Here is a 60,693-nt window from a genome sequence, read left to right as displayed (position 1 = left end):
TCGGACGGCTAGTAGGCTAACGGGCGATGTGGCCCTATCCATTAGCCCGCTTTTGGAAGCAGGATTCCTATATAGAGATGGCAACCGGTGACGCTCAGTGCTCCCTGTCCAGTTTTTCTAGAAAAAAGAACACATTATCCATATCTAATTTAGTAGAGTGTTAAGTTAAATAAATATCGTATGTCTAGTTTGGCTGGCACATGGCTGACTATCTGAACATGCCATTTTCAGTGTTATGGAAGCAGTTTCTTTTGTAATTTTGTACTAATAATAAGTTAGAGCAACTCCAGCAAAAGCCCCAAAAACAGCGCCCTCTACTTTACATTTGGGTGCTCTCCCCCACTTTTTGGGGCCCTGTTTTTTTACTTTTACTTCAGTAGCACCACCCAAATTTAAGCCCCAAATTCATTCCAGCAGACATTGACAAACGGGGCCCGCTCGTCATACTCTCTGTCTTCTTCCTTCTTCTCCCTACCAGAGCTCTCGATCTGCGTCGCGCTCGCGCGGTGGAGGCGGAGGCCGACGGCCACGCTCGCGCTGTGGAGGCCGGTGGCCGCACTCGCTGGAGTCCGGAGGGGAGGGTGGCATGGTGGAGGCGGAGGCGGAGGCGGGCAGCCACGCACGTGCTCATGCGGTGGAGGCAGAGGCTGGCAGCCACGCACGCGCTCGCTACCGGAGCTCTCGATCTGCGTCGCACTCGTGCGGCCAGAGATTCAGAGAAGAGAGGGAGTGCGCGGTCGGGCCACCGGAGGAGACCGCGCCGCCGGAGGGGAGAGAGGGGACCGAGCAGCCACCGGAGGGTAGAGAGGGACCAAGCAGAGGGAGGAGAGGCGCACTCGCTGGAAGGATTGGCGCCCGCCGAAGCCAGAGGGGAGGGGGCGCGGTCGAGGCGGAGGTGGCGGCTGCGCTCGCGCTCGCGCGGACGGAAGGCGGATGGGGGCCGGGGTATGGGGCCAACAGGAATCGGATCGGGGGGAGAGATTTGGGTGTCCACTCTAAATTGGGGGCTCTAGGGGCTCCGCTGGAGCTGTGTTTTTTTGTCTGAGTATCTATATTTAGCTATGTGGGTTCAAGTAGAGGCCCTGTTGAAGTTGCTCTTAGACACCCACAGTAGTTATTAGAATTTTGTGACAGAAATCTAAGAAGTGTACTGGAGTAGTACACAGCTATTATCGGATCATGTCAAACGCATTGCGAATCCGAAACATGGGAATTGGGATGGCCGGTGATGCACGGAGCCGGAGGTACGTATACTACCCTGAAGGCTGAAGCCTTCGACGCTCGTGTGGCCTGGGCGGTGCTTCCTGCCTAGTGGGCCTGTAGCAGCACGAGGGAAACGGGCCTCAAACAGACGGAGACGGAGGGCAGGAGAAAGAGACCCAGTGGAAACCGAGCGCACGTTTTAACCCCGCCCGTGGAGGAGAGCACGAGGGGTTGCACGCCTGGCCCTTTTGCCCCTTGACAACTCAAAAGGGCCCAGCTGGGCACAGGAAGCCCTGTGAGCGGTGGGCGGTCCACGGTCGCGTTTCGCGGGATGGATGTTTAGTCCCACCTTGGAAGGGGAGAGACGGAGCGGCAGGTGGAGGAGAGTATAGGACGCGGGGGGTTGGCTCTCTGTCGAAACCATTTTTGCGCTTGGAGGAATGACGCAGCTTATGAGGTCATACCGAGGCGCGTCAATTGCTGGTTGAAAACTATTTCCAAACCACCTCTTTGGCCCTCTGGGCCACTGAGTATCTGGGACTCTGGGAGGGCTCCTTCTCGAAGCCCTAGTTTTTTTATGTAATAAAATAAATAAATATTCATTAATTATTAAATAAGTATAAACATAGGTAAATCAATAGAGCTCTTTTACAGTGGTTGGGGTTACTTCTGGGTTTCTAACTAAGTTATTAGCTTTAACTAATTTTATGAGAGGAAGGTTAGTATTGTCATTGCTGCTCCCCCTCCCCTCGCCCAGGCGCAACTGAACCCGCATGCGGCGAGGCCGAAGGATGCAAGGCTGCTCGGCCCTCGCCATCGCGTGTCGCCGGCCTGCCCTCGCCTGGCCTGGCATCGTCGGCGGCGGCTTGCCCTGCCCTCGGCCCTAGTCGTGGCCGCCTCGCCATTGCGCGGTGCCTTCGCCGCCGGCCTACGCTCGCCCGTGCTAACTCTGCCTCACGCAGTGCGCTCGACCGTCGGCCTACGCTCGCCGTGCGCTTGTAACTCTGCCTCGCCTAGGCGCGCTCGCCGGCTAACTGGCCGAGAACACAACCGTGCGGTCGTTCTTCTCGATCAGTGTGCACGATCCCCTTGTGTGTCTCCGCCCCGAGGACAAGCCGGCTACTCCGATCAAGGAACCGGCTAGGTGGTTGAGTACGTGATCTCCGGTCTCCGCAACACTGGATTGCCCAGTCCAGAAGATTGGAGGGACCGGCTGTGGAGGACAGGTAATTGTGGATCAAATTTACGTCTCTGATTTATGAGCTGACTCTTATCGGATTGAATGGATCGATTCATTCAATAGGAGTGCATCCTGTCCAATTTCTGGTCTATAATAACTTACATGATCATGACATTGTTTTTTAGATTAGATTGTGGTCTGAAACTTGAATTAACTGTTCATCGAATGGTACTAAGTCTTATCCATTCTTACCCTGTTGATTGTGTCCCCAATTTATGGAGTCACTCTTATAGATTCTTGAACCAGTTCATTCATTCAATGGGACTGAATGTTGTCTAATTTTTGGAGGTCAGTTTCTCCTCTGTGTAAACTGTGCCATATCTAGAATGACAAATCCCATGTTTATAGTGTTTGCCGTGTTTCATTATTTCATATTCTGACGTATGCTATTTCCTCCTACCTACTATTGAAAAGTGTTAGTTGCAGTTTATTTGTACGGTTAGCTAAAATTTGCACAAGGTTACTTTTTTTGGGTATGGTAGTAGATTCCTGCAATTCTACCATACTTCAGTAAAGCAATGGGTTTTACTGAATTTGATGAAGGTTGCACGATTAGGTATCAGACATTCATACAGGAAAGATGAATATATGTTGAAAATCATTGACATGTGTACTAGTGTGGGCATTTTATCTTCTTTGAGTGCAATAGTTTTAAGTTCTAACTACAGAACAATACACATATTTTTTGAGCAACAAGGAACTACTGTCAATAACATAGTGTAATGAATAAAACAACAGTTTGTACACATTTTCAGAAGATCCATCAGAATCGAATTTGCTTGGATATAATCCAGGAAGCATCTTATGCTAAAAATAACATGAATGACAACTTCACTGTCCTAAAATACAAGCCATCTTGTTGCAGCGAGGGAAGTGTGACTGATATATGATGAGAAGAAGGCTTTTATTTTTTTTTCTTAGATGGGTCTTGTAGTGATGTCTGATGAACTACTGCCAGATATTCTTCAGCTACTCATTACTCGAGTTTGTAACAGTATAAAGAATTTTTCAAACAACCTCGGATGGAGAAACGACCAAAATGAAAGTTGTAGATCATAAAAAGTTATATAACTTTGTAGTTAACAACGTTTTCATTTTAATTCATTTAGGCCCTCAAACGATCAATTTAAACTCGGTTTAGGATAATATGTGGGGAAAGAAAAATCTAATATAAACATAAGTGAGTGTGCGGTGGAGTGGTAGAGGAGAGTTTGCATAAGGGGGAGGTTGCAGATTTGAATCGTGCCTGCCGCACTTTTTGAGACATGTTTGCTATTTTTGGCGGGTGGCTGATCGGTAGAGGCCTCCCCGGATTAAAAAAATACTTTTTTAATTTGTCCGATTTTGTAATTTCTAGAACAAGCATACAAATCTAACATAGTTGGTACGTCGAATTAGTTGTCGTGCACGAGCATGATCATGGAACTGTGACTGAGATTACGGAAACATGCCGTGTAGAAGCAGTCAATTGGCACAGAATAATCATCGGTTCAGCGCCCAAGCACCATGTAAGTAACCATATCACTTTCCTTTGCTCACAAAGAAGTAAACAAATCTATCTATCACACAATTCACATCTACTAATATGTTCTCCTGCAGTTGTATGGTTCGTCTTATGATCTGAACCTTTTGCTCATTTGTTGCCCACCGTATATCAATCAGTAGAGTTCCTATATCAATGACTAAAGTTAAAGAAGAGACTGAAATATTAATTTCTAGTTGAAGGCCAGCAGCCACCTGCAGACATCTGATATGCAAGTTCCTTTGAATTCAGCATTGCTTGCAGCAACCTGTACATATAGTTGAGAAATATTCTGCTTATTGGCATAGGTAAGCTATGACATGTTTACTGTTCAGGTTTTGATTAAATTTGGAGATGCTTCACTGCAATGAAGTTCCATTAAGCTTCCTACTAGCTAGACTGATCTCTGAACATTTTAGCACTGTTGTGTACTCATGATATATGAACATCACAACTCAAAATTTATAATCCTATGGACTATACAACAGCATAATGGTTGGAACTGCAGCTAGCACTGGGTAGCAAAATAAATTTCTTGTCGCAAATTCTAAATTTTTGGAGCAAGCTGGCGTCATGCTCCCAGGAATCAAGAGTCACATTTCTGTGTTCACCCTACCTAAATTAGATGCAGATTCATCATAAATCAAGGACCACACACATGACAATTGCACTCGATCCAGTGGTTCAAAGGAAATATTTTTATCACACAGAAATATGAAAATCCTTATGATTACAACAACATGGAAGGTATTTCCAGTTGAAGGCCATCACCCACCAGCAGTCATCTGATATACAAGCCAACTAGAGTTTGCCTAAACCATAAAAAGGGAAGACAGTGTACCTCAATTGGATTTAGAGGAAGGAGTACATAGCCATTATCAGTTTCAAACTTTAATCCTTCTTCTTGTAGCTTTGATAGCACAACTGGATAGTTTTCTGATGTAGTTAATAGAATATGAATAGCCTAGAATTTATGTAGTCTAACCTAGGATAGAAAGGGTCAGCTTTCAGTCAAAAGGACGATCCAAATGAACTTTGTTTGATTTAAAATGCAATAAACAAAAAAGCAAAGCACCAGATATAACATAGAATTTGGTACTATCATACATCGACCTTAATAATTGTTACTAAGTAGAAAACTGGTGATTTCATTATGTTCTTTCTCTGAACACAGCTTTACCACACCTTTGGAAATTGGAAAGTTACTGATAACCTAATTTGTGTTAACTGGTACCTATATCATGTGGACAAGTAATCTAGTGTATTGCGACTTGAAAATTCTATTAGTAATTCAGTCAGCTGTTGCTCTTTTCTCCCATCTTTTGTACTGCTCATGTCATCCTGTCCAACATGAGGCTAAAACCTGAAAAAACTGAAACGGGCAGGGACTGGTCGGAGGCAGAGCATGCTCACATGGTGACAGCGGCAGCTGGACCCTGTAGATGTTGCTGTTGATGGAGTCAGCACGAGGAGGTCGCCGGCGGGGGTGATCTCGACGGCGTACGGCTCGATCCCCAGCTTGCTGCCCTCGAACACCGTGTCCACCGCGTACTCGCCCTCGTAGCACACCATGGACCGCCCGCACCCTCCCGGCAGCGGGGACGGCCGCCGCCTTGGCGAACGGGAGCGCGGACCCCGCCGGGCCTGGATCTCGCCCCCTCCACCGTATTCGTGGCGGCCTATTTGAGTGACCTCGGACTGCCGCGTCCGCGGACGCGCGCACCACGCCGCCCGCACCCTCCCGATAGCTGGGACGGCCACCTCCGCCGCGAACAGGAGCACGGACGCCGCCGGACCCGGATCTCGCCTCCTCCACCGCCTTCGCCGGATCTACGCGGTGGCGCCGTTCGTCGGGGACTGGTGAGAAGCTATCGCGTGCTCTGGCCGCCCTCGCCCTCGCCCTTGCCCCGGTAGCCGGCGCCGCCGTAGCCCTGCCTCGCCCTCGCCCTGGCAGCTGGTGCCGCCGCAGCACGGACGCTCGGAGCGAAAGAACAACAGGGTTGGTGTGGTCGGAATTTAAGAAATACATGTGACAAACTATACTAATTCAATCATCTCTATACTACTCAAACATTATTTTTTTATTATAAATTTACCGTTATATACCCTTAATTGTATAAAAGAAATTCAAAAATAGAATTATCGCACCATTTTTAAGGTGTTGATCCCACTAATTTTAGTATGAACTTTGTGCGTATGGTCCCACCATTTAGTATGCACTTGGTGCTTTCCGGTGCCTCTTCAATTGGTTCCTCTCGGTTCCTCTGCCTTTTTAGCCGTCGGATTGCTCTTCGTGAGCCGTCCATTTTTCGACAACCATCGTAAAAATTCACAACTTAGTCATGCATGTTCCATCCTTAAGCTGAAATTTTTCCATAGCCCTGGTTGGCCAGGGAAGAGGGCCTGCTAGAGTGCTAGTTGGCATATCATCCGGAGCAAATCTGGCAGCTTGCCTGAAGGTTAACTCTAATTCTTCTGACTGGATCTACCTCCATGCATTTCTTTCGTATCTTTGCTCACCTTACCTTACATTTTAAATAACTAAATGTATTTTTAGGTGGCATCAAGAGAAGAGAACAAAGGGAGGATGATCGTCACTGTGTGTTCCTAGTGGTGGCGAGAGATACATGAACTCCGATCTCTTTGCAGCTATTGAGAGGAATGCATCGCCATGACCTTCTGATCTCGACGCTTGTGCAGATCTGTAATGGTGATCTGTTATTGCTCGGCATGTAATAAACTTTAGTATCATTGATCCATCCAATCCAACAAGTTGCTGAGGCGGGCAGGGTTCAAGATTTGGGACCTGCTGGCAGAAGATTGCTTGGCTAGGGACCTTTACAGCCTTTTGAGGATTGATGTAGTTGGTCGTGCTTGTTTGCTTCCTAGTTTCCATATTTCTTGGCACGGAAATTTCAGCAAAGAATTGTACCAGAAATTATAAACTGTGAGATGCAAATTTTCTATCTTGGATCTAAGTGTCATGTTTGAAAAAATAACCACTTTGCCTCTGAATAAATACATTAATTCACCTCAGTTTACTTCATTTATTTGCCGGAATTGCAGTTTGCATCATGTTTTGAGTTCTAGCAAAGCCAAGACGCACCTCCTTTAACAAAGTAGTCATAACCGATGGACAATTACCAGGCCCGTGTTCCAAATGTGGACTGACCATTTCATTTTTCTCGTGCTGCGAGGCTGCGACTCATTGTCGACGAGCAAAGGAGGAAAGCCCACTTCCGAGCCACCGTTGTACCTGTCGCAGTGTCTTTTCTCAACAACAACAAAAAAACATGTCACAGTGTCACCTCAGCTTAGTGTTTAGCACCACCTCGCTAATCCACACTCCACAACACCAGTTTAAATACTCGTCCCGACCGCTCACTATCGCCGAGCTCAGTAGCGAGAGCTTGTAACCCAAGTGGGGGCATTAAGGTGGTGCGGATGCTAAGTGCTGGCTTTCTGGGCTTGGCCCCGTGGTGTGCCTTTGCTGGCCTGCCCATCCCAAGTTGGTAGTGGTTGGCGGGGCCCTGGCGAAAGCTTGGGCCTCTCTAAACCTGAAGTGGCAGGAATGGCGTGAGGCTGGTTTCACAGAGCAGCGATCACTGCCCGCTACCAACGGTGGGAGGATAACAAGCCCGCTGCATCATGAGCCCAATTCAGGCCTAGAGTCTCTCTATAGCAGACCGCCACTTTTTTTTAAAATCCGGTTAGCTCTATTTCTTCCTATTTATTTTTGTTATCCAGTTAGCTCTATTTCTTCCTATTTATTTAACCTCTAATTTCTTACCAGGCTTAGCTAACATGTTAAGCCTTGTAAAAATAAGCATCAGTCCTATTCATGAAAAGGGGAGACAGGGTCATGTGCCTCAGTGGAAGTGCAGACACATATTTTGCGATCCGCAAAGTAGTCTTCAGTACCTGCCTGTTTCTGCCAATGAGAAGAGCAGAATGGGAGTATCCCTTCTCTTCTGTAGTCAAGTGAAGGTGGTGTTGGGCAGGACGAAGTAGGCACACAATGACTGATGTCTCATTTAGTTTTCAGTTTGACCGATCTGAATGGGAGTATCCCTTCTCTTCTGTAGCCCTTGCGAAAGCTTGAGCCTCTTCAAACTTGAAGTGGCAGGACTGGCGTGAGGCTGGCTTCACAGGGCAACGATCACTGCCCGCTTCCCTGGGTGGGAGGATAAAAGGCTGTTGCATCATGACTCATGAGCCCAATTTGGGCCTAGAGTCTCTCTCTATAGCAAACCACCACTTTTTTTTAACCAACTCACTCTATTTCTTCCATCATGAGCCCAATTCAGTTAACTCTATTTCTTCCATCAGGAGCCCAATTCGGACAAATATTTTTAGACACATGATCCGCAAAGTAGTCTTCAGTTTTAGGGGGAAGCAAAGCATTCACGTCATGGAGGAAGAGCAGACTGCGAGTATCCCTTCTCTTCTGTACTCAAGTGAAGGTGGTGACGAAGGAGGCACACAATGACTGATGTCTCATTTAGTTTTCAGTTTGACCGATCTGTTTCATGCACCTTATTTACATCTTTGCTTCTTCAAATCGATCCAGACTGTGAGGCTAGACTAGTTGGACAAAAGCTAGAACTCTGACGAGCTTCAATTTTTCTAGTGTTTCTTTCCGAACCACATTTGTTCTTTAGGTGAATATAAGAATAAATAACCATCATTTGTCTAGTATTTCTGAACCACATTTGTCCAGTGTTTCTTTTGTTTCTGAACTAAATTTGTTCTTTAGCATTCATTTGTTCAGTTAGCAGAGTAGCTCTTGACGTGGACACCAGTGGACAATAACCATTTGTCCAAACAAGATTAGTAGCCATGGGCTAGAGTTGGGGCTGCTGCTACAACAAATATCTCCAAGCTGCAGGGTACATTCGTCTCTGCCTACCTACTCCCTCCAGTGAAGAGAATCCAAGAAGCCAGCAGCCATGGGTGGCAAGGAGGGGTATTCCTTCTCTGCTGAAGCCATCTTCCTCCTCCGGCGATGGCGGTGCTGGGGATCAAGGGCACATCGCTTCTGACATCAGTCAGGTGAGGTCTCGTACCCTCTCTTGTCATCCAATCTTTTTGGTTCTAATCTGCTTCCTGCTCATGTTTGTTGCTGCTGCTAGTGGAACAATTTCCTCAGCTCGTAGTATGGATATCATTGATCGAGCTGAAGCGAATCACCAGCAAGGCTGGGATTGATGCGCGGATCGTTGGCATGATGGAGGCTTACCAGCCGCTTTGCTCCATCAAGGATCGTAATGCTTTGAGGTACCATCTTTTCCTTTTTCCCTTCTTTTCTTCTGCAGACAGAATATGTCTGTGTCGAGCTACAGTTCCTTATGTTTTCTTCTGAAGAATGACACAAGATACACACCTGTGCTGACACTTCCCTCCATTTTTTCTTCTGCAGAATGATAGAAGATGCAGAGGAGAGGGGGTTGATTTCACCTGGAGTCACAACACTAGTGGAGCCGACAAGCGGTAACATGGGGTTAGGATTGGTCCTCTTTGCTATTCAGAAAGGTTACAGGCTCATTGCATTTATGCCAGCTAAATATTCGCTTGACAAGCAGATCTTGCTGAGATTCATGGGTGCTGATTTGTACTTTTTTTTTCTCGAATACGCAAAATGTTTGCGCATCTTTTTATTAAGATCGAGAAATAGTAAAAGTTACAACGACATGCCACGAACATGACACACTAAAGCGGGGGTGTTAGTGTTATACAATCGGCTCTGCCCTCTCTAGCATAAGAAGATTATGGCTATTACTCGCTAAACACACTACGTAGTCATCATCGGGGATTAGACGCGCCGGCGTGCACGGCGCCTCAGTCGCTCTCCTTGTGAGTCTAGGAAGAGTTGTCTCATTGCCTCAACATACGAGGGGTTGAGCTGGTCGACGAAGATACTGTCGTAGGCATCCTTGGATGCCGTGGAAGGCCTCGTCTGCCCGTCGAGGTAGCTCATCCACTTTATCACCAGCACCTCTCCCTGCTTCGAGGCTAGGACGCGTGAAAGCACCTGAGCGGCAATCCTCCTGCTGCGAGTCGGCAACTTTGGTTGTGCCTCCACATCTGGCTGAGGCAGCAGCGGCGACGACACCTTACGCAGGATCTTTGCGGTGAACTGCTTTAACCTCTTGGTGGCGGAGCTCCCGCGTTCCTCGGGAGGTGTGGTCGTGTCAGCGGCTGGGTGGATGGCACTGGAGCTTTGCGGGCGAGCCTCGTCCTCCACGATGGCGGGCTATCTCCCTCGCGGCAGGGTGGGGGTGGACGCATCCTCGCCTGGGGGTATGTTGTTGGAGCACGCCTCGGCCTCCACGGCATGTCCTGCCCACTGTTGTGGCAGAACCACCCTAATTATATGGCCCACATGCATCTGTCATTGTCCTTAAGACCTCTGACTACTGCACATGAGAGCCAGATAACTCAGGTAGTCTATCAGGTGTCCTCGAAGAACCCTGAATCATCCACATTTTACAACTCATATAAGATCAACATGGAGTTGCCACAACATTACAACATTGGGTACAAAAATAACTTACATCAGAGTGCGGAAGAATTATAACATTAGTTTACAAAGCATGTTCAAATAACATGTTAACTTATATTCCAAAGGGTGAGTAGAACTTTAGGAGCAACCTAGGTGAAGCATCTAGGATAGGAGGGACGACCAGATCATGTCAAGCCCACTGACACGATCTTGATCAGCAGCATAAGTCAGATCCTGCAACAGGAGTCAATAAACCCTGAGTACTTGAGGGTACTCAATAAGTCTTACCCGACTAAAAGAAAAGACTCCAAGGACATACAAGCTTAAAGGTAAGGTAGAAGCCAGAAGTAACTTTTGCTGAAAAGCTTACTACAAGTGAATCCTTACTTTCAATGTTTTAGCTTCGGATTAAGTTATCATCGGTATCCAGTTAGCACCTGGTCTAAATCAATAACTTCATCAAGCATCTCTTCTCATTTCAACTCAACTCAAGTTATACCAGCTCGAATCCATCAGTACCATTATTTCATTTATTAACTACGATGCAGGGCAGAGGGTCGAGTCTTCATCTCCGAGAAGCAACGACGATTCGAATCGATGGGCCCAGCTAGGATTTCCTTACCACATGACATATGCAGATCCGAGACCTACATATATCAACCCTCACTTGGATCCTCCAAAACGAGAATGAGTCCAACGCTACCCGAGAGCACGGTACTCCACCTCCCAGCGCCGCTCCTGGCGGATTCACCGGATGTGCACACGCTACTCTCGCCATCTCTCCACTCCTAGTGCGCAGTTGTCCCTTCTCATAATAGAATAGCCGAGGTATTAGGCTTATCGGAGTATGTGGCCAGTACTAGCAAAGTTTCGACCACACAATAGGCCTACAACGGTACGGTCCTCAATCGACATAGGCGGGACGATGCACAACAGGCTATCCCTGCCGGCCTACCCACTAGAGACATATCTCATGTTCCGTACCGAAACATTACCCTTCTCGTACGGAGACATAACCATGTCCCGCCCCTGTCTCAATTTAGATATTTAACATTAACAGGGCAATCTCGAGCCATCAGCCGAGCTGAGAAGAACGTGGTAAATCTATTTCTCATGAACGATGAATCTATCATTCGACTTTTACCGAAGTCTAAGCATTACTAAGCATAAGAGGTACGACCTATCTGTAACAGAACCGACCAATTATACGAAATTAAGTAAGAAAATCATCCACCAGAGCAGACGATTGAGCAAACTTAAGCCCGTATAACCCGGTAGTCCGTGAAATCACGAAGGATTTCAAACCAACTCGTGTCCCAGCCATGATCGTAATAAGTTTAGCGGTCACCATCACATATTACATAAAAGTTTGCATCACGGATACATCAGAGTTTCAACATAGTTATTACAAAACCAGTTCGAATAAAAGTAGCGGAAGTCATTTGTTCAAACCACACACACACTCACGCGGAGTTTAAATATAGTGCCAGCGAATGATCATCTCCAACAAAAGCATTAGATGAGACGTAAGGAATGACCATGCCCATGGTCCTAAGCATCACCCATCGCAGGATACAGGCAGTTGATACAGTAGCCGTAATACATCCGCCCATCTGCAACAAGTGGGAATAAAATCCTGAGTACGAGAAGGTACTCAGCCAGACTTACCCGACATAACCGAAAATAAACGACACCAAGGATTATGAAGGGCTTTATAGTAGGGTAGCTGACTCATTTGCAAAAAGAAGCATTTTTAGCATTTCAAGCACCTTTCTAAAAGCATTATTGCCAAGTTAATTATTATTAACCTGTCACTAGGTTTGCACCTATACTAGAGTAAACATGTGATTAAGCAGATAATGATAACCAATGATCATTAAACAACTTCCATACTGTCATATTCATTATAACTGTCCAAGTGTTCCATAACATTTACTACGATGAAGTAACTCAAGTCAAGTGCTCACTATCCAGGAGCGATGGCGATTCGAATCGATTCCTAACCAGCTGGTGATTTATTCCTTACACAAACCTCACTCACCCGCTAAAGTGAGATATTGATCACCGAGTCAACTTTCCAGGAATCTCGAGTTTGCCAGGAACCACATGTACCCGGGGGCCGACCGACTGCACTTTGGCCTTATCATCCCGCCCCCGTGTCCTACCACACCTGCTCCGGCACAGTGCGTTGCGGGCAATCTGCTCGGCCCGAAAAATCTCCCAGCTTCGCGGTCGGAAGGTACTTTATCCGGCCAGCTAAATGTAAGGCATGCGTTCAACATGACTCGAGGCCCAACAACGGTCGGTCCTTAATCGACACAGACGAAAACACTACAGTCCAAAACTCTACAAGTTTCCGTCCGGTCTCAACTTCATTTAACACTTAGTTATACCATGACTTCATAGTCATCCAAGCAGATCCAGGTAACCATCTATAGCTCACAGGTGACAGGAAATCACCCGACTTCTACCGGTCTAAGCCAGCTAAGCATTGACTCGACTGCGGATACCAGGGTAACAAGGATATAGTATAACAAAGGTAAACAAGGTATAATGCAGCAACGGTTGCAAACAACTCCTGAACGTAATGCATCAATTAAAGTAAAGCATTTAATTAAATCATTGCAAACTGGGAGAAAAATGCTCCGGGGCTTGCCTCTCTCGAAGGAGCTCGGGCGGTGATCGGGGCACTCCGGAAGTTCCTCAACGTCCTCCTCGTCGGCTTCTGGTACTTCCTGCTGCTGCACCTCGAGCTGCTCCTCGGGCTCCTCGGTTATGACGACTGGGTTCTCGGTTTGCGATCCTGTATGATGCAATGCGCGTAAGTGATTATGCAAACGGTGCATCGAAGGAGATGAATGCAATAGATATGTTGAAATGCAAGGTAGTCAACACCATCCAAGCAACTATACTATAAGCACATGTCATCTACTGCATTCTCTTCTACTCCTAATATGTTAAGTTAACATATCTTATGAAATGATTCAAAGATACACCAAAGCTTTACTAATTTCTTAATCACACTTAAAGCAACACTTGCTTAAACCCTAATTAATAATAGGTTTGAATAGCAACCTATATTTCTGATGCTCCTAAAAATCTGAGAAAATTACAGTAGCATAATACTACCCTAAATCGACTACCATAAAAATTTCATGGCATTTGGATAAGTAAACTATCCTACACAAAAATGACAAGCTATAGCATAAAAATGAGCATGAAATTACTTTGTACTATGAAAAGTGTCAAACAATAGAATTAATATTTTTCCTAGGTTCTTCATAGCATATAATGACTGTCCAAAAATTTTCACATGCATGTTTTATACAAAGTTTGCTCTCTAGCAAAAATAACAAAAATTAGCCATTAAAGGCACTTGAACTACACCTCAAAATTTTTCCACAGCACATGCATGAAACATATTTTTCCTAGGAAGTACATGACATAAGAAGATGAACAAACTTGAAATCATATTTTTCTGAAGACTATAGATTTTTTTTACACATTTTTCAAGTTATCAGCAATATACACGATTAAATAAAATCCTACAGAAAAGTATCCCAAAAATGACATGCAATAATTTTTCCAAGTAGATCTGATGATAAGGAACCTAGCAAAATTTGTTTCAACAAATTTGGAGCAAATTTGATCATCCAAACATTTTTCAAACCATTTTTGATTTCAAATAACAAATAATAAATGGAAATCAATTCATTTAAAAACTACTGGGCCGGCCCGTGGGGAACAGCTGGCCCACGGCCGTTTTCGGCCTGCGCGGCCCGAGCGAAAGGAGGAGCGCGGCGGCCTGGCAGGGCTTCGGCCCACGACCGCTTTGCCTGGCCGGCTCGGCTGGCTGGCGAAGGCAGAGGCCTCGCCGGTGCGCGTGGGCGCGGCGGCGCGGCGTACCCACGGGCGGGCGCTTCCCGGCCACGGCAAACCATGGGAAGGCGCGCACAAGGGTCGCAGGGACAGAGCGGTGCTGATGCGCGAGAGAAGGAAGACCGAGGTGGAGTGGTTCACCGGCGCGGGCACGAGCTCCGACGAGCTTGGCCACGGCCGAGCGGGGAAGGAAACGGTCACCACGGCCTCTCACCTCGCCTACGGCAGCCACACACGGGCGTAACTGAAAGGGCTTGACGAGGCGAAGCTGCTGGCGCGAGGAATCGGAGAATGAGGCGCGGGAGGAGGAGCAAATCGTCGGCGGAGCGACTGCGGCGCTCGATGGCAGAGCTCACTGCGCGCGGAAGGAGCTGCTGCGGCTGGCTGAGTGCGGACTGCTGCGCTCGGACAGCCTGAATGCAGAGCTGCGGTGGCGTGATATCGGCACGGCGTGCGTGCTTGCGGGGGCCACGGGACGCCACCCGGCCGGCGTCACCGGCATGCGCTCGCCACGCGGCGCGGTGTGCCTGACGCGGTCGGGCGCGGCGCGCGGGAGGAGAAGGCAGCGCGCGGTGGACTGGGCCACGGCGAGCCAGCTGGGCCGAGGCTAAGGCGGGTGAGCGGGCGGCGGGCGCGGAGGCAGGCCGGGCCGCCTGTGCGGCTGGGCCGAAAGCGAGGCGGCGGCCCACAAAGGAGAAAATGAAGATTTTCAATTTAAATTTTCAAGAGATTTTCAATACCAGTTTTTTCAAATATCATTTTGAGCAAGAAAATGACATCTTTTGAAAATGGACCAAAAATGAAAGTTGATTATAATTTAATTCCTTACAACTTTGCTTTTATGACCAAAGTCCAATTCTATCTAGATTTTAAATTATAAAGTCAAAGTTAAATTTTAACTCAAAACCCTAATTTTGAGAAATTACTTTGGAAGCAAAATTTTGAATTAATTTGAATACAACCCTTGCTCCAAAAATTGTGCTAAACAATTCTAGATGATTTACAAGCATAACCAACAGTTTCTACTCAACTAGCAAGCAAGAATCAGAGCAAAACAACTCTAATAAGTGTATGCATCATTTACGTTTCACAAACATGTTTTGTATGTTTCGAAGTAATGTTTCAGTTGTTATATGCAATATTATGCAGGTATGATTAGGATGCTTGATGATGCACGATATGTATGATTAGCAGTGCCTAAATGCAGGCATAACACCGGGGTGTTACACTATCCATACTAGCAAGGTATAACTAAGGATATCTGTATATCAAGCAGTGTTCGTCTAAATGGCTACTAAACGGTAAACGGTGGTAAACTGTTTTGTTTAGGGGGTAAATAGAAATTAAACGGTTGACCGTTTAAACGGTCAAAAAACAAAAAACAGCCTAAACAGAACAGAGATAAACGGTATTAAACGGGCTAAACAACTGTTTAAACGGCTATTTAGGCGAACACGAGGTAAATCTAGTTCAGTTTTGTATGGATAAATTTGTATACTTAAGTTTATTATATTTATAAATGTGTACACTTGATATGTTACATGCATAAATATCTATATTTGGTTCTTTTCACATGTATAAATATATATACATACCAAAATGCGCACGTTTTAACCCCGCCCGTGGAGGAGAGCACGAGGGGTTGCACGCCTGGCCCTTTGCCCCTTGACAACTCAAAAGGGCCCAGCTGGGCACAGGAAGCCCTGTGAGCGGTGGGCGGTCCACGGTCGCGTTTCGCGGGATGGATGTTTAGTCCCACCTTGGAAGGGGAGAGACGGAGCGGCAGGTGGAGGAGAGTATAGGACGCGGGGGGTTGGCTCTCTGTCGAAACCATTTTTGCGCTTGGAGGAATGACGCAGCTTATGAGGTCATACCGAGGCGCGTCAATTGCTGGTTGAAAACTATTTCCAAACCACCTCTTTGGCCCTCTGGGCCACTGAGTATCTGGGACTCTGGGAGGGCTCCTTCTCGAAGCCCTAGTTTTTTTATGTAATAAAATAAATAAATATTCATTAATTATTAAATAAGTATAAACATAGGTAAATCAATAGAGCTCTTTTACAGTGGTTGGGGTTACTTCTGGGTTTCTAACTAAGTTATTAGCTTTAACTAATTTTATGAGAGGAAGGTTAGTATTGTCATTGCTGCTCCCCCTCCCCTCGCCCAGGCGCAACTGAACCCCGCATGCGGCGAGGCCGAAGGATGCAAGGCTGCTCGGCCCTCGCCATCGCGTGTCGCCGGCCTGCCCTCGCCTGGCCTGGCATCGTCGGCGGCGGCTTGCCCTGCCCTCGGCCCTAGTCGTGGCCGCCTCGCCATTGCGCGGTGCCTTCGCCGCCGGCCTACGCTCGCCCGTGCTAACTCTGCCTCACGCAGTGCGCTCGACCGTCGGCCTACGCTCGCCGTGCGCTTGTAACTCTGCCTCGCCTAGGCGCGCTCGCCGGCTAACTGGCCGAGAACACAACCGTGCGGTCGTTCTTCTCGATCAGTGTGCACGATCCCCTTGTGTGTCTCCGCCCCGAGGACAAGCCGGCTACTCCGATCAAGGAACCGGCTAGGTGGTTGAGTACGTGATCTCCGGTCTCCGCAACACTGGATTGCCCAGTCCAGAAGATTGGAGGGACCGGCTGTGGAGGACAGGTAATTGTGGATCAAATTTACGTCTCTGATTTATGAGCTGACTCTTATCGGATTGAATGGATCGATTCATTCAATAGGAGTGCATCCTGTCCAATTTCTGGTCTATAATAACTTACATGATCATGACATTGTTTTTTAGATTAGATTGTGGTCTGAAACTTGAATTAACTGTTCATCGAATGGTACTAAGTCTTATCCATTCTTACCCTGTTGATTGTGTCCCCAATTTATGGAGTCACTCTTATAGATTCTTGAACCAGTTCATTCATTCAATGGGACTGAATGTTGTCTAATTTTTGGAGGTCAGTTTCTCCTCTGTGTAAACTGTGCCATATCTAGAATGACAAATCCCATGTTTATAGTGTTTGCCGTGTTTCATTATTTCATATTCTGACGTATGCTATTTCCTCCTACCTACTATTGAAAAGTGTTAGTTGCAGTTTATTTGTACGGTTAGCTAAAATTTGCACAAGGTTACTTTTTTTGGGTATGGTAGTAGATTCCTGCAATTCTACCATACTTCAGTAAAGCAATGGGTTTTACTGAATTTGATGAAGGTTGCACGATTAGGTATCAGACATTCATACAGGAAAGATGAATATATGTTGAAAATCATTGACATGTGTACTAGTGTGGGCATTTTATCTTCTTTGAGTGCAATAGTTTTAAGTTCTAACTACAGAACAATACACATATTTTTTGAGCAACAAGGAACTACTGTCAATAACATAGTGTAATGAATAAAACAACAGTTTGTACACATTTCAGAAGATCCATCAGAATCGAATTTGCTTGGATATAATCCAGGAAGCATCTTATGCTAAAAATAACATGAATGACAACTTCACTGTCCTAAAATACAAGCCATCTTGTTGCAGCGAGGGAAGTGTGACTGATATATGATGAGAAGAAGGCTTTTATTTTTTTTTCTTAGATGGGTCTTGTAGTGATGTCTGATGAACTACTGCCAGATATTCTTCAGCTACTCATTACTCGAGTTTGTAACAGTATAAAGAATTTTTCAAACAACCTCGGATGGAGAAACGACCAAAATGAAAGTTGTAGATCATAAAAAGTTATATAACTTTGTAGTTAACAACGTTTTCATTTTAATTCATTTAGGCCCTCAAACGATCAATTTAAACTCGGTTTAGGATAATATGTGGGGAAAGAAAAATCTAATATAAACATAAGTGAGTGTGCGGTGGAGTGGTAGAGGAGAGTTTGCATAAGGGGGAGGTTGCAGATTTGAATCGTGCCTGCCGCACTTTTTGAGACATGTTTGCTATTTTTGGCGGGTGGCTGATCGGTAGAGGCCTCCCCGGATTAAAAAATACTTTTTTAATTTGTCCGATTTTGTAATTTCTAGAACAAGCATACAAATCTAACATAGTTGGTACGTCGAATTAGTTGTCGTGCACGAGCATGATCATGGAACTGTGACTGAGATTACGGAAACATGCCGTGTAGAAGCAGTCAATTGGCACAGAATAATCATCGGTTCAGCGCCCAAGCACCATGTAAGTAACCATATCACTTTCCTTTGCTCACAAAGAAGTAAACAAATCTATCTATCACACAATTCACATCTACTAATATGTTCTCCTGCAGTTGTATGGTTCGTCTTATGATCTGAACCTTTTGCTCATTTGTTGCCCACCGTATATCAATCAGTAGAGTTCCTATATCAATGACTAAAGTTAAAGAAGAGACTGAAATATTAATTTCTAGTTGAAGGCCAGCAGCCACCTGCAGACATCTGATATGCAAGTTCCTTTGAATTCAGCATTGCTTGCAGCAACCTGTACATATAGTTGAGAAATATTCTGCTTATTGGCATAGGTAAGCTATGACATGTTTACTGTTCAGGTTTTGATTAAATTTGGAGATGCTTCACTGCAATGAAGTTCCATTAAGCTTCCTACTAGCTAGACTGATCTCTGAACATTTTAGCACTGTTGTGTACTCATGATATATGAACATCACAACTCAAAATTTATAATCCTATGGACTATACAACAGCATAATGGTTGGAACTGCAGCTAGCACTGGGTAGCAAAATAAATTTCTTGTCGCAAATTCTAAATTTTTGGAGCAAGCTGGCGTCATGCTCCCAGGAATCAAGAGTCACATTTCTGTGTTCACCCTACCTAAATTAGATGCAGATTCATCATAAATCAAGGACCACACACATGACAATTGCACTCGATCCAGTGGTTCAAAGGAAATATTTTTATCACACAGAAATATGAAAATCCTTATGATTACAACAACATGGAAGGTATTTCCAGTTGAAGGCCATCACCCACCAGCAGTCATCTGATATACAAGCCAACTAGAGTTTGCCTAAACCATAAAAAGGGAAGACAGTGTACCTCAATTGGATTTAGAGGAAGGAGTACATAGCCATTATCAGTTTCAAACTTTAATCCTTCTTCTTGTAGCTTTGATAGCACAACTGGATAGTTTTCTGATGTAGTTAATAGAATATGAATAGCCTAGAATTTATGTAGTCTAACCTAGGATAGAAAGGGTCAGCTTTCAGTCAAAAGGACGATCCAAATGAACTTTGTTTGATTTAAAATGCAATAAACAAAAAAGCAAAGCACCAGATATAACATAGAATTTGGTACTATCATACATCGACCTTAATAATTGTTACTAAGTAGAAAACTGGTGATTTCATTATGTTCTTTCTCTGAACACAGCTTTACCACACCTTTGGAAATTGGAAAGTTACTGATAACCTAATTTGTGTTAACTGGTACCTATATCATGTGGACAAGTAATCTAGTGTATTGCGACTTGAAAATTCTATTAGTAATTCAGTCAGCTGTTGCTCTTTTCTCCCATCTTTTGTACTGCTCATGTCATCCTGTCCAACATGAGGCTAAAACCTGAAAAAACTGAAACGGGCAGGGACTGGTCGGAGGCAGAGCATGCTCACATGGTGACAGCGGCAGCTGGACCCTGTAGATGTTGCTGTTGATGGAGTCAGCACGAGGAGGTCGCCGGCGGGGGTGATCTCGACGGCGTACGGCTCGATCCCCAGCTTGCTGCCCTCGAACACCGTGTCCACCGCGTACTCGCCCTCGTAGCACACCATGGACCGCCCGCACCCTCCCGGCAGCGGGGACGGCCGCCGCCTTGGCGAACGGGAGCGCGGACCCCGCCGGGCCTGGATCTCGCCCCCCTCCACCGTATTCGTGGCGGCCTATTTGAGTGACCTCGGACTGCCGCGTCCGCGGACGCGCGCACCACGCCGCCCGCACCCTCCCGATAGCTGGGACGGCCACCTCCGCCGCGAACAGGAGCACGGACGCCGCCGGACCCGGATCTCGCCTCCTCCACCGCCTTCGCCGGATCTACGCGGTGGCGCCGTTCGTCGGGGACTGGTGAGAAGCTATCGCGTGCTCTGGCCGCCCTCGCCCTCGCCCTTGCCCCGGTAGCCGGCGCCGCCGTAGCCCTGCCTCGCCCTCGCCCTGGCAGCTGGTGCCGCCGCAGCACGGACGCTCGGAGCGAAAGAACAACAGGGTTGGTGTGGTCGGAATTTAAGAAATACATGTGACAAACTATACTAATTCAATCATCTCTATACTACTCAAACATTATTTTTTTATTATAAATTTACCGTTATATACCCTTAATTGTATAAAAGAAATTCAAAAATAGAATTATCGCACCATTTTTAAGGTGTTGATCCCACTAATTTTAGTATGAACTTTGTGCGTATGGTCCCACCATTTAGTATGCACTTGGTGCTTTCCGGTGCCTCTTCAATTGGTTCCTCTCGGTTCCTCTGCCTTTTTAGCCGTCGGATTGCTCTTCGTGAGCCGTCCATTTTTCGACAACCATCGTAAAAATTCACAACTTAGTCATGCATGTTCCATCCTTAAGCTGAAATTTTTTCCATAGCCCTGGTTGGCCAGGGAAGAGGGCCTGCTAGAGTGCTAGTTGGCATATCATCCGGAGCAAATCTGGCAGCTTGCCTGAAGGTTAACTCTAATTCTTCTGACTGGATCTACCTCCATGCATTTCTTTCGTATCTTTGCTCACCTTACCTTACATTTTAAATAACTAAATGTATTTTTAGGTGGCATCAAGAGAAGAGAACAAAGGGAGGATGATCGTCACTGTGTGTTCCTAGTGGTGGCGAGAGATACATGAACTCCGATCTCTTTGCAGCTATTGAGAGGAATGCATCGCCATGACCTTCTGATCTCGACGCTTGTGCAGATCTGTAATGGTGATCTGTTATTGCTCGGCATGTAATAAACTTTAGTATCATTGATCCATCCAATCCAACAAGTTGCTGAGGCGGGCAGGGTTCAAGATTTGGGACCTGCTGGCAGAAGATTGCTTGGCTAGGGACCTTTACAGCCTTTTGAGGATTGATGTAGTTGGTCGTGCTTGTTTGCTTCCTAGTTTCCATATTTCTTGGCACGGAAATTTCAGCAAAGAATTGTACCAGAAATTATAAACTGTGAGATGCAAATTTTCTATCTTGGATCTAAGTGTCATGTTTGAAAAAATAACCACTTTGCCTCTGAATAAATACATTAATTCACCTCAGTTTACTTCATTTATTTGCCGGAATTGCAGTTTGCATCATGTTTTGAGTTCTAGCAAAGCCAAGACGCACCTCCTTTAACAAAGTAGTCATAACCGATGGACAATTACCAGGCCCGTGTTCCAAATGTGGACTGACCATTTCATTTTTCTCGTGCTGCGAGGCTGCGACTCATTGTCGACGAGCAAAGGAGGAAAGCCCACTTCCGAGCCACCGTTGTACCTGTCGCAGTGTCTTTTCTCAACAACAACAAAAAAACATGTCACAGTGTCACCTCAGCTTAGTGTTTAGCACCACCTCGCTAATCCACACTCCACAACACCAGTTTAAATACTCGTCCCGACCGCTCACTATCGCCGAGCTCAGTAGCGAGAGCTTGTAACCCAAGTGGGGGCATTAAGGTGGTGCGGATGCTAAGTGCTGGCTTTCTGGGCTTGGCCCCGTGGTGTGCCTTTGCTGGCCTGCCCATCCCAAGTTGGTAGTGGTTGGCGGGGCCCTGGCGAAAGCTTGGGCCTCTCTAAACCTGAAGTGGCAGGAATGGCGTGAGGCTGGTTTCACAGAGCAGCGATCACTGCCCGCTACCAACGGTGGGAGGATAACAAGCCCGCTGCATCATGAGCCCAATTCAGGCCTAGAGTCTCTCTATAGCAGACCGCCACTTTTTTTTAAAATCCGGTTAGCTCTATTTCTTCCTATTTATTTTTGTTATCCAGTTAGCTCTATTTCTTCCTATTTATTTAACCTCTAATTTCTTACCAGGCTTAGCTAACATGTTAAGCCTTGTAAAAATAAGCATCAGTCCTATTCATGAAAAGGGGAGACAGGGTCATGTGCCTCAGTGGAAGTGCAGACACATATTTTGCGATCCGCAAAGTAGTCTTCAGTACCTGCCTGTTTCTGCCAATGAGAAGAGCAGAATGGGAGTATCCCTTCTCTTCTGTAGTCAAGTGAAGGTGGTGTTGGGCAGGACGAAGTAGGCACACAATGACTGATGTCTCATTTAGTTTTCAGTTTGACCGATCTGAATGGGAGTATCCCTTCTCTTCTGTAGCCCTTGCGAAAGCTTGAGCCTCTTCAAACTTGAAGTGGCAGGACTGGCGTGAGGCTGGCTTCACAGGGCAACGATCACTGCCCGCTTCCCTGGGTGGGAGGATAAAAGGCTGTTGCATCATGACTCATGAGCCCAATTTGGGCCTAGAGTCTCTCTCTATAGCAAACCACCACTTTTTTTTAACCAACTCACTCTATTTCTTCCATCATGAGCCCAATTCAGTTAACTCTATTTCTTCCATCAGGAGCCCAATTCGGACAAATATTTTTAGACACATGATCCGCAAAGTAGTCTTCAGTTTTAGGGGGAAGCAAAGCATTCACGTCATGGAGGAAGAGCAGACTGCGAGTATCCCTTCTCTTCTGTACTCAAGTGAAGGTGGTGACGAAGGAGGCACACAATGACTGATGTCTCATTTAGTTTTCAGTTTGACCGATCTGTTTCATGCACCTTATTTACATCTTTGCTTCTTCAAATCGATCCAGACTGTGAGGCTAGACTAGTTGGACAAAAGCTAGAACTCTGACGAGCTTCAATTTTTCTAGTGTTTCTTTCCGAACCACATTTGTTCTTTAGGTGAATATAAGAATAAATAACCATCATTTGTCTAGTATTTCTGAACCACATTTGTCCAGTGTTTCTTTTGTTTCTGAACTAAATTTGTTCTTTAGCATTCATTTGTTCAGTTAGCAGAGTAGCTCTTGACGTGGACACCAGTGGACAATAACCATTTGTCCAAACAAGATTAGTAGCCATGGGCTAGAGTTGGGGCTGCTGCTACAACAAATATCTCCAAGCTGCAGGGTACATTCGTCTCTGCCTACCTACTCCCTCCAGTGAAGAGAATCCAAGAAGCCAGCAGCCATGGGTGGCAAGGAGGGGTATTCCTTCTCTGCTGAAGCCATCTTCCTCCTCCGGCGATGGCGGTGCTGGGGATCAAGGGCACATCGCTTCTGACATCAGTCAGGTGAGGTCTCGTACCCTCTCTTGTCATCCAATCTTTTTGGTTCTAATCTGCTTCCTGCTCATGTTTGTTGCTGCTGCTAGTGGAACAATTTCCTCAGCTCGTAGTATGGATATCATTGATCGAGCTGAAGCGAATCACCAGCAAGGCTGGGATTGATGCGCGGATCGTTGGCATGATGGAGGCTTACCAGCCGCTTTGCTCCATCAAGGATCGTAATGCTTTGAGGTACCATCTTTTCCTTTTTCCCTTCTTTTCTTCTGCAGACAGAATATGTCTGTGTCGAGCTACAGTTCCTTATGTTTTCTTCTGAAGAATGACACAAGATACACACCTGTGCTGACACTTCCCTCCATTTTTTCTTCTGCAGAATGATAGAAGATGCAGAGGAGAGGGGGTTGATTTCACCTGGAGTCACAACACTAGTGGAGCCGACAAGCGGTAACATGGGGTTAGGATTGGTCCTCTTTGCTATTCAGAAAGGTTACAGGCTCATTGCATTTATGCCAGCTAAATATTCGCTTGACAAGCAGATCTTGCTGAGATTCATGGGTGCTGATTTGTACTTTTTTTTTCTCGAATACGCAAAATGTTTGCGCATCTTTTTATTAAGATCGAGAAATAGTAAAAGTTACAACGACATGCCACGAACATGACACACTAAAGCGGGGGTGTTAGTGTTATACAATCGGCTCTGCCCTCTCTAGCATAAGAAGATTATGGCTATTACTCGCTAAACACACTACGTAGTCATCATCGGGGATTAGACGCGCCGGCGTGCACGGCGCCTCAGTCGCTCTCCTTGTGAGTCTAGGAAGAGTTGTCTCATTGCCTCAACATACGAGGGGTTGAGCTGGTCGACGAAGATACTGTCGTAGGCATCCTTGGATGCCGTGGAAGGCCTCGTCTGCCCGTCGAGGTAGCTCATCCACTTTATCACCAGCACCTCTCCCTGCTTCGAGGCTAGGACGCGTGAAAGCACCTGAGCGGCAATCCTCCTGCTGCGAGTCGGCAACTTTGGTTGTGCCTCCACATCTGGCTGAGGCAGCAGCGGCGACGACACCTTACGCAGGATCTTTGCGGTGAACTGCTTTAACCTCTTGGTGGCGGAGCTCCCGCGTTCCTCGGGAGGTGTGGTCGTGTCAGCGGCTGGGTGGATGGCACTGGAGCTTTGCGGGCGAGCCTCGTCCTCCACGATGGCGGGCTATCTCCCTCGCGGCAGGGTGGGGGTGGACGCATCCTCGCCTGGGGGTATGTTGTTGGAGCACGCCTCGGCCTCCACGGCATGTCCTGCCCACTGTTGTGGCAGAACCACCCTAATTATATGGCCCACATGCATCTGTCATTGTCCTTAAGACCTCTGACTACTGCACATGAGAGCCAGATAACTCAGGTAGTCTATCAGGTGTCCTCGAAGAACCCTGAATCATCCACATTTTACAACTCATATAAGATCAACATGGAGTTGCCACAACATTACAACATTGGGTACAAAAATAACTTACATCAGAGTGCGGAAGAATTATAACATTAGTTTACAAAGCATGTTCAAATAACATGTTAACTTATATTCCAAAGGGTGAGTAGAACTTTAGGAGCAACCTAGGTGAAGCATCTAGGATAGGAGGGACGACCAGATCATGTCAAGCCCACTGACACGATCTTGATCAGCAGCATAAGTCAGATCCTGCAACAGGAGTCAATAAACCCTGAGTACTTGAGGGTACTCAATAAGTCTTACCCGACTAAAAGAAAAGACTCCAAGGACATACAAGCTTAAAGGTAAGGTAGAAGCCAGAAGTAACTTTTGCTGAAAAGCTTACTACAAGTGAATCCTTACTTTCAATGTTTTAGCTTCGGATTAAGTTATCATCGGTATCCAGTTAGCACCTGGTCTAAATCAATAACTTCATCAAGCATCTCTTCTCATTTCAACTCAACTCAAGTTATACCAGCTCGAATCCATCAGTACCATTATTTCATTTATTAACTACGATGCAGGGCAGAGGGTCGAGTCTTCATCTCCGAGAAGCAACGACGATTCGAATCGATGGGCCCAGCTAGGATTTCCTTACCACATGACATATGCAGATCCGAGACCTACATATATCAACCCTCACTTGGATCCTCCAAAACGAGAATGAGTCCAACGCTACCCGAGAGCACGGTACTCCACCTCCCAGCGCCGCTCCTGGCGGATTCACCGGATGTGCACACGCTACTCTCGCCATCTCTCCACTCCTAGTGCGCAGTTGTCCCTTCTCATAATAGAATAGCCGAGGTATTAGGCTTATCGGAGTATGTGGCCAGTACTAGCAAAGTTTCGACCACACAATAGGCCTACAACGGTACGGTCCTCAATCGACATAGGCGGGACGATGCACAACAGGCTATCCCTGCCGGCCTACCCACTAGAGACATATCTCATGTTCCGTACCGAAACATTACCCTTCTCGTACGGAGACATAACCATGTCCCGCCCCTGTCTCAATTTAGATATTTAACATTAACAGGGCAATCTCGAGCCATCAGCCGAGCTGAGAAGAACGTGGTAAATCTATTTCTCATGAACGATGAATCTATCATTCGACTTTTACCGAAGTCTAAGCATTACTAAGCATAAGAGGTACGACCTATCTGTAACAGAACCGACCAATTATACGAAATTAAGTAAGAAAATCATCCACCAGAGCAGACGATTGAGCAAACTTAAGCCCGTATAACCCGGTAGTCCGTGAAATCACGAAGGATTTCAAACCAACTCGTGTCCCAGCCATGATCGTAATAAGTTTAGCGGTCACCATCACATATTACATAAAAGTTTGCATCACGGATACATCAGAGTTTCAACATAGTTATTACAAAACCAGTTCGAATAAAAGTAGCGGAAGTCATTTGTTCAAACCACACACACACTCACGCGGAGTTTAAATATAGTGCCAGCGAATGATCATCTCCAACAAAAGCATTAGATGAGACGTAAGGAATGACCATGCCCATGGTCCTAAGCATCACCCATCGCAGGATACAGGCAGTTGATACAGTAGCCGTAATACATCCGCCCATCTGCAACAAGTGGGAATAAAATCCTGAGTACGAGAAGGTACTCAGCCAGACTTACCCGACATAACCGAAAATAAACGACACCAAGGATTATGAAGGGCTTTATAGTAGGGTAGCTGACTCATTTGCAAAAAGAAGCATTTTTAGCATTTCAAGCACCTTTCTAAAAGCATTATTGCCAAGTTAATTATTATTAACCTGTCACTAGGTTTGCACCTATACTAGAGTAAACATGTGATTAAGCAGATAATGATAACCAATGATCATTAAACAACTTCCATACTGTCATATTCATTATAACTGTCCAAGTGTTCCATAACATTTACTACGATGAAGTAACTCAAGTCAAGTGCTCACTATCCAGGAGCGATGGCGATTCGAATCGATTCCTAACCAGCTGGTGATTTATTCCTTACACAAACCTCACTCACCCGCTAAAGTGAGATATTGATCACCGAGTCAACTTTCCAGGAATCTCGAGTTTGCCAGGAACCACATGTACCCGGGGGCCGACCGACTGCACTTTGGCCTTATCATCCCGCCCCCGTGTCCTACCACACCTGCTCCGGCACAGTGCGTTGCGGGCAATCTGCTCGGCCCGAAAAATCTCCCAGCTTCGCGGTCGGAAGGTACTTTATCCGGCCAGCTAAATGTAAGGCATGCGTTCAACATGACTCGAGGCCCAACAACGGTCGGTCCTTAATCGACACAGACGAAAACACTACAGTCCAAAACTCTACAAGTTTCCGTCCGGTCTCAACTTCATTTAACACTTAGTTATACCATGACTTCATAGTCATCCAAGCAGATCCAGGTAACCATCTATAGCTCACAGGTGACAGGAAATCACCCGACTTCTACCGGTCTAAGCCAGCTAAGCATTGACTCGACTGCGGATACCAGGGTAACAAGGATATAGTATAACAAAGGTAAACAAGGTATAATGCAGCAACGGTTGCAAACAACTCCTGAACGTAATGCATCAATTAAAGTAAAGCATTTAATTAAATCATTGCAAACTGGGAGAAAAATGCTCCGGGGCTTGCCTCTCTCGAAGGAGCTCGGGCGGTGATCGGGGCACTCCGGAAGTTCCTCAACGTCCTCCTCGTCGGCTTCTGGTACTTCCTGCTGCTGCACCTCGAGCTGCTCCTCGGGCTCCTCGGTTATGACGACTGGGTTCTCGGTTTGCGATCCTGTATGATGCAATGCGCGTAAGTGATTATGCAAACGGTGCATCGAAGGAGATGAATGCAATAGATATGTTGAAATGCAAGGTAGTCAACACCATCCAAGCAACTATACTATAAGCACATGTCATCTACTGCATTCTCTTCTACTCCTAATATGTTAAGTTAACATATCTTATGAAATGATTCAAAGATACACCAAAGCTTTACTAATTTCTTAATCACACTTAAAGCAACACTTGCTTAAACCCTAATTAATAATAGGTTTGAATAGCAACCTATATTTCTGATGCTCCTAAAAATCTGAGAAAATTACAGTAGCATAATACTACCCTAAATCGACTACCATAAAAATTTCATGGCATTTGGATAAGTAAACTATCCTACACAAAAATGACAAGCTATAGCATAAAAATGAGCATGAAATTACTTTGTACTATGAAAAGTGTCAAACAATAGAATTAATATTTTTCCTAGGTTCTTCATAGCATATAATGACTGTCCAAAAATTTTCACATGCATGTTTTATACAAAGTTTGCTCTCTAGCAAAAATAACAAAAATTAGCCATTAAAGGCACTTGAACTACACCTCAAAATTTTTCCACAGCACATGCATGAAACATATTTTTCCTAGGAAGTACATGACATAAGAAGATGAACAAACTTGAAATCATATTTTTCTGAAGACTATAGATTTTTTTTACACATTTTTCAAGTTATCAGCAATATACACGATTAAATAAAATCCTACAGAAAAGTATCCCAAAAATGACATGCAATAATTTTTCCAAGTAGATCTGATGATAAGGAACCTAGCAAAATTTGTTTCAACAAATTTGGAGCAAATTTGATCATCCAAACATTTTTCAAACCATTTTTGATTTCAAATAACAAATAATAAATGGAAATCAATTCATTTAAAAACTACTGGGCCGGCCCGTGGGGAACAGCTGGCCCACGGCCGTTTTCGGCCTGCGCGGCCCGAGCGAAAGGAGGAGCGCGGCGGCCTGGCAGGGCTTCGGCCCACGACCGCTTTGCCTGGCCGGCTCGGCTGGCTGGCGAAGGCAGAGGCCTCGCCGGTGCGCGCGGGCGCGGCGGCGCGGCGTACCCACGGGCGGGCGCTTCCCGGCCACGGCAAACCATGGGAAGGCGCGCACAAGGGTCGCAGGGACAGAGCGGTGCTGATGCGCGAGAGAAGGAAGACCGAGGTGGAGTGGTTCACCGGCGCGGGCACGAGCTCCGACGAGCTTGGCCACGGCCGAGCGGGGAAGGAAACGGTCACCACGGCCTCTCACCTCGCCTACGGCAGCCACACACGGGCGTAACTGAAAGGGCTTGACGAGGCGAAGCTGCTGGCGCGAGGAATCGGAGAATGAGGCGCGGGAGGAGGAGCAAATCGTCGGCGGAGCGACTGCGGCGCTCGATGGCAGAGCTCACTGCGCGCGGAAGGAGCTGCTGCGGCTGGCTGAGTGCGGACTGCTGCGCTCGGACAGCCTGAATGCAGAGCTGCGGTGGCGTGATATCGGCACGGCGTGCGTGCTTGCGGGGGCCACGGGACGCCACCCGGCCGGCGTCACCGGCATGCGCTCGCCACGCGGCGCGGTGTGCCTGACGCGGTCGGGCGCGGCGCGCGGGAGGAGAAGGCAGCGCGCGGTGGATTGGGCCACGGCGAGCCAGCTAGGCCGAGGCTAAGGCGGGTGAGCGGGCGGCGGGCGCGGAGGCAGGCCGGGCCGCCTGTGCGGCTGGGCCGAAAGCGAGGCGGCGGCCCACAAAGGAGAAAATGAAGATTTTCAATTTAAATTTTCAAGAGATTTTCAATACCAGTTTTTTCAAATATCATTTTGAGCAAGAAAATGACATCTTTTGAAAATGGACCAAAAATGAAAGTTGATTATAATTTAATTCCTTACAACTTTGCTTTTATGACCAAAGTCCAATTCTATCTAGATTTTAAATTATAAAGTCAAAGTTAAATTTTAACTCAAAACCCTAATTTTGAGAAATTACTTTGGAAGCAAAATTTTGAATTAATTTGAATACAACCCTTGCTCCAAAAATTGTGCTAAACAATTCTAGATGATTTACAAGCATAACCAACAGTTTCTACTCAACTAGCAAGCAAGAATCAGAGCAAAACAACTCTAATAAGTGTATGCATCATTTACGTTTCACAAACATGTTTTGTATGTTTCGAAGTAATGTTTCAGTTGTTATATGCAATATTATGCAGGTATGATTAGGATGCTTGATGATGCACGATATGTATGATTAGCAGTGCCTAAATGCAGGCATAACACCGGGGTGTTACACTATCCATACTAGCAAGGTATAACTAAGGATATCTGTATATCAAGCAGTGTTCGTCTAAATGGCTACTAAACGGTAAACGGTGGTAAACTGTTTTGTTTAGGGGGTAAATAGAAATTAAACGGTTGACCGTTTAAACGGTCAAAAAACAAAAAACAGCCTAAACAGAACAGAGATAAACGGTATTAAACGGGCTAAACAACTGTTTAAACGGCTATTTAGGCGAACACGAGGTAAATCTAGTTCAGTTTTGTATGGATAAATTTGTATACTTAAGTTTATTATATTTATAAATGTGTACACTTGATATGTTACATGCATAAATATCTATATTTGGTTCTTTTCACATGTATAAATATATATACATACCAAAATAATTAATTTTTACTCAGATAAATATGTATAAATGCTAGAATACTTGATTTTTTACATGCACATATATAATTATATGTATTTTTTTAAAAGTACAAAACCGTTTAGACCGTTTAACTTCATTTAAACACCGTGTAAACAGCCTAAACGTTAAATGAAGGGCGACCGTATAAAGACCATTTATCGTTTAGGAAAACATTGATATCAAGGTAATCATGCAACAACGGTATTCGGCCAACTCCTAATTACTTAATGCACATTTCACAAGACTTAAAGTGTAATAAAGATTTGTAAATACTAGAGAATGGTGGTATGCACCGGGGCTTGCCTGTGTTGCAGAGAAGGTTAGATTTCAGAGAAAGGTCCAGTAGTCAGACTTGGCATCTACACCACTGGTGGATGGACCTTCTCTAAAACTTGATCAACACGAGTCTTCTCACTCTCGTATGTACTACACGTAAGAAATGATGCTTTGCTTAACATGATGGAATGCATGACATGATGCATGATGAAAGACACACAAGTGCATAACAAAACTTAAATTAATATAAGAAAGTTGAATACAACTTTCCTTCACCAAAGAACTAGGGTTTGCTATTATAAAAGGATTTTAGTTTGTTTTAACTAACAAGTCAATTAGTTGTTTAACACGGAAGCAACACCTATTAAACTACACTAGTTAAGCAACACAAGTTATTTAACTAACATTACACCAAATTCAATCACGAGGATAAGCAAGGATCATTACATGACCTACTTACATGCATTACTAATTAGTCATTTTGAGTAAACTATTTATTTATTATCTAGCATGTTAATTAGTTATTTATTAAGAATTGAATTGAACTAACATGGATTAGCATGAAGTGATTAACATCTTTCCTAAATCATAAACATGATAAAGAACTTATAAAACTAAATATTTAATTAAGTCATTTTAATTATTAAAAAGGCAAGTTGATTATAAGCATGTTAAGGAAATAGTTAATCTGCCAAGTTACAGCAGGGGTTTGGATGTTCCAAGGTCCACAAGCAATGTTCAAATACACCACAGTCATTTAAGTAATTATATAAATCATTTTAATATTTATCAAATAAAGTAAAGGCATTTAAACACCTTTAAAATATTTGACCAAGTTAAATTATCAAAACAGTACCAAACTTTTTTTGGAGGTAGATATTATCATATGACATTTACAAAAAAAAGTTTCATGCTCACAGGATTAATATATTTATCTACAAAAATCATGCAAGGTCCATTTTATAATTAAAAGAGGTAATTTTTAAGTATACAAAAGTTACTGATAAAGACAAATTGATATTTTTCCATGGGAGAGAACATCATAATAAGCCGACAGAATAAATTCATAATTTTAGCATGCTCCAATAATTAGTTATGAAAATAACAAAAATCAGCACTTTTAATCCATTTCTGAAAAACAAAAACGCTGAAATCCATTTTTCACTCACCGTCACCCAGCACCAGTCGCTGACACGCGGGGCCAGGTCAACGGCGACGCACGACCGCGCTGACCACGGCCACGCCGGCCTTTGACCGGCGATTTCTCGCCGCCGTTGAGGTCTTCGGCGAGGGTAAGGGCACCAACGTGATAGAGGAGACCTTGCTCACCATACTAGGGTATTGGTTGAACGGGTTAACACTTCTACCGAGCTCGACGCCGGCCATGGCGGCCACGGCGGAGCGGCGAGAGGTGCGCCGGTCACTAGCGGCCGGTAGAAACCAAACTAAGACGCAAGTTAGCACCATATACTCTCCACTACCACGTTTATCTAATCGTATGAGCGCATAAGGGCTTGGTTCGTGCGCAGCTGCGGCCATGGCGGCTCAGCGGCGCAGAACACGGCGGCGCGGCGGCGGACCGGCTACTCCAGCGCGGTAGAGGTGAAACTGAGGGCATGCCTAGAGTCAGGAGCTCACCATGACTTCATTTGATGACTCGGTCAAGGCGGGGACGCGACGGAGGAGGCTGACGACGTTGAGGTCGGACGCGGCGGCGGGAACCGACGGTGAGGACGGCGTTCCGGCACGTCCTGTGCGGTAAAGGTAAAAAAAAATGACCGATGAGCATCACCGAGTCAAGTCGGAGTCCAAATAAGCGCGATGAGGGAGGGAGGTGCAGCGGGACGAGCTGGCCAAGGTGAGGTGGTGCTGCGGCCATGGCGGCTCGGCCGCGGCGGCAAACGGCGCCGAGGGCGACTCCGGTGGAGCGAGAAAGCGAGAGCGAGTCAAGGAGCATCGCAAGGATCATGCAAGTCTAGGTGCGCGGGCAATTGCGCTGAGCTGTAACGGCGGTGGCCAATTTCGCCGGGGCGGCGAGCTGACCGGCGGCGAGCAGGAGAAGGAGAGGAGATGCGAGCGTCGGTGGTACTGGCTTAAGTGGACGCGGCCGAGTTCTCCAGGCTTTCCATCACCTGCCTGACCATGACACGCAAGCAGCTGCGTGTCTTGGCGCGAGAGAACGACGAGCGAGGGCGGCGGGCGGTCGGCGGTGAGACAGGCAGCTTGCCTGCTGCCGGCGATGGCACTGTAGTCGTCTGACAGCACCCCTTCCTCTTCAATTTTATCTTGAATCCAAACATCAACTCCATGAACTCCAAAAACCAAAGTTGTTCACCTTGGTGAGGGATCCAACATTGCTTACAGGCTCGAGTCCTAGTTCTCATTGAATTGAGAGACCTAGAGCAAGGAACTAGGGTACATCAAAACTGAAAAACTGGGTTCAGTTAAGGTTTTCAAAAACAGTTTCGGTTAGCAAACTTTGGGATTTTATTAGTGATCAACCATCTATCAAACTTATCAAATAATTAAACATTATCATAGCCCAAACACAGAACCAAGCAATGGAACAAGGTTTGGACAAATTTTATTTATGTAATTTCATTTATTAATTCACCAAAGTTTGAAATTTAAAACTGATATCCAGGCACTTAGCAGAAATTGCTAAGTTTGAAAATCAGCTTTGAATTCAATCTTTGAGCTCCAATTTAACCATATTTGATTTAGAAACATGATCAATCTTTCATTCCACATTCAAGAGCATACTTTAAACAACGACGTCTATTTTAACCAAAGTTTAATTATTTAAGCAAATTCACATATTTAAATTCACAAAGTTTCTTAATCACTAACATTGTCATCACTTGATGCAACACATGAAACACCATATATGCAACATATGAATGCAACAATTTGAAACTTAAAATGCACAACTGACATGACACTTAGTGATTATGCTTGATGATGCTCATGATCAAGTTTTAACTACTTTCTAACATCTGGGATGTTACAGCTATGGCGTGACTGGTGGCTGCCCCTGCTCCGGCAACAGCGTAGGTGAGCCCGTTGTCCAAGCCTTCGCCGGAGAACTGGTGTCCACCAGCGATGTTTCCTCATCCTGAGGAGCAGTCGACGTGGCGGGCGGACACCCAGGCGCTGGTGCTTCTGGTGGCCGGTTGACGACGTGCGAGGCAGCCAACTCCTCCAGCATTGGGTCGACCCACTTGTGAGGTCCCGTGCTCACGCACGGATCCAACACAAGCGGATCTGGCTCGTGGAGGTAGTGTGCAGCGGTAGAGCTAGTAGTGTTGTCGGCGGATGCGGCAGGTGCGTCCATGCTGGTGTTGTTCGCCGGCTTGCTCCGGCGCTGCCAGCGTCATCGCCGGTTTCTACTGGCGCCCCCCGCGGCCCCTTCCGAACTCGGCGGGCTGCTGTGGGGCGGTGGCTCAACTCCACGAGCAACGCCACCCTTCGCCTTCATCGTCGCAGCAGACCTGATCCGCTTGCAGTCCCTGGCGAGGTGGCCGAAGTCGTGGCAGCGCAGACAACGCCGTGGCAACCGGCAAGTCGCTACTCTGTCCGAGTAGGAGAGGCAATTGAAACATCTGTCGCGAAGCTCTCCGGGGATTCTCCGGGCTGGCGGGAGCTGCTCTTGGCGAGGCTCAACCGAGGCGGCCGCAGGTCGCGTCTCTAGTCGGGGGAGGATCTCCTGCCACCCATCAGCGTTGGGAGCGGAAACCCGTCTGCGCCTGCCGAGGCGTTGGCGGGTAGGGTCGCGGCCGTCTGTGACTCCGCTGGCTTCGTCCATGATTAGTTGAGAAAGTTACGGCATCACCTTAATTGCTTTTTTCAGTCAAATTTCCTTGATTAAGGAATTTTATGGTGGCCTTCTTCCTGTGGGTGTACTGTATGTGCAGATCCGGCCCTTGGCTTTGCGGGCATGTTTGACAAAGTTGAACAGCTCCGAAAACAACTGCCTAATGTACATGTTCTGAATCAAGTTACTAATAGAGCAAATTCTGAAGCCCACTTTAGATTGACCGGTATGGATATAATAATATGTGTTCAAATGATGCTTATATCTCAGTAAACAGTAGTTAACTGCTGTCATTTTTATGTATGGAAATAACAGGAGTTAGCTGCTGTGGAATGGTTTTTTTTTTCTGAGAAAGTATCATTTAAGCATTTACTATATTTATGAAAATTTTGTTTCTTGCTTCTAACACATGCTAATAGGGGTGTAATGGTACGGACATTTTCTGACCGACCGTCATACTATGCTAGTGCAAATATCGCTGTACCAGAAATTCAGAACCTGAATCCTTCGTGCAACATGTTACTCTACAGGACCCTGTTGCCATCATACTATAGAAACCCACCAAAATCGTGGACATTACAAGAATTTTGTACTCTAGAACAGTAACAATTACTGGTCAGGATTTGTATTACTAAACAAATTCTGCTGGTACTATTGTAGCTAATACCTTGCCTACTGTTTACAAACACAGGACCTGAGATCTAGAAGGACACAGCAGGCAAGGTGGACTTATTTGTGGCCGGTTCAGGCACAGGTGGCACTGTTTCTGGTGTCGGAAAGTATCTGAAGATGCAAAAGCCAGACGTCAATATCATCTGTGTTGAGCCTGAAGAAAGCCCAGTGATTTCAGGTAGTAAGAAACAGCAGTTAATTCAAAATAATCTTTTGGAAGCCTTGAGCAGTGGCTTAACAAAATACAATATTTGCTATAAGAATCACAATCTCTAAAATTGTATCTGCGCATTGATAAGCATTGGTATTCTTCAGGTATCGCGCCTGGCAAGCATGAAATCCAGGGAGTAGGGCCAGGATTTCTACCTGATGTCCTGGACACCTCAGTCATCGACGAGACCAGTGACCACCGAGGAGGCCATGGCGAACGTGAGGAGGCTGGCCAAGGAAGAGGGCCTGCTTGTGGGCATTTCTTCCGGAGCAAACCTGGCAGCTTGCTTGAAGGTTCACACATCCTAGCTAACCGACTCTTCTTCTCGCATTTCAGTTCCGTGCCTGATATACAGTGATCCTTCGAGTGTCTTCAGGTCGCTTCGAGAGAAGACAAGGGTAAGATGATTGTCACCGTGTTCCCGAGTGGTGGCGAGAGATACATGAACTCCGACCTGTTTGCAGATGTGCGAGAGGAGTGTATTGCCATGACATTTTGATCTTCCTCTTTTGGAAGATAGCAGTTTGGACTGAAAAATACTGAAAAAACAGGGGTGGCGATTTTGTGAGTCAGAGCATGATACTGTCAGCAGTCTCCACACAGACATATTTCTGGGACTTGGTACTCATATTTCCAAATAAATGACTGTGCAGGCAAACAAGCTTTACATCTTATCAAACAATGACTGTTGCAAAAAAAAAAACTTATCAAACAATGAACAACTATGTTAAGCGCTGAAACTTCAGCCATATGTGAGGAAGAAGCGACTGTCAAACATGTGTAATAGGGCTCCAAAATAAGTCAAATCAGTTCCTTCATAGATAACCAAAACATAACTTGAGCAGTGCAAGTCAAACATCAGTAGTGGTTCAATTGCAGGAACCAAGAATTGAGAAAGAGTGCACTATGGACACTTGCTAATGAGTGTGAGCTGCAGTTCTACCACCCGCCTAGAAAATAAAATAGATCTAAATATATTTAGATATCATAATTTGATTAGACTCCAGAGGGCACAAGGCCAGCACGAGCTGTGGCATAAGCATGTGCTAGCCCAGAAACAGAGTCCTTGTGATGGTCGATGAACTTCAATCTGAATTTCTTCTCTCCAACTTGGGCTAATGTGCGAAAATTGCTTTTCATCAGTCCCTTTGCCAGCAGGATCTTCATGACACAATATCGGGGCACTAGCCGCTTCTCCAGACTGTATGTGAGCAGGGACGGCCTTTGCAGAATGTCCTGCGGCTCCAGTCCAACCTCCTTGATCAAGAACTGAATCTTGGGGAGATGGGACTCATCAGATAGTCCTAGAATGCTTGGCATCTTGGACACAGCAAAGGCAACTTAGCTCTCAGAGCAACCAAGACTCCTCTTCAGAAACTCGAGCGTGGCAGCATTCTTCTCTTTGTTGGTACGGGCCATTGCTGGTACCATGTGCTTGAACATGGGCGATCGGCGGGACACCCCAAGGTCTTCTGCGCGTAGCACGAAATCCTTGACGCGCTCTGGTTGGAACCCAATCAGCCACGGGCAATAGAAACACATCTGGGCAATATCTCGAGCGCTTAGACCGCACTGGCGAAACTGCGCGATGTTAGGCTTCATTACCCTATCAAGGTCCATTTCTAGGATGCTCTTGTTCCCCTTCATGACGGCTAGGACCGGCTCGAGCGAGCCGAAGGTGGAAATCAAGAACTCGAGGTTGGGACAGACGTCGCCGGAACGGAGCGCCCGGGAGCCAACCAAGAGGAAGCGGGAGATCTGCGGAGCGGACAGGCCGATGCGGTCATGGAGAGCGAGGAGGCGGGGCCCGATCTTGTTTACACGGGAGCGGAGGATCAGCGGGTCCGCGGCGACGACGGCGGCGATGTCGGCGCGGGAGACGCCGGCGCTGGAGAGCAGGGCGAGGACGGCGTCGGGGTTGGAGGGTAAGCTCCTCGAATGGTTTCCCGGCATCTCTGGATGCCGCTTCGAACCAGTGCCGGCGGGTAGGGCACGAGGCCGAGGCCCAAGCGAAGGAGGGGCCTAATTCCAGTATACAAACTCCCAGCTCCATTAGGTATTAGCAAACTAATGAAAAGAGACACATAGAACTGATGAGACGGTCTAAAAAGATAACATCGATATTTCTTTACTAGTTTTCTTTCTCCACGGCCCTCGGATAGAGAGGAGACGAGGAGTCACGCTGCACACAGCACACTCTGATCGTGAGTTCGCGACGTGCGCCTTACACACGCAGAACTGGCGAACCACGCCGCCGCGAAGAGCTAGACTACTGGAGACACGGACACGGCGCACGAGGACGGCAATAGGCAGGGCTCCACGATGACGACATCTTGATTCTTGGCTTCTTATGAATTGCGATCACCAATCAGTTGTTTAGGCCCAAGGTATTTTTTTTCCTTTTTATTTTTAATCTAAATTAATTAACTGTATAGTATTTCAGATTTCTAGCCTATATAGTCATATTTTTCTTCTAATTTAGGTGTTAGAATTTTAGAATGTTACCTAAGAAATATTTATCATGGGTGAAAAAAGAAAACAAATATATTGCTTTTTTAATCTACATTGTTCCTCGATAATTATCATACATCTACAAATATATTGCTTAATCTACATCGTTCCTCGATAATTATCAGACATGTTAAATTAAGAATATGTTATTGAATTTGATTTCTTTTTACAAGTAAAATTAACGCCTATGACTGATCGCCAGAGGCCCTTAAAGCCCTACGACCGGCACTGCTTCGAACGCTTGCTTGGACGCCTTGTGGGCTTGCGGTGGGCTGAGGCCGCAGGCGGCCACGAGGTAGTCCTCAAGGGAGAAGGGGGCAACCGCGGAGGCGGAGAGAAGGCACGCGCGGTGGTGGTGGATGGGAGAGAGCAGCGGGGACGCGCCACGGAGTGGGAGGAGTTGGTTTCGGAGGTGCAGCATCGCGGCGGTGCAGCGGGCTCGGGCAGCAGCACGGTGAGTCGGCGCTGGGTAAGGACTCGTTTGGATGAGATCATGAGACGACCCTGGAGCCCTTTTGCCTGGCTTCAACTTTGCCTGCACCTTGCCTGTGCTTCGTTTGGATGGGGCCCTGGTGACGTTGCCAGACCAGGCAAGTTCTGTGCAGCCACGCAACAAATCAGCTCAGCCGGCTTATCAGCTAGAATCTACAATATTTTTCTCTCACAACAAATCAGTTTTAGCCGACTTTAACACCGACCGAACAAGCCCAAAAATCGAGCGCCTGGCGCTGCGTGCAATTGGCCTGGATGAATGACAGTGCTTAGTCTTTTAATGAAACACAAATTAGTCAATCTTTTTTACTTGGAAAAATAATCTATCACCGTTAATCTATTATTAAATATGTGGGACTTTGTTATTATAAACATACAATATTAGGATGCAAAGTATAATTAAATTATTAAGTACAATTAACTCTTTTATTAAATTATTTTTTAGTTGATTGAGAAAAATAATATCAAATCAAGCTATATAAGTATATGTAAATCTCACGACATTTTAATAAACATCCACGCTATGCATATGCTCTCAATAATATTTTCAGACAAAGACCTCCAACCAAGCAATATTTTTCAAACTTGTCTAGCCAGTCAAAAAACACAACTTTTCAGGCAACTCACAGGTAATATTTTCTTTTAGATAATTTGTCCAGGCTTCCATTCAAACAGGCCCTAAAGATGGAGAGGCACTGGAAAGCGGCCATAGAGAAAGAGAAAGAGGGAGGTCTTATTTTTATTGGCGCCTAGATAGATGTTTTTTTTATTCCAGTTGAATCGGTCATACAGGAGTACATTAGTTCACAAGGCATCCAAACAACCTTTCTAGTTCAAGATGCAAAATTTTCACACTGGTTGTTGATACAAAACCACGCTTCCATACAGGCTCCAAAGATATCAAGGAATTATGATTGTGTGCCACAATACATCGTGATAGTTTCTGATTCCCGCAAAAGATATCCAAATTCTAGGCCGTCTTAGGCTTAATAGCAAACTCTGACCGAAATTCCAGCACTGAACACCATCCACTCTCTAACTGGCACTACTGTACTATGCTACACTAACCCAACGGAAGCCCAGCACTGAACCCCATCCACTTTCTAACTGGCACTACCGCACTATGCTACACCAATCCAACTAGCCAAGTCCTTGACCTACAGCAATACTCTAATCTAAGTGCCTACTGTCAGATTTGCTAAACCAGGCATCTTGTACGCCTACATCAACCTTGGGGCGTAAACACGGAAAAATTTGCGTACGGACCGTCCTTATGCGATTCTGTACCGATTGTGCTACTGACGTGTGGCCCTGCTTGCAAAATCACACGTCCCATGGGCCACATGTCATGCACAGTGTCCGCACTGTGTTGCGTACGGATGGTCCGCACCTAATTTGTTTCCGTAAACACAGTGTTTATAAGCTGCTTCAGGTTGCTGCAGGGCAAGATCTCGATGTCAAGATCAAGTGGTCTGAGCAACTTCTCGGAGGTCTTGGGAACGACACACTTCTTGTATCCCAGCTTTGCAATAGCCATCACCCGCTTGTCCATTCTTGGCACCTTTAAAAAGGAAAATGGAAAGAAATGTTACTACAACTGGTTAAAACAAACTCCATAGACCATATAACTCTAATGTTTATATTGAAAGTTCTTTTTTCACAAAACATTCCGCATGCCACCTAAATCATCACAACGTATAAATTATCTGACCAGGAGAGCACATTTATTATTAAGGGCGTAATTTGCACTTTTAACATTTGAAAACACCCATACAACACTCTGTTTATAGTTAAGTTTTCTGGGACCAGGATAAACACACCAGTGAGAATATATTGGCTGGGGATATAGCTTCCAGAATAAGTGTAGGGGAATCGGGGATATAGTTTGTGGTCAGTGTTTACTTGTTTAGACAGTATTTTTTCCAAAAATTTTAGCAGCACAGAAGAAGTTTAAGTAGGCTTGGAAGAATAATATAGGTGATTCTATTTTTTTTCCTGAATTCAAACATTAATCTCCACTATTCCTATTGACTAACACATGTAATCTTTTTCCTGTCAAGTGTCAGCTCAGATTATAGATAAAGCATATATTACATGAAACAGAAGAAGACTTACAGCTCTAAGTTCACCACCGAGGCCGACCTCTCCAATAAATGCAACATCATTTGGGATAGGAAATTCCAAGAAACTGAAACAAGAAAAGAGGATTTCTTAGAACAGTGGAAAAGATATACCAAAAAGGCCCACCCACCTGCTTTTATACAGAAAAGAATGACAAAAAACCATAGAACCATACTTTGTGCTTCACCAATCTGCTTAGTAGGAAGTTTATCAGTGAATTTTGGTTATTCTAACTACAACCCAAAAATCACAAATGACTGTACAAATATACCATGAGAAATAGGAAATAATCTTGTGTGTGTGTGTGTGTGGGGGGGGGGGGGGGGGGGGGGGGGGGGGGGGGGCTTAGGTACCTATACAAAGGTAGAACTAAATCTTGTACCGTTAACAGCTATCTAAAATATAGCACAACATTACTACCTGCTGCAAATTGAAGCTGCTATGGCCAGATCTCCTGCGGTCTCAGTCAACTTGAAGCCACTCACAACATTCAAAAAAATAGTCTGCAGTGCACAAGAAATGTAGCACCAGAAGAACATGAGAAGAAAAATAGAACATTACTGCATGTCTGTATTGTCCAAAAAACCAAAATTAGCAAATTAAGAGAGTGTGTGTCAATGCAACAAACATGTCAGGACATCAACAAACCACCTGCTCTAATGTTAGTGCAAATTAAGTCATCAGACCACATTGATGCAAGTAATAAGCCTACATGTAGTGGCAGCCAACTGATTGTATCTCAGAATTAACACCAAGAAACTGTAAAGAAATATATATCGCCTGACATAGTAATAGTTATATATTTGTATCTCAGAATTAACACCAACACACTGTAAAGAAATATATATTGCCTGACATAGTAATAGTTATATATATGAACTTACACTATCCTGAAGTTTTAGGCCTGCTTGCTTCATAAGAACCTACAAAACAAGAAAAGTAAATATCATTTCACAAAGTTTAGGTAAGAAACTCTTGGCCAATTGGTTGAATTGTGGCTCACGGGTGTACGACTCTAACCAGGGATCAAATTTTGGTTGTGCAACTTGGTGTGAGCATGTCTCAGTGAAAAGTGTGTACTTCTCCTTGAGCTCATGAATTTATCTCTGGTCGATGTAAAATCAAAGCAAGTACCAGCACATAGACGTGCAGAGCCATGTGTGCTTTGTGTGATTGTGTCAATGGTTGTAATTTCAAAAAAGACACACACATCCCACATGTTTAATCCTGTCATCTGTAAACCATAACCTCCTTTTTTCTCTTATTCCAGCAGATAAGCAAGAAAACATGCAAAACTAATTCTGCTAGAAGGCTAATATACATATGATAAACTTATCAGAGAACTGTCCACATTTATAATAAGCTTAACTCATTCTAGCACAGATGACTTGTTGAAATGAGATGACATCTAATCTGGTAACTCAGCTTAAGGTGCTATGGCAAAGGGTTATGGCAAGCATGATCAAACTAATGTGAACTTGACTGACAAAATGACGAGATGGATACAAAAGTCAAGTCTAGTGCTATTTATGCAGCTTTAATGCCAAAAATAACAAAGAAAAGGCATTTATGCTAGGTGCAGTGCTTTATTGGCTGGGATGTATTGACACTTACAGAGATTATGACATCAGCCCTGCTTGACGGTATGCCAACTACTTGTCCAGAACGATGAGAACCAGAAACACATAATGCCTGCAAATGGAAGAAATTGCGCCTCACAGAAGTCCCTTAAACTTAAACTATAGGTAGGTACTCATAGCTCAAGTATATGATAGTACTATGGTAAGAAAGAAACAATGTGAAACACTGGAAGAAAAATAATTTAGCCACTTCAATAAGATACCAGTAACCATATGAAGACTGAAGTACCTGAACTTCAAGAGCAAAGGTCCTAGATCCATCTAAAATAACAGCTACAGCAAGCCCAGCCAGAATTTCAGAATCAGAGTCATGCTCAGTTAAGAACATCTGGCTTGGATTCAGAACAGCTTGCAGACCAAATTCAGCCATCTCAAATACACCAAGCTGGAACAGTAAGAGAAAAGAGAACAAGTGAATACGGGTTCTTTAATATCTTCCAAAAAGAACAGTTTGATGTCGTATGAACAACAAAATGAACAGGGATATAAAGTTAAAAAGAGGATAGGTAAATATATCTCAAATGTAAGGTTTACAACACGGATATTCACAAGATAAATTGTAGCAGATACTGGTTGGTTCTGTAGCAGGGATTCTGATTAGACAGCCAAAATTATGGAGTTACACAGCAGTACACACTATGCTCTCCTAACAGAGGATCCCACTCCAGTAACAACTACCTCGTTGACAATGCTACACTTGTATGAGTCTTATTTTATGAAGATGATGTCCATGAACAAGAGACTGAAGAAGGTAACACCCAATCTGGCAAGAGAAGGGCAGAGCTCTAGATGGACAATGCCAGCACATTAAGGGAAGGCAAATGATGGAAGACCATGATTATTGGGGTAAATGGAAAGGGAAGGGCTAGGGCAAGGCAGAAGTCAGATCAGAAGGGGAAAGCTAATGATTATTGGCATTCTTTTCTCATGAAACTTGTATTCATGAATAGGATTATCGTTGTCCGTTACCGTTACCTCATTAATCCATGTGCACCATTGCCCTCCACTAGAAACTTGTTTGGTACATAAGTTTGTAACTTTGTTTCAAGCCCAAGGGCAGAAACAAGTTTGAATATGTGATAATTCAAAACAATAGAATGCAAAATGTCAATGACTTACATTTTGCTCCAGCAACGTCTAGTAATCTGTGAAATCCAATGGACTAGCCTTTGTTCAAATACATTAGTATTATAACCAAGTAAATTAGTTATAGTAGATGAATGCCGGAATTGTGTCATCTAGGGTTTGTCTTGTCAGTTCACATGAATCAGGAAATAGCATCTATGCCCAACATAATCATGAGTCGTGCCCATTTTGCAGATTAATCCAGTATTGCAGCACTAATATTTGTGTATGGAGCAAATTTCGTTTAAGACATAGGAGCATACCTCATCAGTTGAACCAAAACGGTTCTTCACTGACCGCAGCAATCGATGGGATGAGCACCTCTCTCCCTGAAATGAGAACAAGAAGCTTTTGTCAGGTTTAACATCTAGAATACATGAAATTGTGCAAATAAGATTTGAAATAAGAAGCATATTTTAAAGCTTTATCATTTTAGCATTTCACATGTTTATCATCTTACACGTTTACAAAGTACAAACAAGTACTACCTGTATGAGCTAGATCATTATATCTTCTATGATAAGAAAAACAACACATAAAAAACATTTGAAAAGCTCAAGAAATGTTCATATTTGACCTTTGAAAATCATTTAGAATTTTCCCAGGCAGAATCAAGTATTTGTTTTGTGTGTGGCACAATATTTGGATGCAGTAATTCACCAACCTCCATATAAAGAACAACATCCACTATGTGCTCTAAGAGGCGAGGACCAGCAATATCGCCAGTTTTCGTAACATGTCCAATCTGAGAAGTAAAGAAGAATAGACAGGGTGCAACTAATAAGTAGAAATAAAGGCAGACATTTGTCTAGTATGTTTCATAAATAATGGCAAACTTCTTGCATGGTGCTTAGCTTACCAAGAAAACAGGGATATTAGTCAGCTTTGCAAATCGTAACAAGGCAGAGGTGCATTCTTTAACCTGTTATCCAGAAAAGTAAGAGAGATTTGCAACCAGTCATAACAGTATCTATCATTATCATGGAAAAAGTGAATGAAACTGATTGGGTATAACAGTAATTAAAGCTAATATAAATAACCAGTCAATAATGGGAAGACATGGCATGCTAGTATAATCAGGAAATTATTAGGTTAGGTGAACTGATAGAAGCACCTGTGACAAATTACCAGCACTTCCAGCAAATGATCTGACATAAACTGTTTGAATTGAATCGATAATAAGAGCTTTTGGAGAGAGCGGTTGGATTTTGTCCAAGATATCCTGTGAAACAAATATTTTAGAGGACCAGCAACTGTACGTAAGAATCAGAGGGGCTCCTAAGGTTTCTTCCGAGGAATATTTTAATAAGAACAACTGATAAAAAGAGATCCTATAATTCTTTTAGTCAGGGTTATTATCATCTGTTAAATCTACTTTTTAGATCGCATGCAGACTGCTCTGTTTTATTAGATAATCAGTATTGTAAAAAAATCATCAAATTATTTGGTTCTCAAACTGTTAAATTTGCTTTGTTGATATTAATTTTGAACAATATTGGTACAAAACATTTTAGTAGTTTTATAGAAAAATTACAGACAAGGGTAATATTGATGCATGTTGAACTCTAAATGGTAAATCTGAGTACATGAGCACAGAACAAAATACCTACCCTATCAGTAGTCTTATTAGCTGTCGTGAGGAAATCCCATATATGTGAAAAACGAGATTTGAGATGAACACAGAGTTTCCTACATACTTTTGGCACTCCAGAGCATCATGTGACAATAACTTTATTTGATGGAACTACAAGGAGTTTCCCAAGGGTAATAAAGACTAGTGTATGTTGACCTTACATAAAAATGGATCTATGATCCAAATAAATTTAGGAGTATGCACAAGTAGTGCCAACTGAGAAAACTACCTCAATATCCGTACCAGAGTAGAGGTACAAGTTGCTAGACGTGATACTCATCCGGTCAGCCCTGTTTCCAATTTGCTCAATACTCTGGAGCAGAGTTACAAAGTTAGCAAAGAGTGTTCTAAGATTCTACAAATAATTGGACAGAAGAAACATGAACGATCATATAGATCCGTCCAAGAAGTTTCAGAGAATAAGACAACATAATAAGGACGTGCAAGTTACAGAGATCGGATAAGACCATAAGGATTTAAGAAATCGTGAAGTCCGATAAAGGAATGCTTGTCATAACTAACCTCCTCACCAGACACATATACAACAGGAGAAGACTCCTTGGCCTTGAAACCCTCCAATATATTCGAAGCAAGCTACAAGTACAGAAAATGGGAAAACACGTTTTTCAGACTCCAGCAAGAGAAACATCTGTTACATACCAAAAGTTAAGTTACGATGTTATAGGAAACTGCATAACTCAAAATGGAAGAAATCAATCAGAAATATATTGAAGGGTATGAGGTGGACAAAATGAACGTGCAAAGAAAATAAGCAGGTCAAACTAACACCTGATAGCCAAATGTGTATTATCCTATACCTGTAACATCAATGAACTTTTGCCAACACCTGGATCCCCACCGACTAAAATCAAGGATCCTGCATAAGTTTGATGGAACAGATTGATTCATGGGATAAAGAAATATTTATGACATGTCAGCTGTCATTATACGCAGGAGAGCTGTGCATCATTATTACAGAAAGTTTTTACATCAGTCCACAATGTGAAAATTACAACACAAGACAACATGCTAGTTGCTGACACTTGATTTACAGGAAAAAAAATCAATCAGAAAGGGAAAAAAGAAAGTATGCCTACTATCAGATGCTAGGATGATTCCTACTCTATGCTTGGCTCCAGATAAACTCCACATTTATCTTTCTCAAAACTAGTAATCACAACAGGGAATGCTTCTTATGGTATCTAAAAAATCCTATGCTTGGTGGTTTGCCAAATAACACATAGAAGAAATGCAAAGGAGCCAAAGCCAAGAAGAACAATCAGAAAAAGTGTGGCATGTAGAGCAGAAAACTTGTAACACTATTGAGGTGCAGCTAAGTCGTGAGTTAACTCAGAGCAATTTAAAACAGTCTGGAATCACAAGGCAATTATAACTTATATGTTACCTACCAGCACATATATAGTTTGCTATAGATTCACTATGTAGTATTGTAAGCCTGATTTGGTGCCATTTCAGATAGGAGAAGGCGAGAAGCATAAAATTCTAAAAGGATTGGCACTTAAGCAGCAGCATATTTACTGGAACGTTATTTCTCTCAGCAGTATAAAAGCTTTAGTGCAACCAAAAGTTTATTGCAAATATGAACCCTGATCCTGCCGCCTGAAGGGCTGGAAGGTAAAGATTGTGTTCAACCAGTGCCATAAAATTTAAGTGATGTTTTACCAGGAACAATGCCACCACCAAGCACTCGAGAGATCTCCATCCCGAAACTCCCCCACCTACAAAGAAGACAAATACATATGCCATCAGCTCATAATGAAAGAAGAAAGAACGAAATTCCTCAAAGAGTTGCCCATTAATTGAATTGCATGGAGATAATATATTGAGGCTGACTCCCACGTAAGCAATAGAACAATCACAAATTTTAACATCATAACTTCATCTGTCTATTCAATTGCTTCCCCAATGCATTAGATAAGAAGCCACTGAATACAGACTTCAAAAATTTCTCATAATGACAAATATTGAGCTGGGTGAGAAATGTTACAGGGGTATGCGCCACTGTGCCTGATCGACCCCCTTGTTCACCTCCTGAAGGCTCTGCGGCACCATCTCCTTGGCCTTCTGAGGAATCCACGATCGGCCGATGTGGTGCGACCCCTCCACAGCGGCACCACCGCCGTCAGGCCCTGGGACGTACTTGTCCACGGTCCCCATCGCATTGCAGTGGCGGCATTTGCCCCACCACTGTGAATCGCCCTCCCCGCAGTTGCTGCACACGTACGAGCTCCTCTCCTTGCCGCCCTTACCCGCGGGCCTCCGCGCCGCCGCCACCGACGACCACCTGACCTGGCCATTCCCGCGGAGAGCGCTCGCCTGCTTCTTCCCCTTCTCCTTTACGCCCGCCTTCTCCTCGTCCTCGAGCTTTCCCGCCTCTTCCCCCTCCTCCTCCTCCTCCTCCTCCTCCTCCTCATCCTTCTCCTCGTCCTTCTCCTCCATGGTGGTGGGCGACGAAGGAGGTGCGGACCCCTGCTTGACGATGCGGCCCGAGACGGGGTCGTAGACGCCCCAGGCATCCGACACAGCGGGGGCCTCGGAATCGGAGGCGGAGGCGGAAGGGAGCGCCACGGAGGCGCTGAGGCTGTCGGTTAGCGGGTCGTAGGTGGCCCATCCAGCGCCGCCGGGTGTGAGCGAGGTTGAAGAGGACAGGAAGCGCGGGCGGGCGGAGAGCGGGGAGCTGGGGAGGCGAGGGTTCGTGGGGAGGAGGCGGCGGCGGGAGAGGTGGAGGAGCGAGCGGAGGGAGGAGGGCGAGCGGAGCATCGCGGCGTGCGGGTGGAGCATGGAAGACGAACGGGATTTCGACTTTCGAAGGGTTTTTGGCCGGGGTTTTGGAGGAGAATGGGGGGCCGCGACGCGAGCGTGCCGGCGCGGGAAGAGAGGGGAAAGCGGCGACGAACTCGGGAGGTGGGCCGAGTGCGCAACGGGTGGTGTGGTGTGCTGGTCTCTCGGGTTGAACGCCTGTTTGGCAGGACTGGGGTTCAAGATGAGCCTTGTTTCTGTGGCTCGGCTTCTGGGGGAAAAAAACTTCGGTTTCATTATTGTTAGCATGGTTTTGTACTTTTGTATATGTCGTTTGGTAGGGATTTATTAAATTTAAATTGGTGAAAAATTCACCACAAAAATCCTGCCAAAGAGACCTGAAAACGTTGTGACACGTTGACAGCCTGATATCCTGATCATTGAACATGTAAACACCGTGACACAATTGACATGTTCGTTTGGGCTTATTTGGCTTATAAGTCATGGCTGAAAGTACCGTATACTGATTTGATGTGAGAAAAAAATAATGTTTATTGGTTAATAAGCCATGGCTTATAAGCCAAATACGACCAAACGAACAGGTTAAATGACGACTAATAGCCTGACCATTAAGCATAAAAACTCTGTGACACAATGAACATGGTGTCAAGCACAGCCGTAGAGGTTGATGCTCTTGTGGGCCCAGCACGACGGGTGTCTGTGAGTGCCAAACTCCAAATCTACATCAACCTTGAGCCCATTTGAAACAACCGAAAAGTCGATTCTCGATGGCAGAATGCAACAATTGCGCCAAGCACACCACGGCTGTAACGATTTTCTTCGCCCCTCAGTTCACAGACCGTGGGGATGGATTTCCACTCAAATTAGTGTTCGGGGCGGATTCAATTTTTTCAGTTTTGGTTTCGGTTTTAGGTGCCTTGGGCTCCACCCGTTGCCATCCTTAGCTCGCGCCTCGTGGCTCGGGCATTCGACCGTACACCCGAGCCTTGTGTCCAAACCCTTTCAAGGATTTGTCGTGCGTACCGAAGGTTAAGGTATCTTCTACTTAGGTATCCGTCCGGCCTAAACAATGCACTTTTCACAAAATCTATACTATCATGGGTCACACACCTCCTTATAAAAAATCTACCCGCCCCAACTAGTGTAGAGCTCGGATCATTATTTTTGACCGGCAACAGGGTCTCAAGTTTTGAAAAAAAAACTATTTTTTACCTAGCTTCAACAAATTTCAGTTCACGACACCTTGTGTATTCAGTCTATATAAGTCATTTTAATTTGCAGTTTTTTTATGTTTTTACGTTTTTCTTAATGGTACGAAAATGTTACGGTGGTACTGGCTCGTGACCTGAGACCCTCACCTCCCAAGGCCTCACGCACCTCCTCTGGCCCACGAGAGGAGAGACTATCGATTAAATTTTAATTATTTTTAGTCTATTTAAATCAAACACCAGGGACTAAACACAGGGACCAGAGACTAAAATGCATAAGAACCGTAAGTCGCGCGGTGGCTTGGCCGGAGTTCGCCCCGCGCGTTCGCTGCGCCGCGGCCTGGCACCAGCGCCGGCGAGCGAGGCCGCCCCGACTCGTCCGCCCCGCCGCTCCCCCAGCGCCGCGAACTGGCGAGCTCCAACGGACGCGGGGGCTGCGGCCTGGCACCAGCGCCAGCGAGCGAGGCCGCCCCAACCCGTCCGCCCCGCCGCGCCCCAGCGCTGTGAGCTGGCGAGCTCCAGAGGGCGCTCCCTCTCCCCGGCGAGCTGGCGAGCTCTGGTAGGCGCTCCCTCTCCATGGCCTCTGTCCTAAGGAAGAAGAATGATATTTTAGTCTTTGTTCAGTCTTTTAGTCCCTTCTTGTCCATTCAAACAAACACCATTTTAGTTCCTATTTTGATATTTTAGTTTTTTTTCAGCCCTTTAGTCCCTTCTAGTCCATTCAAACAAATACCATTTTAGTTCCTGCTTTAATCTCTAGTGACTAGAGAAAAAAACACGCCCAGATCATCCTACGTATTCACCTCCTGACCTCCTCCAGTGCCCACTGCCCAAGATCTCCCAAGGGCCAGGGCACGTCTAGCCACCGACCATGGTGGTGGGAAGCCGTCCGCCGACCCCCAGAATTATTTTCGCGTCGCGCGTAGTGGGCCGATTTCAGTTTCTTTATTGGGCCACCCAGTCTCCTCACGTCCTTCCTTCACCATGGTCTGGCTTCCCGCTCGTGCCCTGCTCGAAGGTTCACGCTCGTCGCGCGCCTTCTCGTTCGTGCCAGGTGAATGATAGGAGAAAAGTCAAAAGTAATAATAATCTCCTACAACTAAAAAGAACAAAGCGTGAATATTTTTTGATACGACATTTATTTTGGTTCATCTGTCTGCCCACGTCTGCGATCCCACGATATCTCCTTGATTGAATATTGTCTGTCATGTGCTAGAGAAATCACTGCAAAATAGGAAGTAGAAAATTATTGTGCTATCCATATACACATTGCATGTTTGCATGCACCAGCATATATGGCAACGAGCAAAAGGAAAGAGAATTAACACAGAAGAAAAGAGAATTAAGATAAAAGGAATATCTTTACATTTCTGAGAACCTTGCAAAATCTGCCTACATTTAATTACTTCCCCTCTTTGCATTTGCAAAAGGGACAGCTTTTTTCTCCTTTTATTTGGTTTCACGCTCACGTGTTCCATCTGCCTTGGTCTCCTCCCTGCTCGTCACTCCCCTTGTGATCACGGCATCGCTCCCCTCCCCTCCGTGACTCCCCGCTTGGCCGTGCTGCACGCCTTCGACCACTGTGAGGCGGCGCGGCGTCCACGGGGCTGGAGGGCCGGATCAGGGGCACCGTGGTGCTGGTGAAGAAGGACGCGCTCAGCTTGTGCCACTTCCAGGTGTCGCTCCTCGACAACATCCACCATATCCTCGCCCAGGACACCGGGCTCGCCTTCCAGCTCGTCAGCGCCACCAAAGCTGACCACCATGAGGTGGCACGTCGTCCCGTGCTAGAGGCGGCGCACGCGTCCATATGCGGCATCCCGGCGGCGCAGGTGGTCAACCAAGGTGTGCACACCCCTTCCCTGCTCTCCCTTCTGTGCGAAAAAGCGGACACCTAAGTGGGGAATGTAACGCGGGCAACATGTTCGACAAAATGTGTCTTCATGCTAGCAAACTTTGGTGGTTGTGTCCTCGTAGATGGACCTGCGTCGAGAATTTTTAGCACATGTGATTTTTAGCAAGTAGTATCATAAAGGGTGTCTGGAGATTAATCAGTCTCATGCTGCATGTTCCATCTGATTGCACAATTACCCTCTGAATTTTAGCATGGAATATATACTCAAGGGGGGGAATGAGGAAACTGAAAGTCGGTGTGGGATTCAAAATCAAACCTACTATGCTTTTATATAATATATCCATGCTGCTCTTTCTCTGTTATTTTTACACTGTAAAAAAGCTAATTGTTTTTCCATAATATGGACTATTTTTATAGATCACTCATGGGATGCTCTTTGAGTTGTATGTAGATTAGACAATTGCTGAAAGAGTCTGATAAATAATTTGGACATCAGAATGCCATTTCATCATTGTCAAAATTTATTTCGTTACTGGCTCCTTGGTTAAATCTGCTAAGGTTAGTATTTGTTCAAGTTGACTGTCATGAAGATATTTATAGTTTCCTAACAATCAATTTTCTATGCCTAGCTACGGGTTACAAGAACGCTAAGCATGTGGGCATGCTTTGTTGTTTTGTCAAACCAGCCTTTCTAATTATCAGTTTTGCTGAAAAATTTATGGTCGCCTAATATTAAAAAAATAAAAAATATATAAATATGACTACTTGTGGAACGTCCTACTTGAAGTTTATTACTGTGTAAACCCACCCTCTAACCCTTCTCCATCAGGAATCTGAATGGCAAAACGTGAGTTTACTCCTGCTTTTATTACTTGGTGTATGCCATCATGGGTATTCATCGATTCTCCAGTTTGGTTGCTGCGACGATTCATATCAATTTTAAATAGCTGCACTGTCAGGTTTAGTGTATGCTATCATGACTATCTATGCATTCTTCAGTTTGGGTGCTGTGAAGATTCATCATATCTGCAACCAGTAATTCAGTGCACTTGGGAATTCTTGTGTTTTTCTTTTCCAATTAGCCATTCACAACCATACCTGAGATGAAAAGATACAAAAAATAATTCAGTTATTGTTAGGCTTTTTTTGCTTCATAGTGTCTATTTCTGTTGATATGCTTAGATTAGGTTCTTATATATAAATTTTGAACGCTTGATTTCAGGAACAACCGAAGGAATGACGCAAGATGCTGATGGGGTTTCGGATGTAGTTCAATAAATAAAAGGAAGACCAGATGTTGTATTAATTTCAGGAACAACCTACATCTCCGCACCATCGGCCGCCTCCCGCGCGTCCGCGCCGCCGGCCGCCTCTACGCGAGTCCACGTCGCTAGCCACCTTCTCTGCGAGTAAATAGTTTTAGCATGTGTGTCTCTAATGGTACTTATTTTGTATCATAAATATCAGTATTTTCTAATACAAACTTAGTCAAAGTACATTTTTTAGACGGAGGGAGTATTTCACTCTTTGTAGCGTCAATGGAACTTTTTATCAACTCTCTCATGGACAAGTTTGATAATACAAATTTATTGGTTAATTTTGTGTTCAGTGAAATCACAATAGAACATATGCAAAATAATGAAGGTCGTGCACCATTTGAAGACTTGACAAACATCATCAATGGAGGTAATTATTTATACTCATGTCCATAGACGCATTCACTTGTATTATTTATGGTAATTAAGCAAATATTTATCAACTTATTTTTAAACAGGTGACCATACAACATCAAATTCACAAGGGCAAATAGATGAACGTGCGCAGCATAAAAGAGAAAGAGAAAAAGCACGTCATGCATTAATGACTCAAGAAGAAAGGGATGAAAAAAATAAAAAACTTAGGGAAAAGTATCATTAGATAAAGGAAAACACGGATGCCACTAAGCTAAAAGGGGAAAGGGAAAATGCACGATTGACGACAATGACTCGGGAAGAAAGAAATGAAAAAAATAGAAAGCGTCGTGAACGATATCATCGGAAAAAAGCAGGTAAATCTAATTTTGCTTTTCTGAATTCAGTGTTGCCATTTTTAGTTTATTCAATATATAGTGAATGCCATGTGGTATCAGTTGGAGTTTATTCGACCACGGAAAGCACTGATGTCTATGAAGATAGTGACTGGCTACATCGAAACAACTCATACAATCCCATGAAGATTGATAAAGATAACACATGTACCATTTTGGTTTTTTCCTAAATACTAATTATTTTTTCTTGTGTTTGTATGATGTCGAGGCCAAGGTTAATATCATGTTATTATATATATGTAGATGAATACTCTAATAAATGTATAGATCAAAGTGGCATGATTGGCATGACTGATGCATCACTTGATCTAAACCCAGGTACATTGTTTTTTTCATTAATGTTATCTATTTGAGAAGAAAAAGTGTAGTGGGCAACCCAACTGTGGTTCATGACAATGTAATAATAAATTAATGTTCTTGTAATATGTGCCCTTCTGTATTTTATTTGAGACCGTACTTTTCTATTATATATAGGTGTTGTAAATGCATCCAGTTCCATCGACAATATTGTCACGTGTCCAAAAGAGCATAAGCGTGAGCTAGATAGAGCATGAAGGGCTGCAATATCTCCTGAACAAAAGGCGCTTTTAAATAAGAGATGGCGTGACTTGTATGCATAGAAAAATGCTACAAGAAAATTGCAAATGACTCCACAAGAGAAGGAGTTGAAACGAAAAGAGAGCAAGAAAAAATACAATAGGATGATGAGAGAACACCGAGCAAACAATTTGCATCTAGACTCAATAGCCATGGAGAGCCCTCAGTTTATTTTCCCTTCTTCACCTCAATCGCATGAAGCGCCTTCACACGAGATGAAAATACGTGAATTAAGGGGCAGGCCTGTTAACGTCGCGCCGACTAAAGTTTAAAATCCAGAAGTCCAGACCCCTGAAGTGGCTGCGACATAGACCATACATAGGCAATGAGTGACCACTGGAGAGAGAAATGCCCTTCTATCCCATCGCAATCGGGCTTTTGAAGCAAACATTGGAAGAAGTGCTAGAGGGTGTGCGGATGGAAAGTGCAATGATTCAAACGACCCAACTCAACCGAGTGTGGTTTACAACGGTAATTAGCCTTGATCAGTATATATTGTCGTTACTTTCACCTTCGCTCTTCTATTCTAAAAACTCATACCTTTTGTTACTACGGGTGGTGTCACCTAGAAAACTCTAGTTCCACCACCTAATAATTGCATAGGTACACAGACACAACTGTCTGTAGTTGACGGTACCTCTTCAATGCCTCCAAACGGTGCACAAGCTCATACGCCAGACTCTATGGTCGAGGATGGTATTTTCTTTATTAAATTTATTCTTTTTTTGTTTTTTTGTATGCCATTATGTTTCTCTCATCATATATGTGGCAGTGTTGCACAGACTATGATGAGGATGTCATATTTGAGGAGGACGAGGAAGAGGATGAGGCGTAATTTTTCGCCGGACAAGGTACATCGTGTAATAGTCAAAACATTCTTTCATAAACTTTCTTTCAACACGTAACACATCAACATTTTGTTAGAAGACGACGAGGAGGGAACCGACATTGAGCACATTCTCGACATGGATGAGGAAGAGAACAGTGAGCCTAATGTCCCGTTAGAGTCACACATGCTACCGACGGTGCCGAACTACGAGCACTGCAACGCAAAGAAATTCGAGGGTGAACCGCCCGGATTCTTTTGTCAGGGTGGAAAGATTCATCTTTCAACTCCTGAGATGCCACCAGAGCTCATGAGGTTGTGGTCAAGCTCAGACGCTGATGCTAGGCACTTTCGTGCAAACATCAGATATTTCAATGGCCACTTCTCTTTCACTTCTCTGTACTGCCACCTAGATCATGTGACCACTAACATACGAATCTGCGGTGTCTACACATTCCATGCCCATGGCTAGATTTACCATAACATACGATCATTTGGTAAAGAGGATGGTGTCGAAAAGAGACACCTCGAGCTTTATTTTTATGACGACGATCCGTCCCTCGAGCATCGGATGAGCAAGTGCTGTGAGCAATGCACCCAAAAAGACAGAGAAGTTATAGAGCAATTGGTTAGTATCTTTAATGGGAATCTCTACTCTCAGCAACTAAGGAGTATGGGACACGTTGAAAACCTCGAGGATTACCGGGTCGAGTTGAACCTCAGCGGCTTGACCAGAGAACATATAACGTGCCATTGACATCAGAGGTGGCCGCCATCTAGGTTGAGGGGAGTAAGCGTCATGGCCAATTCGAGCATAGGGTTCTCCTGCAAGGGAAGGATTAGTCTATACACGGCATCTGCTCATATAATGCATGGTACGACCCACTGTCATACCCGATGTTCTTTCCAATGGGTGAGCTCAGGTGGCACAACTGCATTCCAAAAGTGGGTGTGACTATGGCTCAAGTTGATCAAGCTCGAGCAATCCACAAAAAGCATGCTGAGAATGGTGACGATGATGATGGAGGTAACTTGAACTCTTTTCAATAATGCAATATAAACTCTTTTCTGTTAATGCATGATACTAATCCGAACAATGTCTCCCTATAGAACCTGTTTCGAATACATGTGTCTCCGTGCATGACTACTACTGCTACAAGTCCAGATGCGGCCAGGGATATTTAATCCAATACTCTATGGTCGACGTCTTTTCCAGCAGTTCACCGTCGACACCTACATCAAGATTGAGAGCTCGTGTTTAGACTACATGAGGAACAATTAGGATACTTTGAGGGCTGACCTATACCAAGGTTTGGTGAATAGCATGCATTCGGGTGAAGGATCTACTGAGAATGTCGTAAGGCGTACTGTCCTATCTTCATCATTCATCGGAGGACCCCATGATATGAGGCGCTGATACATGGATGCAATGGCTCTGGTGTGAAAGTATGGTAAACCTGATATCTTCCTCACAATGACATGCAACCCTAACTGCGATGAGATCAAGAATGAACTTTATCCAGGCCAGACACCACAGGACCACCCAGATCTCGTCACACGGGTCTTCAGAGCAAAGTTAGAGGCGATAAGGAAAATGTTGATGGAGAAAGACATACTTGGGAAGGTGAAGGCCTACGTATATATAGTGGAGTTCCATAAGAGGGGTTTGCCGCATGCACACTTCTTGTTGATAATGGAATGGAAGTACAAGCTCACATGTCCCGAGCAATATGACATGATTATCAGTGCAGAGCTACCAAACAAGAAGAAGTACCATGAGCTCTACAAGATGGTGACGAAGCATATGATGCATGGTCCCTACGGGACACTAAATCCATACTGTCCGTGCACGGTGGGCCGCGGGTCATGCAAGAACTGTTACCCGCGCCCATTCTATGATGCCATCGGGGTGGGTGCTCGGCCATGGCGGACCACCGTGGGGAAAATACTCCACAGTACCTCACTAGGGGATGAAGGATCGTCAGGTCGACTCTAATCGTGAGCTAACCTCTAGAGCTAGTTGGGTTCATGGTTAATTAGATGGATGTGATTGGATTACAACAAATTTGGAAGGAGGGGATAGTTGGCGCCAATGGGGGTACCTTTGGCTTAAGACAAGCTGATGGCCACAATGGGCCAAGAGAGGGAGGGAGAGGCAAGTCTAGCCAGCTGGAGGAGTAAATGCGGAGCCAGAGGAGTGGGTCATCAGACAATGGCAACTCCTCCCTGCCGGATGTAGGGGTGGCATCGCGTCGGGTGGAAACGATAAGGAGCAGGGGAGAGTCGGTCGGAGCTCGGCTTGTCCGGCCCAGGCGGGATGCGGATAGTGGCAGCGAGACATGGTCAGCGGCTATGATGCCATAAATGGTGAAACGATGGCACAACGATGAGGGGGGCAGCTCCACGTGTGGTAAGGCAATGGTGCAGGCAGGGCCATGTGCTGGCCACAGCAGGCCAAGTGCGGCCACATGCGCATAGTCCTGTGTAAGCGAACCAGAAGGTGGTAGAACCATGCAGCGCGACAGCGGTGGCAGTGGCCAGTAGCACGGCAGCGACAGGCCCCGCTGGCCAGATCAGCTAGGGTAGCGATGGCCAGGGCCTACGTGGCGGTAGCATGACTACAGCTAGGCCATGCGCGGTGTGAGCGACGCGTGGAGGCAGCGGGCAACGGGTTGGCAAGGGCCAGCAGCGCTGCACCAGCCGCACAGCTGGCTCAAGGCGGCCAGAGGCAGACCCAGCCAGCGTGGTGGCATGTGTGCGGGCATGCGTGCACGCGACACCGGGCGCCAAGGTAGGTGACCGCGCCTGCGCGAGGACTCGGCCCAAAACGTGACATGCACGCTTTTTAAAGCGTTCCAAAAATCCAATTCGATGCTTCAAATGCTAAACCACCTACGACATTCATAAGAGGGCATATTGAGCTATTAAAACCAGCCCAAAAACCACCTCACTACTTAAGCCAAATCTCCTACAAAAATTGCCAAACTTGGCCTTGTCGAACCATTTTCCGACTTAAGAAATTTGACTAAGTCTTGCTCGGATTCGCGTCAACTTCGATTTCCAAGCTACCAACCATGCTAGCTAGGGAATTCATTTCTCGAGCGCAGGTATTTCATCATCACCTACAAAGTTTGTACTACAAACTTTATTAAAGTTTCATCTATGCGTTCTATAGCATTTTCGTTCAATAAAAATTTGTTTAAAACCCTAAGTGATATAACGCGACATTGAAATGTAGCTTTCGTTTCGCGTTTCCGACGATCGTTTCGAGTGATAGAAATTGATCTACATACTATATCACATGCATTAACACATAACCATGATGCTCATGACATGTTTTAGCAAAAGATTTACAGTGTAACACCGAGGGTGTTACACTATCGAGGACTAATCTTCTCTTGATTGCTAGCCTTGATCCTGGTGGACATATGAATTAGGGTTTCTGGCTTCTTAGCTCTCAGGATTAAATGAGGCTTATGCCTAGGGGGAGAGGTAGGGGCTAGATTATATAGCCCTGAGGGTCCAACATGAGCCCTTAGATCAAACCAACTTAAGCAATGACCTAGATGCATTCTCAAAGGCGGTAGGAAACTGACGTAGAAAGTTGGCTGATAGGTGGGCCCACCAGGAGCTGAGTGGCCTGATAGTGGGGCCGTGTATCCCCACATGTCATCCTCTAGTCCTTTGCTTCAGTGACGTGGCTCTTGGATCCTTCTAGAGTCTTCCCACGTAGGTACCACAGTGAGATTCTGTATTTTTCTTTGACGATTAGGCCCCCCTTGGTGGTTTTCTGATTAAATCCTGCTGAAAACACAGATTCACCAAAACTTGTGGAATTTGTTAGTTTAAACCCCTAAGTCTACATTGGTGATTCATTTATGCCCTTATACATGTTTAATTAATGGTTGAATATGTATGATAACTACCGTCAACACACATGGACATCTATCATCATTTCTTGAGAGACCACGAAGCCAAAGGATATATCACAATTCATCATGTGAGCACCAAAAAACAACTAACCAATATCTTCACAAAGCCTCTCGATGAGTCAAGGTTCTATGCTTTGAGGAGTGAACTAAATATACTTGACTCTCATAACGTGGTTTGAAATCCTACACGCCTCTGTTTGTTGCTTTATGTTTCAACTAGTTAGGCTTGCAAAATTTTCATAAGTGTTTCAAAATGTTGGTTCATATGTCTAATCTTGTCTCTAGTAGCTATTGTTATGTACTATTATTTTGCTGTCTAGCTACAAGAGACAAGAAGTCCATGACCATTAATTAAAACACTTAAAAATTCCTTGGAATACAGACCTGGTTTCTGCTCGATGTCAGATCATGGAGGCTCTGCGTTTCTGCGGGGAGGTTCCGTGGCCCAGAGGCTCCGCGTCCTGGCGGTTTCGCTAGGGTTTGGGTAAAATCAAAATGATTTTCATCTTTCCCTTTTTACCCCTCCTAGTAACTATCCTAAGGTATTGGGCTTCTCATTCACCGCACCGTCCGCTCTAACTCTCTCTCACGTGCGCGCTTGCCTTCGCTGTCGCTGTTGTCACGCTGTCGCTCCCGCCACAGTCGCTCTGTTGCCCTGCTCCCCTATGTTGCATGGACGTTTGTGGTGGTGGTGCCAAAGGTCGGGACTCAGGGGAGTCCATGGAGGAGGAAGAAGTCGTCTTCGTCGCCATCCGAGGAATCCACACCACCGACCAAAATCCTTGGCTCCTCGGCTGCACCCGCAGCAGAGGAGCAGTCCTTGAGGCCATATGCGATCGTAATTGTCCTCCTCCCCTTCGATTTATCAAATCCAAGGTGAAAACCTAATTCCACCATGGATTCAATTTGGGTTATCTTTTTGATTGATTTCTTGCGTAGACAGAGTTGTTTTAGTTCCTTAGTGCTAGATTTGATAGCACATTGGATTAGATTCTAGTTGAAGGTTGAATCAAATCAGAGGGTGAAATCCACCAGAGCACGGAGGCTCCACGGTCTAGAGAGATTGATAGCCTCAGTATGATTCAAAACTCAACTAAAATCTTTCTCTAATGTTGTTGTTATGATTTGGTACTAGTTTCTCATCCTTTCTACACACTTTTCTTTAGATGGATGATGATCTGGGCTGACGAAAGGAGAAAAGATCAAAAGGAAATCTTGATCCAGTGGATAGGGAGATCAGAGTTCTTGTGTTTCGAGAGCTGTAGAGTGGCAGTGAGCAGCAAGGACACAACCATGAGCAGTAGGCCTATGGCAGAGGTAGCCAAAAAGCTCAACCTAGAAGAGGCAGTGGGCAAGGTAGTGGCAGTAGTGCTGGTCATGGCAGTGCTAGTCGTGGGGCTGGTGCTAGACATGGAGAAGGACCTACCGATGATGGAGGAAGAGAAGGGAAGACTATACCTATAGTTGGAGCGCCAGATACACCTCGATTCTTAGAATTTGATCAGTCCTACATGGTTTAGCATCAGGGTGCTCCAGTGAGGAGAGAACCAGTGATCTATGATCATGGAGCACAAAGGCAGCACTATAACTATCACAACTTGGGAGTGCAAGTCAAGAGAGCTAGGGTAGCAAATCCATATGTATGGCTGAATGATAGAGGGATTGATTATAGGTTTGTTGACACCGTTTTTTGCACGTGTCAGAATGATCAGAGTGGGCTAATCGGCAGGAGGAAAATTACTGTATACGCTGACAGCCGATGAAAGTCAGCTTGTAAAGACGGTTGCCGATGAATGGTGGAGATCGATGGAAAGGTTGATTTAGACTTGGGCGTTGCTGATAGAGTTGGAGATGTTATTGTCGATGCCGATGAAGGAAGGCTTGAAGACTACTGTCGATGAAACAGGAAGTATGCCGATGGAAAGGAGGTCGGTGAGAATTCCATCGTAATTGAGGCGGACAGGGAAATAGATAGGAGTTGATTTCCTTTTCTATATTTAGAGTATGATTCATGTAAGAGTCATGTGTTTCCTTAGATATGGACTTGGTGTCCTAGTCGTATTTGGTTATGTCTCTTTAGATTAGGGTATAAATATAGATTGAGGGGCAATGTAATAATATATATCAATCAATATCAAAACCAATTTTTACTCCTATTTGCATCTACTTACTTTTCGGCGACTTCGTCAATTTGCATATTTCTCCTTTTTACGAGTTCTCATTGATTCGGTGAGTTGCATATCTTCAGGGCGATCTTCGGCGATTCTCGAGTTCCGTGTGAGTACCTCTTGGCCGTGACTTCCGGGCGTATCGCTGTTGTCAGGACCAAAGTGCTCGTATCTTCATCCTTGTCGGTTAACAGGTCAAATCGACTGGCACGATTTGGATAT

At 45.0% G+C, this 60,693-nt stretch overlaps 1 protein-coding gene, 1 long non-coding RNA gene and 5 pseudogenes across 2 annotated transcripts; 5 read left to right on the top strand and 2 right to left on the bottom strand.

Annotated features, from left to right (window-relative positions):
- The first annotated feature begins 1,625 nt into the window (after positions 1 to 1,625).
- On the top strand, positions 1,626 to 1,754 carry LOC136524893 (U4 spliceosomal RNA; annotated as a pseudogene).
- Positions 1,755 to 8,252: 6,498 nt separating this feature from the next.
- On the top strand, positions 8,253 to 9,687 carry LOC136519895 (uncharacterized). The gene is made up of 3 exons (XR_010775067.1): positions 8,253 to 9,017; positions 9,098 to 9,242; positions 9,385 to 9,687. It is a non-coding gene; the product is annotated as an uncharacterized lncRNA (long non-coding RNA).
- A 6,491-nt stretch (positions 9,688 to 16,178) lies between these two features.
- On the top strand, positions 16,179 to 16,307 carry LOC136524882 (U4 spliceosomal RNA; annotated as a pseudogene).
- Positions 16,308 to 22,783: 6,476 nt separating this feature from the next.
- Positions 22,784 to 36,144, top strand: LOC136519894 (cysteine synthase-like; annotated as a pseudogene).
- A 254-nt stretch (positions 36,145 to 36,398) lies between these two features.
- LOC136523441 (transcription termination factor MTEF1, chloroplastic-like) lies at positions 36,399 to 37,549 on the bottom strand (annotated as a pseudogene).
- A 1,685-nt stretch (positions 37,550 to 39,234) lies between these two features.
- Positions 39,235 to 47,971, bottom strand: LOC136519893 (uncharacterized). Its single transcript, XM_066513277.1, has 15 exons — positions 47,027 to 47,971; positions 46,702 to 46,757; positions 45,837 to 45,895; positions 45,541 to 45,612; positions 45,248 to 45,331; positions 44,500 to 44,607; positions 44,245 to 44,307; positions 44,050 to 44,130; positions 43,649 to 43,714; positions 42,490 to 42,645; positions 42,235 to 42,312; positions 41,505 to 41,543; positions 41,041 to 41,123; positions 40,615 to 40,687; positions 39,235 to 40,060 (listed from the first exon to the last, which is right to left on the bottom strand). Exons 1-15 carry the CDS (start codon positions 47,818 to 47,820, stop codon positions 39,890 to 39,892), a joined length of 1,983 nt encoding a protein of 660 aa, XP_066369374.1. The 5' UTR covers positions 47,821 to 47,971; the 3' UTR covers positions 39,235 to 39,889.
- A 2,020-nt stretch (positions 47,972 to 49,991) lies between these two features.
- LOC136523440 (uncharacterized) lies at positions 49,992 to 55,815 on the top strand (annotated as a pseudogene).
- Positions 55,816 to 60,693: the final 4,878 nt, after the last annotated feature.

Source organism: Miscanthus floridulus, chromosome 18 (assembly GCF_019320115.1).
Source record: "Miscanthus floridulus cultivar M001 chromosome 18, ASM1932011v1, whole genome shotgun sequence".
Taxonomy (NCBI): domain Eukaryota; kingdom Viridiplantae; phylum Streptophyta; class Magnoliopsida; order Poales; family Poaceae; genus Miscanthus; species Miscanthus floridulus.
The sequence above is the reverse complement of the archived record's forward strand: the minus strand, read 5'-3'. Positions and strand labels throughout refer to the sequence as shown.

Bases quoted from the DNA above. Each gene is read 5' to 3' on its own strand.
- LOC136519893 (XM_066513277.1), bottom strand. From the start codon at position 47,820: ATGCTCCACCCGCACGCCGCGATGCTCCGCTCGCCCTCCTCCCTCCGC. The intron at 46,758-47,026 runs GTAACATTTCTC...TCTTCTTTGTAG, and splicing joins GCACAGTGGCGCATACCCCT to GTGGGGGAGTTTCGGGATGG. The intron at 40,061-40,614 runs GTAAGTCTTCTT...TCCTTTTTAAAG, and splicing joins TCGGTGGTGAACTTAGAGCT to GTGCCAAGAATGGACAAGCG.